Here is a 65,696-nt window from a genome sequence, read left to right on the forward strand (position 1 = left end):
GACTTTTTATTACGATGAAACCCTTATAAGACTTCCCCCTCCCAATCCGTCTCTTCTGAGGCAACAGCTCACACTTATTCAGCACCGACTGTATGCCAGCCAAGTTCTAACCCACAACCAAATGATAGTTACTTTTATCACAGTCCCCACTTTACAGATGAGAAAAGTGAGGTGCTCTAAGTTTACATATCTTGCCCAAGGTCACAAAGATAATTAGTGGAGCTGGGACTCAAATCCAGGCAGTCTGGATCAAGAGGCTGTGCTCTGGACTCTCCTATATTCTAGAAGGAGCAGCCTGTTCAAGGAAGGGGAATGAAGATGCCCTTACTAGCCGATGGACTTTTTTTTTCTGATTGACATTTTTGCTACAACTTCACCCTTCAAAGACGCTTGTTCTCCCATCCTCTCTCTACATGTCCCATCCTCCCTGCAGGAACTTCGTAGACCCAATATATGTGTCACCGACCCCATCTCACCATCTGGGCCCTGTCTCTGATCCTCCCACTCCAACACCACAGCCTCGCTGCCCATTCGCCTGTCAAAGGATGACCAGTTGTCCAGTTTATAAACTCCAATTTGACTTTAATAAATTAAATTCCAGGCCATCACACAGCAATGGACATCATCATCTCCCACTATACAGAGGTGCAGCTCTGCTGTTGCTCCATCATCACACACTCTGTAAAAAAAGCCCCTAAAGCCATCTCTCGGGGAAAGGCTTCCCATCAGGCTCCTGGCTCCCTCCTTCCAACAGAGCCACTGCTCACAGAGAAGGCATCAAGTACAAAAACGGTAACAAAGGGGGAGGGAGGGATGAGGAGCAGAAGGGGAGGCAGGGAGGTGGGGAGTACCTGCCCCCCATCCCGGGCACCGGCCCGGCTTTCTATGAGCTGTCAATGTCCTCAGAGGCAGACATTGGTGCTGGTCGGAGTGGGGACCTGAGGGAGGTGAGGGAGCCCCATCCGAAAGGGAATTGCCTACCCTCCTGGGATAGGGAAGAAGGGTCACCTGGGAGAGATGCCCTCTATTACCTGTTCACTGAGGGTCCGGGACCACACATATAAATAGAAAAGAGAATAAATAAGGGAGGAAGGATCAGCTGAGGAGCCGAGCACCCCAGGACTCCTCTGAGGGGCCAGTGCCAACAGCAGGCCAGCGGGTCCGAGGATCGCCCACACGCACCAGGACAGAGCCTCCTCTTTCTCCGGGCCACCCGCTCCCTCCTCTGTGTCCTCAGCAACGGGTGTCCACCTCTCACACACTTCCCGTTGCAAGTCCCCTTCCAACTAGCCCCAGAGCCCAGGGTGGACAGGGCTTCCTGGAACCCAGAGGGCTTCCCTGGCCCAGGCTACCGGGAATCCAGGAAGGGGAATGGAAGGGAATGTGGGGAAGGGGCTGAGAGGATGCCTGCCCTCTCCTAGCTCAGGAGGTGAGCAGGGCCCTCAGAGCTGGGGGCTGGGGTTGCCATTGGCCTTAGGTTTGGATTTGAAGGAAAAGCGCTTGATAAGACGGCGAGAAAAGCTGCCAGCCTTCTTTCGGACGCTGGGTGTGGCCGTCGCGTTGGAGAGGTCATCGTGTGATTGGCTCAGACCGGCTTCCTTCTGACGAGGCCTCCGGCGGAAGATGAGCTTAGTGCCACTGCGCAGGAAGCTCACTGTGAGGGGAGAGGGGAGGCTGAGGCGGAGAGAGGGGTTCCACGGGGTGGGGTGAGGAGGGGAGCAGAGAAAGGACAAGCATGAAGGGGTCCAAGATGCAGAACAGAACAAACATGCCCTTTATCCTTCCTGAGGAAAACATGGTGATGCTCCTGACCACCGCCCCTGAGGTGGAATGTCACGGGGCTGGCTGCTCCGTGAGGACAGATTGATGATTGGGCCTCTTTACTATGGAAAGACAAAGGCGGGGCAAAGGGTGTTCCTAAAAGCCATGAAGGGACAAAGTGGGTTGACGCTGACTTGCTGACCAAATTCCAGGATGTGAGCAGGAAGCAGTGTGTCTGGAAAACTTCAAAGAGGTAAATTCAGGACGAATATAATGAGAAGGGTGTTTACACGGCAGGCTTCGGACTTAGGACTCTCATTATCCCAAGAAGTGATGCAGGCTTAAATCATAAATAGTTATAAATACTCGTGAGTGATAGACTCACTGGCAGAGGGATGTGGACGTCTGGGGGCAAGCCCTTGAACCTGAGAAATTAGAAATACCACAGCTGTGCACAGACGGTGTCACTGCTAGAGGGGTACTCCTAGGGTTGCCTGGGGTAGGAATTCTTACACGCATAGGGGAGAGAGTTAAGAATGAAAGGAAAGGGTGATGGGCGAGAATAAGGGAAGGAGGATATGCGCTTAGATCCAGGAAGAAAGAAAAAAGGGAGGTAAAAGGAAATATTTTTACATCTCTTCTTATCACCCAAGCCTGTTAGATCCAAGCCAAGACTCAAGACATCAAGTTCCCCCCTCTCTACTCAAGCTTGGCTGAAACAGGCTGGGAACTCTGGGATCCCTTAGGGGAGGAAGGAGGAGATTGGCCCGAGGCTCCTATGTCCCTTAGTGTCCAGTGGGACCCAGGTGATGATACTGGGTATAAAGAAGCGGGGGGGCTGCCAATATCTCCCCACCTTTGTGATCCTTGAGGCTGCGGGTTTCCAGCGCACCAGTAGACCCTGTTTCCGACTCAACGTCATCCACAGAGGGCCTCTCAGAAATGTCCGAACGTGTTGTCTCATCTGCTTCCTGGACACTCGTGGGACTGGAGAGGGCATCTAGGGGTCCTGGGGACATGGCTGGTGGGTCTGAGGGAGGTGAAGAGGGACCTCCACTGGGCCCTGCATCATCCTGCATTGAGGCTTCCAGGGATGCCGCATAGCCCAGGGATAGTGCCAACTCGTCCTGGGCAATGGGCACCTGGCAGGAGGGACAAGTTTTAATGGGCAGGAGTGACCAATGAGGGTTCTCTCCCTAGCCCAGCTCCTCTCCCCAGAGCCCCGTTACCTTGGAAACCCCGGAGATGATGAGTGTGCTACGCTTGGTGGGTGTCTTCTTGGCTGCCCGCCCGCTGGGCTCAGTCAGCTGGCGAATGGCTGTCTCTGCTACAGGGTCCAAGCCGTTGGAAAGGTGGCTCTCCCCTGCTGGAGGATGGATACAGGGCATGGCTAGCCTGACTCCTCCCCAGCTCCTTCTTGGACCTGAACTCCTGTGCCCCACCCAAAATGGTTTTTGACTCTGGGGCCCGGGTGCCAACCACCACTCACACTTCCCGATTCCCTACTCACGGCTGCTGCTGTGGGAGGTACTGCTGGGGCCACCGCTCTCGCTCAGCACAGTTGTTGTCTTCTCAGTCACCTCCACCTTGGACGGGGAGCGGGAGGGGGAGTCTGGTGGGTGGGGGAGGGTCAGTGAGCTGGGAGCTGCTTTAGAGTGGCCCCCACCCCCTACCGTCTTTATTGAGATGCAGACTTTGGTTGACTCAGAGGGTAGGGATGACTAAGGGATGATTAATCACAGGAGTGACTAAGAAGATGCCATGGGGACAAAAAGACACCACAGGAACCAATGGGAGCGTGGGAAAGTGCCACGGGGCCCACCAAGGGCTCGGAGAGATGCCATGAAAATGTTGAGTGTGCAGAGATGGCAAAGGGGCCCAGTGGAGGTAGGGGGAATTCCATGGGACCCCTAGGGATGGAAGAAATGTCATGGAGGGCCCCTGGGAGTGGGAGAGTTGCCAGGGAGGCCACTGGGTTTGTTGGAGGGTCCCACAGGGTGCTGGAGGTTGAGGGGCGAGGGCGGGGCAATTGGGCAGCTGGGGCTGGGAAAAGGGAAGGGGAGACACATGTGAAAAGACAGAGGGGGGAAAAAAAAGACAGAAGGGAACTTGGGGAGGTGGAAGTGTGAGAATACTGTAGGAGGGGCTGGTAGATCCAGGATTGAAGAGGGAGAGGACTAGTTAGGGAAATGGAGGGATGCAAGGGAAAGTTTGAGAGAGTCAAAGACAATGAGGAAGATGTGGTCGGAAAACAGGGAGAGCCGGAATTAGGGCTTTCCTTGCCCTTTCCCTGTCCAGCCACGGATCTGCAGTCTGGGGCCCCTGGCTAGAGCTGGGCTCCCAGGCTCCTCCTCTTTACCTAATTTGCCATCTACCCGGGGCCGGGACTGGACGGTGGTGACTGTGGTGACAATGGTGCCATCGGGCATGATGGTCCGGTCAAGCTCAATCTTCTTGGTAGGTGTGATGCTGGGGCGTGGAGTGGAGGGGGTGGGAGTGCCCAGGTTCCGGGGGGAGCCCTCCTCATACTGAAGCTGCCGAGGGGTGGAAGTGGAAAGAGGCAGGGCCTCAGAGACTGGTCTTCCCCCCACCCCCGTGTCCTCCCACCTCCCCCCAGGGGCCAGCTTCTCACCTCTACTGCCATGGTGGCTGCCTGCCCCAGGGCTTTACCTGGCCCAGGGGTGAGTGGGCACACCTGTCTTCGGGACAGTGGTCTGGAAGGGGAGGCCACAGACATTGTGGCCTGGCCCAGGAATTCAGCTGGGGAAAGGGGTGGCACTGTGAGCTGGGGCCATGACCAGGCCCTGCTCAGCACCCACCCAGAGGTGCTCCTTCCTGCCCCATACTCACTGTCTCCACAGCTGCTACTCCTCAGCACTTTGAGGATCAGCTCCCGGCTCTGGGGCCCCAGATCCCTGTGGCCAAGAAGAGGTGGGGCAGGGAGGGGGGAGATTAGCAAACTGAATCCACCCTTGAGTCGATCACAGGCCAGAAGCAGACAGAGATGGAGGTAAATAAGATAGAACAAGTGCTGCAATCATCCTCCAAATATGGTCTCTTCCCAAGAGAGTGGGATGGGGCAGAGCAGGGACCATACTACTCAGCCAGGCATTCAAATCCTCCATGCTCCTGCCCCATCCTGCCTTCGCAGTCTCCCTCTATGGCAAATCACCCTCTTTTTCCTTTGCTCAAGCTGTCCCCTCTGCCATGAACACTTCTCTCTAACACTCTGTTAAAATCCTACTCTTGGGCTTCCCTGGTGGCACAGTGGTTGGGAGTCCGCCTGCCGATGCAGGGGACGCGGGTTCGTGCCCCGGTCTGGGAGGATCCCACATGCCGCGGAGCGGCTGGGCCCGTGAGCCATGGACGCTGAGCCTGCGCGTCCAGAGCCTGTGCTCCGCAACGGGAGAGGCCACACAGTGAGAGGCCCGCGTACCGCAAAAAAAAAAAAAAAAAAAATCCTACTCTTGCTCGAAGGTGTGATTTAAATGCCACCTCCTCCATGAAGCCCACTCTGATCCTTAACCTATGGGAATTAAGCTCCCCCATCTAAGCACTTCCACGGCACTTTGTGTAAACCTGGACTGGAGCACTTATACCATCTTCTTTACGTACACCTGTCTCTGCTTCTAGCCTGCGATCAACTCAGGGCGGGGGTGTATCTTGGTTATATCTGGACTAGGCCAGGCCCTGGCAGACAGTAGAGGCTCACACCAAGGTTTACTGAAAACAGAGCTGATTCATGCCAGGGCTCTGCTGGAAGGCTCTGATCCCCAGTCCAGCTGTGGGAGCAAGGGTGGGGGCTGGGGAGTCACTCCTTACAGTGCCAGGTCCTCGCTCCACTCCACCTCGGGCCCAGCCCTCATGGGCTTGGTCCACTTCTGTTGCATGGGGTCGTCGAGCTCAGCTACACAGCACACTTCCCCAGTGCCTGTGGGGGACCGGAAATTTGAAAACGCTCAGTTCCAAGCTGAGAGGCCACGCCCTTGGCAGGGGCGCCGGGGGCACCTGCAACCATAGCCTCGGCAGTCCCCCAGAAGATTCTGGCTCTTACCTTCCAGCTCACGTCCCAGGTGAGATGCTCGAAGCTGCCTTAGGAATAACCGGGTAGGTCTGGGGATGGCTGGCTGGGCTTGGGGCACCATAGGTGGCTTCTCACTGGGTACCTAAGAGCAGAAGGAGGTAAAAAGAGCAAGAATCCCGACACAGTACCCTGGGGACAGTATGCATGCAAACTATCTGCTTTGAGCACCTACTCACCAGGCCCCCAGGGGCAGAGCAGGCCCTGAGGTTGACCATCATAGCTGGCTGGGTGCTGACTATGGAATCCTCGATCAGCTCCTCGATAGTGGAGAGCTCTACTTGCTCCTCACCTCTCTGCAGGGCGGAGAACAAGGAGGTGAGGCCCCCCAGCTCCGCCTCCCCCTCCCTGTTCTGCCGCTTCTCTCCCAGCCCTGCCCCCTTACCTCCCTGTTCTGCAGCTTGGGAAGCACTGTCAGCCTGAGATCTGGGCGATCCGTGAAGGCCCAGGATACAAGCAGGCCCTCGCCAGGGATTTCCTCCAGGTTGACTTCCAACTGGGGACAGGGGACAAAGGGACTGGGTTGACTTGCCCCACTCCTCCAACTACTCCCAACCCCACCCCCCAGGACCCTCCCTTCCCAAATTCTGTCTTAGAGAGGAACCAAACTGAAAAGGCTGAGGCAACTGAACCGCCCGCCCCCTCCCCAACTCAGTTTCCCACATCCTCCTCCACCTGTGTTGGTGGCAGTGTCAGAGTGACGTGGTAGGTCTCCATGGAGACGGCAGCGGGGGACTGCTGGGTCACAGAGACTGGAAACATCACCTCCTCAGCACAGAGCTGGCAATGCAGCACCTGAGACAGGCGAGGCACGGAGGCAAGGAGGGTCACACACGGAGGAAGAGTGCTCAACTTGGCCCTGCCCTGTCCTGCCCGACAACGGGTCAGCAGACCCCTCTCCACTTCGGTTTTCCTTGGGAATCACCTTTTGGGGGTCATAAGCCCATAAAAGAATGATAAAAGCCAAAGACTCCTCTCTCCAGGAAAATGCAAATATGCACACATGTACTACAGTTTGCAGGTAACTTTAGTGGGATTTTCAGACCTCCTGAAGCCAATCCTGGGATCCCTAAGGCATTCAAAGACTTCAGGTTAAGAACGCTCAGACTAAAGGGAACTCAGGATCAGCCCCCACTCCAGCCCTAAAAGAAGACAGTGCCCATCAGACCCTTACCATGGTGCGCTCTGATTGGTCTGTGCAGGTCACATGACTGATGCTGGCTTTGGGTGGGAGTTGGGGCACCTCCTCAAAGGCGATTTGGATGGAGCTCTGAGGGAGTAACGTGGGCATAGGATCAGGTCTCTGGCGCTGCCCCCCACAGGGCTGGCCTACTCAGTTGCTGGCTAGGCCCTGGCACTGCGGAGGCCTCAGCTGCAGGCTGGCTTCTGGCCCCTCCTTGGCTCAGGGCTTTAGGACAGCAAGTGTTTCCCTTGAAGCCCGCCTTTCCAGGGCCTGCAGCTGCTAGGGAGAGCTGGGAAGCTAGACCGCCTCAGAGACCACATCACCTTGAGCTGAAGACCCTAGACTTCTCCTGGAATGCCAGGAGCCTCCCTCTTCTCCCCCACCTTCCTCTTCATCCCCGCCCTACCCCGGAAGAAAGTTGTGCATAGAAAAAAAATAATAAAGGTGTTGGTGCCACCTGTATATCGTAGCTGGGCAGAGACACAGCTGAGCTAAGGATGAAAGCAGTAGGGTCCCTTATTCAAGACAAGAGCTAAACCTTCTTCCAGATAAACAGGATGTAGAGGCATAAGAGTATGACTCTATCCATATTCTTGGAGATGAAGACTAGCTCAGCCTGGCCTTGGGGAACTTTACCACAGGAACTGGGAAGAAAAGCAAGCTCAGAGGGCTCAAGGGCCAGATACTTGGCTAATTCCTCAAGGCAGACAGCAGGATGGCTTTAGGGAGCAGAAAGCTGCTTAGCTTAGGTGTCGTAAGAGCTTCCTAATTCTTCCACAGCAGTGGAAGCCAACTGCTGCAGCCCCATCCAGAGAGCAGGACGGGAAGAACTGAGGAGGGGGCACAGACAGCTGGCAGCTCCTCCTAGGGTCTTGGGATGGGAGGAAACAAATCCACAGGGCTCATTTGCCTGGCAAACCAGGGAAAGCCAACTTCTCTGCTACTGTAGCGGTCTTGTTCAAAAGCCAGGCCAAGGGAGATGGATGCTGGGAACGCCAGTCTCCCCACCCCCTGCAAGGGAGGCTAATGTCCAGCTGAGTCAGCTGTCCTGGGGAGTCAGTCCTGACCCGGGGACAAGGTACAGGGAGAGCTGGGTGGAGGGTTGAGTTCACGGCATAGACTGACAGATGCCATCTGGCTTTCAGGTCAGCTGAGCAGAGGAAGCAGAGCAATTTCTTGCGTGGCCACTTCTGTTTCCAGGCATCTGAGGAGCTAGTGGAGTAAAACCCTCAGACTAGTGGTGGCTGGAAATGGAGAACCCTCTGAGCCAGGGGCTAATAGACCGCGAGGGCCAAGATGAGTGTGGACCCCAAGAGAGGGAGGTCTCCACCTCCCACCCCACCTCAGTCTTATGACCACGCTTCCTGCCCCACTTCCTGGGAGGCCAGCTGCCCATGGTGCAATGGGAGGAAGTAGGCTGGGTTAGTCTGTGACTGACCCTCAAGGGGCAGCTCTAGGCTCATCTACTGGGCGGGGCATGGAATGTCAATCTCCTTTCCACCTGAATACCTTTCCCTAAACACAGACACTGCAGGGAGCATGGAGAAGGACGCGTTAGACTGCAGCAGTGAAATTACTGAGGGATGGGGTAGGGGGGAATTCAGGCTCCCCGGAGACCTGCCTGATCACACCAGGGATCTGGGGCATGAAGTGCTGACTGGGTGTGATGGCATGAGGACCAGGCAAATTCCTTCCACAGGTGCACATGTCTCCCTTCTAACCCCCAGCAGCACCACCCACCCACCCAAGCCACACACACAACCAGCACCCAGGCTGGGAGGAAGTGCCCTGGGGCACAGGGATTAGCGTTGCTATGAGAACAGCAAGTTGTGCACTGGTCTGGAGCCAGAGAGTACCTAGACCGCAAGAATAGAGGATTTGGGACACAGCCGGATTTCTACAACCTCCAGCCTCACTTGCACCCTTTTCTCTGATCCCAGAGGAAAAGAGAGGCCATAGGGTTCCCCAGTTGCTCCCCACCCCCATACGTGCCTCCTGGCCTGAGCAGTCCCTCCTCTAGAAGAAAAGGCTGAGTGACGGGACCACCTAGGTCCTCCTGTCCAACTCACCCCATCCCTGCAGGCCTGCTCGTTCAACGCTCGCACCCAAGCCCGCTGCCAGTTCTCCCGGAAAGACTTGAAGGCGAAGAGCGACGCCAGGAGGCCCCTGACGCCTGGCTCCTCAGGGGCGCCGGCCCGAGTCGCCCGCAGCCTCAGCAGCGAGCGCCAAGCGCCCAGCTCCCGCAGGGAGCCGGCGGGCTCGGCAGCTAAGGCGGGTCCCGGGCCCCGGCCCCCGCGGGCCCGCGCCAGCCACAAGCCCCGGGCATACTGCAGCAGCCAGCCCAACACCGTAAGCAGCGAGGCGGCGAAGAGGACCAGCAGGGCCGCCCAGCCCACGTCCCGCTGCCCCCAGTCTGGATCCATGCTCCGCGCGGGCTCAGGTCCCGGTTCCGGCTCGGGCTCAGCCGCTGCCCCGGGGGAGCATGGCCCGGGCGGGCCGCGGGGCGGGGGCGGGCTCCCCCGGGGCTGGGCGCGCGGGATCGGGGGCTCTCCGGGGCTGGGTGCCCGGGACTAGTGGGTGCCACAGATCGAGGAGAGGAGGTTCCTGGGGGATCGCGACGCCGGGGTCCCTCTCTCCGGAGTCCGGGGCCCTCCTCAGTTGGTCCGGCAGTCCAACCCGCGTTAGTCGCCGGCCAGCGCCCGACTCCTCCCACGGCGGGGGCCCCACCGGACCCGGGCGGGGACTCGTCTGCGGGGACTCTGGGGCTCGCAGGCAGGCACCGGCTCCGGGAGGGCTGCGTGCGCAGAGCTGACACTGACAACACGGCCGGCCCCCCCGCCCCCATCCGGCCTTAAAGGAGCCGCACCCGCGGCGGGCGGGGCTTAGTGAGCCCGGCGTTCCAGCGCTAGAAGAGGGTGGGAGGAGGAGCGGAGAGCGGAGGAGGTTCTAGGGTTGGAAATAGGCGGGATCTTTAACTACCCCGCCCCATCCTGGAATCGGGGGTACTCCTGCTCCCCCGAGCTCAAGGCGAGAGTAAGCAAGAGTAATTTCACTCACCTGAGATGACGCCTTTGCTCTCCCTTACGTTCCTTAGCTTTCCATAGTTTGGACGCCTGTGGGGTTAAAAAGGAGGTGACCCCTGTGGATAGCATCAACCCCTTATCCCAACACTCCCAGGCTCAGCAGCTTCTTGGTTCCTATGTCCTGGCGGAAGCTAGGCCCTAGGTATGTAGCTGCAGAGCATTCCTCCTAGATAGAAGTGACTGGCAGAGGTCCAGCCGATACCAACGCGAGAGGAGCCAGAACCTGAACCTGGTAGAGGTTGAGAATAGAACATGGAACATTGAACCCCCTCCTCCACCCCCATCCTCTTCCCTCTGGAGCCAGGACCAAGGGACACCCTATTAACCTCCTTGCTCGTGTGGGTTTATTCTGGAGATATTTCCAAAGCCTGGGGCTGCTTCTGTTTTTAAAAATAATTTATTTCCATAGTAACAGCTCCTGCCTATGGAGCACGTGTAGAGGGGGTGGCAACGAGGAGGGAGCTGGCAATGCAGCACTGGACTATCAGTAGATTCAGCCAGATAGACCCTGCCATCCAAATATGTGATATCCCAGCAAGCACCCCAAAAATTATGTTATAGGTACACTCTGGCCTCAGGATGCATCCCTTTTCCTAGATTTAAGGGAATGGATTCCATCCCTATAGGACAGAGGCTTGTCACTGCTTTCTGGAGGCAGGGGAAGGAAAATCCTACTAAAGGATTCAAAGGAATCCCCATTCCCTAAGAGGCCCTTTTTCTCCACATACATATGGCAGGCCTTCCTTAGGTAAACAGAGAGGCGTTAAGTATCTCTCTCCCAAATCCAGTCGTTAGTCTGAGCAGTGAGCAGATGGGAGTAAACAATGTCTTCTAAATTGCGGGGTTGCAGAGCTAAGCAGAGCCTGGCAGGTCAGCGACAGGGTGCCTGAGCCACAGGAGGTGGTAGGAAAGCTTGGGGCATCCCCAGATTTCACTCTAAGGAATGGGGTAGGGTGATGGGGTAACCTTGCTGTGACCTGCCCATGCATTATCACTGGACCTCCAAAACCATAGAAGATTCCTAGAGTGTGGATTTTTAATCTTGAGGGGAGAAGAAATGAAGGGAGGAGAGAACTCAGGGACACAGAAGGAAGCTGTCAGTGGGCAGAGCAGCTAGGGCTAGGGGAGCAGGTTATGTGGAAAGTCGTCCAGGTACAGTTTCACTATGAAGACCCTCTTCCCCCAAGAACCCTTTTCAGGGTTCTTCAGAGTTCATCTCAGGTCTCTGAATTGTTGGGTTTACTTCAACTCCTCCACTGAGCAATTGGTCCTGTGCTGCCAGATACTGCTTCACAATTCAGTCTTATATTAGTCTCTCCACTTAGTCCTCCCAATCTTCCATCCACTTGTTACTAGACCTCTTGTACTTATTTCATTCTGCCTTATAGCCTAGCTGGTTGTTTATATGTCTGTTTTTCCCACTCACCAGAAAGCTGCTTAAGAGTGGAGACCCTGTCTTACTCATCTCTCTTCCCTCATATTGACTCAAGGTGCTTTAATATGATGAAGTAGACTCCCTGGGGAAAACAATTACATTTATATCACTTTGTGTCCCCACAGTACTTAAAATTTTCCCATGCACATAGTAGGGGTTAGCAAATTCTTTGTAATTTTAAGAAGTCTAACAGAAAATATTCCAATATACATGTAAACACTGAGAATTCCTATATTGTTTCCATCTTTTGAAAACCCATTCATGTCATCCAAGTGGAACGGGAGATCTTGGGGCTTGCTATCAGCTAACAACTTTTGATAAACTGACAGGAGAGAGGTGGGAAGAAATGGTAAAAGAGTAACTCAGCTGCTTCTGAAGAGCCACAGATATGGTCCTGCAAGTGTCATAGATCCAGACTCTCCAAAGCTGTCTCATACGGACTTTTTCAGCACTGTGAAACATTTCTGGGACAGTCTTTGTCAGGCAATCAGCCTTAATAGTGCATTAGCTTTGCTTACTGGGAGGCACTCAGAGCTCCCCAGTAGGAGATGCGCATCTCAGACCTTGTCTACTCAGCCCAAGAAACCAGCTGAAACTCACCTGATCCATGGGTCCTAGGACCAGCTTCAGCATTTAGGCAGATGCTTTGAACTTGTACCAGGACAGGCACAAAATTTCAAGTGTGGCCAAGTCATGTGTGTGTTTGTTTCTCCTGGTGAGTCTGATAATCAACTGGGCATTTACCATCATGGGAACAAAAATATTCAGATTATATGACAAGTATCCAAGTAACCATGTTCTGATGGTAACATGTATGCATGGATGATGAACCCCCAGTGTCTTGTTTTTGAACAAGTATCCCCTACCCTCTTCCAGGGGGGTGCGTGGGGGAGGGCTAACAATCTCTGGAGAAGAAAGAGACAAAGGTGCCCAATGCCAAGCTGGGAAGGAAGAGTTATTAGGATTGGCCTCCTAATAAAACAGGAAGCAGTTACAGACTGTCCCTCAGACCTCCAGGGAGTCTCAGCCTGCTCCTGAGCAACAGGATAACTGAATGCTGCCTCCTCTGGGGCTCCAACAAGCTCCTCCTTTCCACCTGCTCCTGGCGTCTCACCTTCCCTGTTTGGAAGGCCCTTCCACTCTTGCCACCTACTGAAATCCTTAGAGACACTACTCTTCCTCAAGGTCCTCTCACTTCCCCTGGTCACAACTAATTGCTCTCTCCATGTGCTCCTACTGCCCTCTGTACCTCTTTCAGATCCAGACTCATTATGTGTGATGATGCCTTGTATACAGATATCTGTGTGTCCTTAGCCCCATAGGAACACACTGTGGAACAGAAAACACTTTGCCTCTAGGGAATTTCCAGTCTAAGAGGCACAGATGCACACTCATGCACCCGTGTGCAGGTACACACACACACACACACACACACACACAGAAAAACAATACCAGTGGGATAATAAGTACTGAAAATTTGGAGGAATACTACTATCAAGTAATTACTGGGATTACTTTATATACATGGTTTGAGTTGTTAATTAGAGCCACCTTCGAGTAGAAAGGACATTTCACATCTGTTTTTGAGAGACAGGAGGGCCTATCTTTGGCCTAAAAGGAGTCAACCTGACCCTGACTCCTTATTCAAGAGTGAACAAAATGTCAGCATACTTCAGTCGTCTCCCGCACTTCCTGGTAATGAGTTCTTCTCTGAGGACTAGAAATCATTTGCCACCTTAGAGCTTGTGTGTCTGTGAAAGAGAATGAGATGCTGGTGAACTGTTATTTGTAAGGAAACAGATGCCAAGCAAAAGGCACCCAACCTGGAGAAGAACCTGCTTGGGAATTCCTCAGACTTACTGGAAGCCAGCCACTTGTGGGTCTGGTTCTCCTACTTAGCTCTTTCCAAAGCCTCAGCCTCACCTCCTCCGACTGGGAGCCTGGCACAGTGCAATGATCCAGGACCAAAGAAAGTCTAGAACGGGGTTAAATCCAAGACCTGAGAGCATGAGGGTACTCCCAGCCCCTACAGTGCTGAAGTATCCCTCAGTGTTGCCCGGCAACTAACTGCTACTGCGGGGGCAGAAGGCGGGTGGGATGATGAAGGAAAAGTACCTGGCTCAATGACACGGAAAAACATGAAGTGGGAGGGGCTTTTCAAGTGTCCGCTCTTTACATTTTACATCATCTTCCAAATTGTAGCTGTGTTTCGGGGAACTGAGTTGTGTTTACCTTGGCTTCCTTCCCAACGCTGACTATGCTGGCGACAGGTTTTCTACACTGAGCAGGTGCTGTTCCACATCCTCATCCCGCCTGCCCTCCCCCTTGCTTCCAGTAGCCATCTTCCAGTCTCCAGAGGCGTCCCAGAGTAAACGCGGGGCACTGGCCCTTTAAACGCGACCAGCGAAGGCCGACGGAGCTAAACCTGACGTGGAACGAAGAGTAAGCGACGTCAGACACGTGGTACAAGGAGGCGCTCATCTTGGAACCGGGCAAGGAGTTTTTCCGCTTTGGGCTGTACATCTTTAATGTGATGTTAGGAAACTATCCGCCTTTGTTTGTCTTTCTTTAATTGCTTTTCCAATCCCCTCTTGATGATTCAACTCTCGAATAAAGGGTGTAGTTTACAATCACACTTCTGTCCCTACTCTTATGCCCATATTAAAAATGGCCGCCGCCTTCCGCAACGACAGTTGCTCTGCGAACTAGATCCGGGTGGAAACAGTGGGTAGGCAGATGCAGTGGGGCAGAGCCGAGGTTGCTTTATAGAGGCTCGCGGGAGTCCTGAGGGCGGCTCAGGTCAGAGTCGTTGGGTTTCGCTCAGGGTGGTGTGGGAAGATCCAGCCTGTGGGGAGCGGCCACTCCTTACTGCTGGGGCCACGGGGCTTCTGCCCAGCTTGCCCGTTAGCTAAGGAGGGGGCCGACCAGGCCCCCTGGCCGGTCACCATGTGGGCCTTCCCGGAGTTGCCGATGCCGCTGTTGGTGAATTTGATCGGCTCGCTGCTGGGACTTGTAGCCACACTCACCCTCATCCCTGCCTTCCGTGGCCACTTCATCGCCGCACGGCTCTGCGGCCAGGACCTCAACAAATCCAGCCGGCAGCAAATGTGAGGGGCCGCGCGCTGGTGCGGGGCAGTGGGGAAGGGGTGGGGCAGGGGCGGGGACTGGAGTGCTGGACTGCGAGCGGAGACGTAGTGCTAACCCAACAGCCAGCCCGGGACTCTGGGAGGTGGAGGGCAGATCTGGTTAGCATTGGGGAAGGGGTGGAGGCGGGAAGATGGGACCCTTGGGTGTATCTGGGACTCCAGTAGTGGTGCCCTTCCCCGCCCCCAAGTCAGGTTATGGTGATGCTTGCACTAGTGAGTGACCACGCCCCCTTTCCTCTTCCCCCTCCCCCCGGCTTGCTGCTGGGCCACAGCCCAGAGTCCCAGGGAGTGATCAGCGGTGCTGTTTTCCTTATCATACTCTTCTGCTTCATCCCTTTCCCTTTCCTGAACTGCTTTGTGGAGGAGCAGTGTAAAGCCTTCCCCCACCATGAAGTAAGTGGGTTAGTGAGGGCTGCTGCCTGTGGCTGGGACTGGGAGCTACTGGAGAGAGTTGGGGTTATTTGGGTGTGGCGGGGAGGGGAGGGACTGAGAACGAAAGAAAAGATGGGAATTCTTGAAAGGAACTGTGAAGTGGGAGTAGGCTGGAGCCATGACCTGCCCGAGCCCTCCCCAGTTTGTGGCCCTGATAGGTGCACTCCTTGCCATCTGCTGCATGATTTTCCTGGGCTTCGCGGATGATGTACTGAATCTGCGCTGGCGCCATAAGCTGCTGCTGCCCACAGCTGCCTCACTACCTCTCCTCATGGTCTATTTCACCAACTTTGGCAACACGACCATTGTGGTACCCAAGCCCTTACGCCCGCTTCTTGGCCTGCATCTGGACCTGGGTGAGTAGCACTGCCACTTCTGCCCCTATGGCCCCTACTTCAGGGCACCCTTACCCTGTGAGATATCCAGCAGAGCATCCTTCCTGGTGCTCCACATTCTCCTCCCTGTTTTGTCCCTGTGTTTTCTTAGATCCTTTTGTTGGCCTTTCATCCCATCCTCTATCCTCACCACTTTTCTCAGAAGAATATCCTTAAATTCTCATTCTACAGGTGGCATTACTTCTCTTACTGTTTTCTCCCCCCAGGGATCCTGTACTATGTCTACATGGGGCTGCTGGCAGTGTTCTGTACTAATGCCATCAATATCCTAGCAGGAATTAATGGCCTAGAGGCTGGCCAGTCGCTAGTCATTTCTGCTTCCATCATCGTCTTCAACCTGGTGGAGCTGGAAGGTAGGTGGGATTGGATTAGGGAGAGGAGAGAAGTCTGAGTGTTAAGGAAGTTGCCTGCTATCTGGCTTTGGGGAATTTGTTAAACGTGAGAAAGAAACTAAGATTTGTTAAATGTGAGAAAGGAAAATAGCAGCCCTGTCATTTATAACGGCATTGGCACTAATAGGTAGGCCATGGTCTTCTCCTACTGAGCATAAACAACTTCACAAAACCTCAGAATCAGACAGGGTCACTCTGTGACCGTGATAGAGTAAGACCAAAACTAGATCCCTCTGTAACCATGTCTGAGCATAGACAAAACCACAGGAACGCGGTGCATCTCACAAAAATGACCAAGATCCCCTTCTGGCTGACATGAGTGGTTGCTGCTTCCTTCCGATAACAACTCAATTCCTCTCACTTCTTGGATAAAAATTATTAAGATGCTCAATCATAGCATTATCTCTGCTGACAGCACCCAGTGCAGGGCAAAACTCTGCCTCCTTGCATCCTCCGCAGAATTATTTAAAACAAATTCTATAAAAAGTCCTCCTGGGCTTCCCTGGTGGCGCAGTGGTTGAGAGTCCGCCTGCCGATGCAGGGGACACGGGTTCGTGCCCCGGTCCGGGAAGATCCCACATGCCGGGGAGCGGCTGCGCCCGTGAGCCATGGCCGCTGAGCCTGCGCGTCCGGAGCCATTGCTCCACAATGGGAGAGGCCACAGCGGTGAGAGGCCCGCGTACCGCAGAAAAAAAAAAGTCCTCCTAACACCTCCTTACTGAGGCATCCCATGGTTCCCCATGGTGTGTGGGTTCCAAAGTTTCTCTTGTTTCAAGTCAGTAAACCCAGCTTTGACTACAGGCGTGTTGCTGGTGGTTTGTGGTTGATGGACATCCATAAGTACTTACTAAAGCTAAGCACTTTTAAAATGTGATCTCACTTTAAACTCTGTAACAGCTCTATGTGGCAGGTGTTTTCATCAGCCTTTTTTCACAGATAGGAAACTGAGGCTCAGAGAAGTTAAATGTGTTATGATCAAGGTCACACAGTTAGGAAGTAAAGCTGGTATTCAGACCTAGGTCTGAATGGTCTAAACCAAATGTAAGACAGTAACTAGTTTAGGAAGGGTTCATGAAAGAGGTGAAATATTGGGAACTGCTTGGATGACATAAAAGGGGTAGTGAGTTCTTGGGACTTAGAGAGGTGGATGATACAGCTTGGGACAGAACTCAGGGACAGACAAAAATAGGACCCAGGTGTGCAGGGGACGTGGCTGTCAACGTTTTCTTCTTTCTTTTTCCCCTGCTTCCAAAGGTGATTGTCGGGATGATCATGTCTTTTCCCTCTACTTCATGATACCCTTTTTTTTCACCACCTTGGGATTGCTCTACCATAACTGGTAAGTAGGCCTGTGGCTAGTGGGACAGCTATTTGAATTTGTGGCCAGTACGGTCCTCCTCACTGCGACCCATCTCCTGACGGAGAGGCTTAACCTGTGCATCTCTGTATTGAGTGTTTTCTGGGTCTTTTTGGTAATATTCTTAAATCTTAAATATTCTCTACCCAATTGTAGCTGGGGGCAGGTACTGTGGAGCCCCCAGGAATAGATGGATTCGGGACCTTGTTTCCTGGAGAGTTGCTGGGAGAGCTGGAATGTCCTCTGAGCCAGAACTAGGGTCAGGGCTAGCCCAGTGCGCAGGGTGTGTGATGTGAGAGAAAGGATTGCTAATGCCTCTTGCCACTGGCTCAGATCCTCTCCCCTACACAGGTACCCATCACAGGTGTTTGTGGGAGATACCTTCTGTTACTTTGCTGGCATGACCTTTGCCGTGGTGGGCATCTTGGGACACTTCAGCAAGACCATGCTACTCTTCTTCATGCCCCAGGTGTTCAACTTCATCTACTCACTGCCTCAGCTCCTGCATATCATCCCCTGCCCTCGCCACCGTATACCCAGGTAGCCGCTTTGGGGCTTGAAGGGGACGTCATAGCTTTTTCCCTTGGGATGCCTTAGACGTTTGCTGTGCAAAGGGAATGGGCCCAAAGAAGGGCTAACTCTTGCCGTGCAGTTAGCCCTTTATACATTACAGAGCACATTTAGTTCCATGATCTCATTTAATGTTCACAGCAGCTCTGATCACACAGAAGCAAGCAGCAGAGCCAGAAATAGATCTCAGGCTGTTTGACTCCACATTCAGTGCTCTTCCTATTAATTAAGCACAGGGAGGAGAGTTTTTTGAGTAGTGGCCCAGTCACATGAAGCTGTCTTCCCCTGCAGACTCAATACCAAGACAGGCAAACTGGAGATGAGCTATTCCAAGTTCAAGACCAAGAGCCTCTCTTTCTTGGGCACCTTTATTCTAAAGGTAACAGGGTAACAAGGAGGTAAGGCTCTAGGCTGCCATTCGGAATTCAGGGAATGGGGAACCTAGGCCTACATCACACCCAAGGGGAGTTTGGAAGCATTGAGCAGGTCCCCATTCCTGAAGTGTAGGTATTAGCTGAAGTTCTCTCCACTTTTGACCCCTCCAGGTAGCAGAAGGCCTCCGGCTAGTGACAGTGCGCCAGAGTGAGAATGAGGATGGTGCCTTCACGGAGTGTAACAACATGACCCTCATCAACTTGCTACTTAAAGTCTTTGGGCCCATGCATGAGAGAAACCTCACCCTGTTCCTGCTGCTGCTACAGGTGCAATGCTGTTGGTGATGTGACTTACATCTCCTTGTCTCCCTTTCTCTGTGGTTCTTACTGTAGTTCATTTCTTCTTACAGGTCGTGGGCAGTGCTGTCACCTTCTCCATTCGGTACCAGCTTGTCCGACTCTTCTACGATGTCTGAGTCCCCTGGTCCACTGTCCTTTGCTTCACAGCCTCCAGATTTCCTGACTCAGGCCGACCTCTTCCAGACCAAGATTGCCTCCTGGCCCAGGCCTCTCCCCACTTCATTCTCCTCCAGATTTTGTCCTCAGCATTCCCTTTCCCCTGTGATTATTGACATCCTGGGCCATTCTTGCCCTCTAATGACTATTGATTGGACTTCGCCTATGGCTTTCTTCTATTTGCCACTCCCCCTCTCCATCCCATCTTTGCAGCCTCCTAAGGTGGGATACTGTAGCTTTGATGCAATTATCCACAACTCTGACACTCAAGAAATATGTTGGGCCTGGGGATAGAACCCTGGCTGGGGATAGGGACACAGGCTCGAAGGTGACTTGACATATGACTATAAATTAAATATTCTGATGATTTAGCAGACTGGGGGGCCTGTGCTCCCAGTGGTGACAATAAACTGTCGTCTTTTTCTTGTTGTTCCTGTAGGTGTATCTCCTATATAGGGCATTTTAGGGTAGACTGGGAGGGTTGGTGGAGGCATTTCCTCGGAGAGGATGCCTATCTCTCTGCCCCATCCTTTTTCTTTCAGTACATCAGGCCCCTCCTAGCAAGAAGGGAACAGAAAGAACAGACCAGAAAGAACATGTTGAATAAATAGGAAATCCTGCTGCTCAGGTGGCATAAAGGGCCATAAGATCGGTGTTATCTGTTCTCTGGTATGGGGTTGGACTTTCAGGGGGTCTCATTCCTTCCCTTTTTCACTCTCCCTTTGCCAGGCAGGAGGAGGGAGTGACCAGACCTGGGACCGGAGGAAGAGGTAGCCGTAGTGTTGACCCCTTTCCTTTAAAAATCCTAGACCCGCACAGACTTCCCTGAGGCTCTTGAGGTGACTTCAGACTCCACCCTCTTTGTCTTCCGGCTCTGGTCTGGCCTGTAGGGTTTAAATCTGGCGCGCTTCACTTGGATTGGCTACACCCGGGAGTGGTTGGCCGACTGCTTGCTGCCGCTCCTCCTCGCCTTTTCCCCGGGCAAAAGGTTTTCAAATTCGGCCAATTGGCGGGCGCGTTCCCTCAGCTGAGGCGCGTCATCGAAGGGTTAACCGCAGCCAACCGGAGGCGGGTATTGGAGAAAAGAGCCAATCAGGAGGACGCGGGGGTGCGCCCTGGGGGCTTATAAGGGCGGCCCTTGGGCGCGCGCGGCAGCAGTTGGACTGCGGCGGACGGCTGTGCCTTAGCCTCGTGAGCAGCCCTCCTCTCCCTTCCTCTACCTCGCGCAGCATGTCGGGCCGCGGCAAGACAGGCGGTAAGGCCCGCGCCAAGGCCAAGTCGCGCTCGTCGCGAGCGGGCCTCCAGTTCCCCGTGGGCCGCGTGCACCGGCTGTTGCGGAAGGGACACTACGCCGAGCGGGTGGGCGCCGGCGCGCCGGTCTATCTGGCGGCGGTGCTCGAGTACCTCACAGCCGAGATCCTGGAGCTGGCGGGCAACGCGGCCCGCGACAACAAGAAGACGCGGATCATCCCCCGCCACCTGCAGCTGGCCATCCGCAACGACGAGGAGCTCAACAAGCTGCTGGGCGGCGTGACGATCGCCCAGGGAGGCGTCCTGCCCAACATCCAGGCCGTACTGCTGCCCAAGAAGACCAGCGCCGCCGTGGGGCCGAAGGCGCCCGCGGGCGGCAAGAAGGCCACCCAGGCCTCGCAAGAGTACTGAGGGCGCCCGCGCCGCCGCCACCGCCGCCGCCTGGCCCCTCCCCTCGCCACCACAAAGGCCCTTTTAAGGGCCACCACAACGCTCACGGAAAGAGCTGGGCCGCGTCGGGCTCCCGGCCGGGCGGCAGCTCACTCGCCCCCTCCGCGGCCCCGCCGCCGCCGCGCGGCCTGCCCCTCCCCCGCGCGGCTCGCTCCAGCCGTGGCTCGGCGGAGGGCGGCCGTTTGAACGCCTCTCGGTGCCAGGAGCGAGCTCGTGACTCGGCCGGCCTGGCCCCCGAATGCTGATGGGCTGCGGGGAGGCCGCGGCACCTTCTAGAAGGCTGGGCCGGCCGCGCTGACGCAGGGCCGGGGAGCGTGGTGGGGAAGGTGAGTCGGTGCGGACGGCCGCCGGCGCGGCCGCGCGCGCGCGTTCCCCACCAGCCCGGTGCTCCGGACGGGACTCGGTTGACGGCGGAGTCAGTCGGTCACTTCATTTGTCCCGGGACGCCCTTTGCTGCCGGATCCCGAGCCTTGCACGTCCGCGCTCCCTCCATCTCCACTCGCAGGCCTGTGCGCGTCCCGGAAGACACACTTCGCGGCGTGAGCATCTCCCGCGGTGTCGGGGTCTGCGGGAGTCCTGCCCCTGGACCCGCGCCCCTCCCGGCGGGTCCGCTCCGCAAGCCAAGCACCTAGATACCAGCACTAGTCCGTTAATCCCCATCTGGACTGAGTCGCCGTTGGCCTCGGAACTGGAATTTTGCAGCTAACCCATCCAAGACAGTACTTTAGGTATTGGGGGGTTTCAGATGGACTAATTTTGTTTATTAAAGGATTTTCTTTTTTAAACAGTGAGGTGTCTCTTCATTTTGCAGACGGGTTGTAGGATCGATGACTGTAGATTCCTAAAGGTAGTGGGGGAGGGGAGCTATCTGATACAAAGGCTTTACCGTTAACTGGAGCGGCAAATCGTAGATTATAAGATTATGGTTCTTTCTTGGTGTTCCCTGGGAGACAATTTATTCTGTCAGAACTACTGAGACAGAAACAGAAGCCAATGTATTCCAGGAGAACTTTGGACAGGGGTCTTAGCCTCTGAGGTAAGGAGCAAAGGGTCTTGTGTTTGTCCTTATCTTTCTTTCCTGCAACCCCATCAAAAACAAAGCCACCTTCAAATCTAGTTTATTAGTTGAGTTGGTTACATTCAAAGGCTGTGGCTTGTTAGATGTTTTTTCTCTAGAGACTAAGCCTCCACCTACTGAGGAGACAAGGCATCACCAAGGCCCCAAGTTGAGACAAGTCTCTAAGTCTCCGCCCCTGCAGTTCCATCCCCTGGGTAATCACCCCCCAGGTAACAGTGAGACTGGGGCACTGAGGGCTGGGATGTAGGCACGGGGCACCAGCAACCCAGGCACCTGTGCCCCACAGACCAGTTAGTGGGCATCGTTGAGCTGCCGTGCAACATCCAAGATGTTCTTGGCTCCTTTGTTCAGCAACAAGGTGGCCAGGCTGACGCCCAGGCTCTCAGCAGCCAGCTGGGCTCGTCGTGGAATGTTCCGGGCAGTGATGCCCACCAGCTGTGGATCATCCTCAGGGCCATCTTCATGCTGGGTAAGGGAAGGAGGGTAGGATTTGGTGAGCACAAAAGGGGAAGTAACATACAGACGTGTTTTTTACCCTCTCCGTCACCCTCCAGCCTTGGCACCTGGGCAGGGACATGGATGGTGGCCTGCATCGTCTCTTGCATGCTATCTGCGCCATTCAGACTCCAGACTCCTCCAGTCAGGTATAGCTGGGAAAGAAACAGTTGCCTCAGCATATTGTGAGAGGGAACTGCTTAGAAACCTGGGCTTTTCTTGCTGGCAGCTCAGGATGCACAGGAGAAATGCCAGAGTCCCTTCCCTGCCCTCCCACCCATCTTCCCCTGCTTACTTGCCCATCCTTCATAGCTGTATGCACTGCCACTGGCACACTGCAGCCTCCTTCCTGCAACAAGTTCTCCCTGTGAGCTCCAAGGACCCTTACCAGCACCCTGTAACCAGAGTCCTCAGAGATAACAGACCCCTCTAAGGACATAACTGAAAATGAGGTAGCAGCCCAGACCTGGGTCCTGTCCATACTTTGAAGGATGAGTTACCACTAAATACAGAGCAATAATTTGAGAAATCTCCCCACTACCCTTCCCAGCTCTCCAGGTACCCACCCCTCCACAAGAGCACAGGCCCTACCAGGTGCCTCAGGAAGGCCCGTTCAGCAATGCAGCGAAGCAAAGTCTCAGGATCATGCAACACACCCACCAGATCCAAGATGTCCTGGTCCTTGGCTCGAACTTCCACTCCCAGAGCCCCCTGATGGAAAAATAGCCTAAGATATCAGGGCCAATCTTTCCCCAACCAATGGAGCTAAGGATGGGAACCAGCCTACTTCCACCTGTTTGCCAGGTCCTTTTGGGCCAGTAGCCTCCCAAGGCTTGCCCCTCTCTGGGAGTGTTCTTGGTTGAAAACAAAAGAAAGGGACACATCAATACACGGCTTCCCTGGTCAAGCATACCTGACCCACAGCATACATGCACTCCTCAGGGTGCAGGATCTGTGGGGGCAGAAGAGGCAGTCAGAAGGGTGGAGGTGGGAGTGCCTAAAAGCACACAGCAGTGAGATGGGGCTTTTCTAGCATACAGAAGGGCTGGAGAGGCAAGAGTGGGAGTTTGGCCTCTGATCCCCAGTCTTCCCAACCTGGGACTCATTTCCAGCTTGCACTGTTAGAGGTGGGATTCAAAAAGAGAACACAGGCAGGAAGGAGATGAAGATCAACCGGGGCGTGAAGAGTGGCAGGCCCTACCTGCCCCACCCGGTTCTGCCAGCCCATGCGCTGCAGGCCAGCTGCGGCCAGGATGATGGCACTGAACTCCTGCAGCTCATCCAGCTTCCGAAGCCGTGTGTTGAGGTTTCCCCGCTGTGGAGAGGCGCTAAGGACCACAAGCTTTGGGCAGTCTGGAGCCTTATGCTGTTCCCTTTGCCTGAGTCTCTCAATCTGCTAACTTCTCACCTTTGAGTTCTCAGCCTAATGACAACAGCTAACACTTACCTCATACTTACTACATGCCAGACGCTTTAGATATGTCAATTCATTTAATTTTCACAACCCTATGACGTAGGTAGTATTATCATCTCCATTTTACAGATGAGAAAAATGATAGAGAGGTTTTAATTTATTTAATAACTTGCCCAAGGTTACAAGACTTCTGAGAAGCCTTCCTTGACTCTCAACTCTGTGTTTAGATGTTCCAGCTAGAAGCTTCCAGAGAATTCCCTACTTTGTGCACTGGAGCACTTAGCGAATACTATTTTGAAAATCAGTTTTACAAACATATAACATTGTAAAGATCAAAACGATATAGTGGAATATAAAATAAAAATGGAGTTATGGTTACCAAAGGGGAAAGGGGATGGGGGGAGATAAATTAGGAGTTTGGGATTAGCAGATGCAAACTACTATATATAAAATAAACAACAAGGTCCTATTATATAGCACAGGGAACTATATTCAATATCTTGCAATAAACTACAATGGAAAAGAATATGAAAAGGAATATGTATATATATGTACAACAATCACTTGCTATACACCAGAAACTAACACAACGTTGTAAATCAACTATAATAAAACCAATTTTTAATTATTTAAATTTAAATGGAAGCACTCCCCCAACCCCCCTCCCTCGATGTAATCATTATTCAGTATCACTCTGTATTATCAATGCCTGGTTGTCTGTCTCCAGCACTAAAATGTAAACTCCGTGTAAGCAGGGACAATGTTGATCTTGCTCATCATATCCCCAGTGCCAGGCACTTGCCTGGGGCTAAGAAAACATGAAAGGATTATGAATGAATGGATGGATGGATGGATGGATGGATGGATGGGTGGATGAATGGGAGGGCAGGCAGTCCACTGCATCCATGGTCCACTTCCTCTGGAAGCCCCTTCCACTCTCACAACTCCCAGGGCCCTCTGGACCTGGTCTTCCTCCTTGGCTGCTGCCTCCTCCCTCCGCTATAAGGATACAATACTCTTGAACTCCAGATGTGGGAACTTTCTCTGCAGCTGGGCCGCTCTCCGCAGGGAGCTAGTTCCCACCACGCTGCTCAGAGAGATGGTTTAAAATGAGATTTAAGTCGCATGAGATTTAACTAGGCAGGCACTGTTCCTTTCCTCCTCCTCCCACCCCTCCATCTTCTGTGCACATCCCACCAAGATGCCTATCCAGGCCCCACTCACCTCTTCTCTGGCAAGGTTTCTAGGGTCTTCCCAACAAATTTTGGGTGAAAGACCACAGCATCATAGGGGCTCTCCCGCCTGGGGATGGAGGGAAAGTCATAGAATAAGGGAGAGATCTCGGTTCAGGTCACTTCCAGGCTCTCTCAATAGTCAACTAACTGGCATTTTCTGAGTTTTCTGCCATGCTTGACACTCCTCAGGGCAGGGGAGACAGCCTAGAGGCAGAGGGCCAAGTCCCAAAGGGAAAAGTCAAGGTTAATATGATGTCTACCCCATGCCGAGGCCCCCTGACTGGCAGGACTCTTACTTGCAGATGGCTCCAATGGTGAAGCCAGGAGGAAGCACCGTGGGCAGGTCCTTCAGGGAGTGAACAACCAGGTCCACTCTAGAGAGATGGCAGAGAGAGAAGGAGAAGGGGTCTGAGCAGCACGTCCCCAGCCCTTCTCCACCCACTCCTGCCTGTACGTCACTGGCAGAGCCTAGAGCGGTTCAGGAAGCAGGCCTTTCTGAGACCTTGGGTCCCAGAGACCTGCTCCCCTCCTACACTCCCTTTCATCCCCCTCCCCCAGCCAGTCCTGCACCCCCAGGCAGCCAGATGGCTCAGAACCAGGACACTCTCCTTTTCTGAGGCCTGAAAAACTCACATATGAGCCCCTCTCTAGCCTATCCAAGCGTTTAAGCCCAACAGTCTAGCTGATACCCAGGTCTGATGTGCACTGGGGTCCTAGCGAGAGCCTGGGAGGGCGCCATGCTCCCTGCTATCACTTACTCATTCCTCTCCAGCGCGTGTTCCAGCTCCTTGGTAAACAGGCTCTTCTCTCCAATCTGCCAGGCAAGAAAGAGCCTCAGGGTGAATCTTTTGGGGGAAGGAAAGAGGAGGGGGAAAAGCGTTGGATGGAAAATGTTACCTTAGAGAGAGCAGTATCAAGAATCTTGTCTCCTGTGGTGGACATAGCAACTGAGGAGAGAATCAACAAACCAGACGTTCAGTGATCAGCATTTATTGAGCCCCTACTGAGCTGAGCACTTGTGCTAAGATTGTTGGTGGATACAGAGGCACATAAGCCCCAGTCCCTACCCTCTGGGAATGTACAATCTAGGAGGAAGACCAGACGTAATCACAAAAAGACCCAAAGCAGATGATAAATGCCAGGCTAGCCCAGGTAGTCAGAGCTGGAGGTGTTCAGAGAAGGAAAGGGCCCTCCAAACCGGGGACAGCCAAGAAGAATTCTCAGAGGCAACAGAACCAAGCTTTGGTGCAAGACAAAGCCAGAAACACTGTGTTCTCCCCTCCAGGGGTTAAAGGCTTCCCATTAGCTTCCATTCCTTTCCAGAAAACTCACTGATTTCAAACTGCAGGCCTGGGTATAAGGCTTTCAGCGTTGCCACCACACTGTCCGTCTGTATGCGGGCCAGCTGGGGGTAGAAATTCAGGTTAGTCCTGTCCTCTGGCCACCACCCTAAGGTCAGACCCTCACAGGGTCAGGGAGATCCTGAAAGGATTGGAATTCAGAGAGGGGATTGAATGCCCACCTAGGAAGGGGGGGGTCTGGCCTGGGAGTCCTTTGTACCCCAACTTCCCAGCCCAGGGACTATCTCTTTACAGAATGCAATCTGTCATCCTGCATGGGATTTGATACTCAGTCACCCCATTTCTTCCATCCCCGAGCTGCTGAGAACGCTCTGGGCCCCCCAACTTATAATACTGTGAACACAGAAGTCTTCTGACAAACCTCCTCCACCCCGGTACTTACACTCACCTGGCTCTTGCGGGTACCCACGCGAATCACTCTCATCTTTGAGCTGTTTTCTTCCTGCAGAAAAAGTCCCCAGGTCACAGTCCCTGCTGCTCTTTGTGTTCCTCAACACCTTGTCCAAGAAACAGAATCACTGGCTTGGAAGAAAGGAACCTCAGCCCCTGGTCTGTGGCCAGCTGAGCCTTCGAGTGGGGAAACACTCCCCTCCCCAAGACTGGTCCCTTTACCTTCCCCAACAATACCTTCTGGCTCCTCAGGGATCCAGAGAAGCAGAGACCAGACAGAAGTGACAGTAGGACCTGCTGTTGCTGTAATGACCAGGACACTAAGCCCTGAAGCCCATCCAAGCTAAGGCAGTAGGAATGCTGCACTCAGCCAGGTGGGTAGAGAGATAAGGTCTATCAGTCTGGCCCCAGGGAGGGTGGGGCCTGCAGCAGGCAGGGGCAGGACAGCTGGGGCCACACAGGGGACCATGAGCTGAGTCACTGAGGACAAGTTCAGCATCCACAACGGAGCGGCACTTGAGAAAGCTTCAGTGCCACCTAGATGCCATAAGTGCTACCCCACAGCTGCTGCACTATGGATCCCGTAATCTGGACGGAATGCACGACTGGGATCGACAGATCTGACGTACAGTCCTGCTCAGCCTCTTGGCTGGGCGAACTTGAACACATCATCTTATTTGTTCATCTATAAACCTGTTTGTTCATCTATAAAATGAAGAAGTTTGCACTCAAGTATCTTCTGCTTTTGATATTCTGTAAGACTAAGAGGGTGAGCTGTCTAATGTCCATTCACCTAGAGTGCAGCCTCTGGTTTCACCACAAAGGAAATATTAGGATGTCAGAGACCAAGCCAAGAACTCAAAGGGCCATGCCTCTTCCTCTTGCCAGGGCACCTTGGACAAAGGTATTCAGTGCCAAGCAGGCAGAACTGGGTTCTCCAGTCTGAGGTCCTATTTCTTCCCAGATCAGACAGTGATCACTATAGATACTATCAACTTCCCCTGCTCTGGGATCTTCATCCTACAGAGTTCTTCTGCAGTCAGGTATCTGGGGCCTCTGTTGCTGGAGGAGGTGACAGCTGGCGGCTCTTGGACTCTAGTCTACTCCACAGCTATCACTTCTCCAATAAATAAACCCTGGGGGGCCCTAAGCAAATTAGGCTAGGTTGGAAATGCTAAACATGGCAACTAAAATTCTGGGCCACAGGCAGCCCACAGAAAGGAATCTAAGGTCCCAGAAACTGCTATGTTCAAACAATCCCTTAATTTCATTGATTCTGCACAGCATATTCAAGTCAAATTGTTCCAGTAAAAAATTCCTTATTGAGCATGTATATCCTAGAGCTATTGCTTTTAATCTTCATAACAACCTATCAGGTAGACAGGGCAGGCATCTCTGGAACTACGTTACAGAAGCAAAGTCTGGCTCTGAGGAGCAAAGTGACTTGCCAAGGGCCACAGGGTTAATCATGGGTAGAGAGCTGGAATCCAAATCTTCTTACTCCTAGTCCAGCACTCAGGAATGTCAGCAATGGCACAGAATCCCACTCCTTACCAGCACATAGGTCAGGGAGAGATAGGGCAGCTGCCCCACTCCTTTCTTATCTCAGGCTGACGTTGGCCTCATGGGCTCTGCAGTCTGCATCTGCACAAGCCCAGAACTGGGACCCCAGGCTAGGAATAGGAAGGCCCAAGGGCGTCCCCCGTCCATGGTAGTAACCCAATGATGTGTCTCAGTTGAGGAGTTTTGAGTGTAGGCTGGGGCAGTTGAGTGTAGGCTGGGGCTGGGTGTCCATTAAAAAGAAAAAAAGCAGAGAAGGTGCACTTCCAAGACGTTTGTGTGCAGTTCGGAGAATTCGAGGTACACTCTCCTCTCTGGATCCAAAATGGAACACTTCCCCAAAGTGGCTGAATCTCGAATAGGACCTGTCTCGTGTGAAGGGATCCCGGGGAATAGCACCCTGTCTCGTGCAGACGAATTTTCCTATGTTGGGTCACTATATCTAGAGCCGCGGAAGCCATGCCTCATGGAATCCCATCCAGATCCCCGCAGGAACGGGGTTCCGTTCGAGACAATCGATCTGCTCTTAAGTCCGCCCCCACCGCTCTCTGATTCCCCTAAGGGCAACCCAACTACTGGCCCTTTAAAAACTGTTAGAACCAAAAAAAAAAAAAAAAAAACCAGACAGATAACCGTCCCGACCAATTGACGACGGAGAGTGGCAACTTGGGGCCAATCGTGGCACTGCTAGTGCAGAAGACCGAAGCTGCGAGGGTCACCGGCTCAGGACTCACCGCCGTTGCGGCCGCGTCGCCGTTACCAGACATGGCTGTGCGCGGGAAGTAGGCCGGAGGCTGCTGCCCGTGTCCTCCGGAGTCGGGCAAGCCAAAGGCTCCGGCCGGCCGGGCACTGGGCGCACGCGGAGCTCGCAATCCTCCGGCAGCCACACTCTCCCGGCTCCGCTAAGGGCCTGCGTCACTTCCGGCCCCGCCCCAGAGGGGCTAGACCTCCCCTGGGCGGGAATTAGAACGATTGCAACAGAGAAGATCTTACCTTGCGTTACCGCCCCTACTCCCCCAGGCTGGCCCTGGTCTTCCCCGTTTGAGACCCAGGCCCACCAACTGTTCGTTTTTACTTTTACCTAGCCAGGAATACCGACCGTCAGTGGCCAAGATATGCTTCCCAGATTTATCCACAAAGTTCGTTCTTTTCAGTCCCTCCTACCGCCACCCAAGGGAACGTCAATAAACCAAAAGTAGGCGTGCCGAGAGGAAAAGGAGATTAACCCTACAATGTGGCGTCGGAAGTTAAAGGCTACTTGAGCAACTTACCATGCCCCCAGGCTGCATTCAACGTCTACAAATGAAAGAGGCCTGCTTCTGAAAGCTAGTCACCCAAAATTCCACAGCTTTATCTCCTTAGCTGTGGCACAAGCAATTAGTGCAGCTTATGTGGTGCTGCTTCTGCTACAACCCTGAAGTAGGCAACTAAAGACAAGTAACTGAAATGGGAGTGACAACACATTATTAGTGTTAGTGGGAAAAGGGCTTGTGAGTACAAGTGCTTTATCCATTAACGGTACTAATAACCACGTATTAACCACTTTCAAATAACTGGACACCTGTCATCCATACCAGCCTGAGGGCTACAAGATTCCAGCCGTGACTTATCTCTGTGTTTCAAAAGCACCTGGTATTTGACAGAGATGTTTTGCAACTGAGATTTAAGAGATACGCAGTGGTCAACAGCCCAGAACTAGCTCTGACTTGACCACAGGACCTGGTAGTGTCCTAAAGCTACCTTTGCTTCATTACCATGCCAAGATCCCCGCCCAAGGGGGATATTTGTACTCTGCTAGGCGCAAATCCCTGCCACGTGGAAGGCTGTGATGCCCCAGCTCCGCCCCCCACCCCAAAATCTCTGCCCCTTTCCTAGAGCCCTGATGACATGTCTGCCTCCTATCCCTTAAATTCTCTTACTGCCCTCCCTTGGGGGAGAAGGTGTCTTTAGAGCATGTGCTCACCCTTCTCCATTCCTTGATCAATGAATAGTTTCTGCTCTGCTATACCGAACACAGTGTTGTTTGACCGGAATTTGCAACTCCAGGCAAAGGACCCACTGAGGGGTCACTGACCTCTTGGGGACCAGTAACACATCCATTGATTGGCTCCTTTGACCTTCATCATAACAGCCGTACTAGAAAGATGTTGTTAATTCCTCATGTTCAGACGAAGAAACTGAGGTTCAGAGAAGGTTCAGAGTTGCCCTAAGTGAAACTAAGAATCAAGCTCAGGGCAGCTGATCCAAAGTCTGTATTCTTAGCTGCTACCAATGTAATGTACTCTATCCGCCTCTTCTAAATACTACCTAAACCACAATGTCTTAAGTTACTTCTTTTAATTAAACAACCCCATAGGAGCAATTTTCCAACGGGCAGTGTAACCCCAATTACACGCACTTAGCAACACAAACTTCAATTGACAACTTTGGAAGAGGGAACAAAATGTTTCAATAAAGGCCCTTTTATCCTGTTTATCATCTGGTACTGAATACAGAGAGACACCAACCCACCCATTATGATGGCAGGCTTTAAAGCCCAAGGCTCCCCACCATAATCTGCCTCCAGCTTGAATACTCTGTCCATACAAGAGCCACAGAGACCAGCCACACTATAGAGCAGAGTCCTCAGTCCGGGCTGCTCTTGGGGCTCAGGCCTCAGGCCTTTGCAGAGGTTCTTCAACTGAACTCTACTAGATGCCATAGGCCCCACTCATTACTGGAATGAAGTCTCGTCAACATCATCTTTAAGGAACTCTGTAGGAAGGGAAGGGGAGCTCTAGGAGAGCAGAGGGAAAGAAGTACATTTTGCACAGTTAAGAATCACCAGGAAGTCCCCAGAATAAATCCTTCAACCCCGAAATCATTATATGCTTTTATTTATAGACTCTGGGAGCCAGGACCCAAGCACAGCCTGGTGCTCTTGGATAGAGAATAAAGCCGCTATTGTCCAGACTCTGAGGTTGCTGAGGTGCCCTCCCCCTCTGGTCTGGAATGATCTACACTGCTCAAAAAGTCAACAGGACAAATGGCAGGTTGGCCGAAGAAGGAGGCAGGAAAAGAAAGTCCCCTTAAGTCCTGAGGGCTATGGCATCAGATGAGAGCAGAGTCCTGGGCATGTTTGCCTAACTCCTGTGCAACAGCCCTGTCTCTGTCCCCGTGTCCCTGCTGCTGGGCCTCCACCATCACACCCCTCCCACTAGCCGCTTAAGTGCCCCTCCTGGCGTGTATGAGCAAGTCCCTCTGCAGCCCAGCCTCCAGGCTCGCAGTCAGTCGGGCTGTGGGCGGGTCGGTCAGCAGAGTCAATTTGTTGAAAACACCTCGGCCAAAGTAGTCAGCAATCACAGAGAAGCTGTCGTTGGAGCACTTGAGCTGCAGGGAAAGAGAAGAGTTGCGAGTCAAAAACCCACAGGACAGGGCTTCCCTGGTGGCGCAGTGGTTGAGAGTCTGCCTGCCGATGCAGGGTACACGGGTTCGTACCCCGGTCTGGGAAGATCCCACATGCCGCGGAGCGGCTAGGCCCGTGAGCCATGGCCGCTGAGCCTGCGCGTCCAGAGCCTGTGCTCCGCAACGGGAGAGGCCACAACAGTGAGAGGCCCGCGTACCAGGAAAAAAAAAAAAAAAAAAAAAAAAAAAACCCACAGGACAGGCTTCCCTGGTGGCACAGCAGTTAAGAATCCGCCTGCCAATGCAGGGGACACAGGTTCGAGCCCTGGTCTGGGAAGATCCCACATGCCTCAGAGCAACTAAGCCCATGGGCCACAACTACTGAGCCTGCGCTCTAGAGCCCGCAAGCCACAACTACTGAAGCCTGCGCGCCTAGAGCTCGTGCTCCACAACAAGAGAAGCCACGACAATGAGAAGCCCGCACACCTCAACGAAGAGTAGCCTCTGCTCAACGCAACTTAGATAAAAAGCCCGCGCACAGCAACGAAGACCTAACACAGCCAAAAATCAATCAATCAATCAAAATAAAACAGAACACCTCATTCCATCTCTTTAAAAAAATAAGAGAAGCCACTGCAATGAGAAGCCTGCGCACCGCAACAGAGTAGCCCCCGCTCGCCGCAACTAGAGAAAGCCTGCGCACAGCAACGAAGACCCGATGCAGCCAAAAATAAATAAATAAAATAGATACATTAAAGAAATAAAAAATGTTTAAAAAAAAAAAAAACCACAGGAGGAGGAGAAAAGAACACCAGTCCCCAGCGCTCACCACCTCCCTGTGGGCGGGGGAGTCACGTCATCCCCACCTGGTGCTGGAACTGATCATGGAGATCTCGCTTCTGTTCCTGGGCCCGAATCATATCCATGACCTTGCGGTTTTCAGGGAGGCAGGTGGGGCAGTCGGCATCACTTTCTGAGTAACTCTCAAAGCAGTGCTGGTGGAAGGAGTGGCCGCAGAGAAAGTGGACTGAGGGCAACTCCAAGGCACTGTTACAGATGCTGCACTTGGTCTTCTGGAAAATCTTTGGACTACAGGCAAGGGAGACCAGAAAAGAGTGGCAGAAAGTGAGGGCAGGGCCAGGAACCATGTGGAGAGAGAAGGCAGTTGGAGGCAATGAGGAGAGAGAGGTCCCCGTTAAGAACTACGAGGCCCTGCTCTTCTTACCACCTAAAGCGGGTCACAGGAGGACCCCACGCTGGGCCTGCAGGGAGTCTCAGCACCCTCCCAGCAGGTCCATCCAACCCAAGATAAGTACCTGCTACAAGACAATATCCTCCAAAGCCCAATAAATCACGTTCTACGTAGTAAATCATTCTTTGGAATTCCTCCATCAAAACAGATCTTCAAGAATGAAATGCTCAAACACACTCCATACAATCCTGTCTTTGAAAAATGACACCCTGTGAAGAACAGTGTTATCCCCGGACGCCTCCACAGTTCTGGATGCCAAGTACCTCGCCTTCAGCTCCTGGATCTCCTGGCGGATACGGGTGGTCTCCTCTCGGTAGCGCCGCACCCGGAGCTCATCCTGCGCGATCTGCTGGCTCTGCTTCTGCAGTTTTTGGACTAGGTAGTCCCGGATGACAGACAGGGTGGCCGTGGAGTTGTGGGCCAGGGTCTGCACCACTGAGATGGGGGTCCGGGAGGAAACAAGACCATGAACGAAGCAGCCCTCTGGATAGAACGGAAGGGCCCCTGCCCCAGAGCCCGACTGCTGGCAGCCTGCACCCAGCCGCCCGCCCTGTCCTCCGGAGTACCTAGGAGAGGCGGCATGAGGTTCTTGCCCTCGATGTGCTTAAGCACGGCCGCCACGTACTGCTTGCAGTCCTCCTCCTTGCGGGCGAAGTAGCTGAGCGCCTGTTCCCACAGGGAGGGCTCCTGCTCCCCGTGGCGCTCGCACACGGCGAGCACCTGCCGGTACTGCTCGTGCTGCATGTGATAGTGCATGATCTGCTGGAACCTGCGGCCAGGCAAGGCGCACATCAGCAGCTGTCCCCCACAAGTGGCTCGGCTGCGTTCCCCTTCCCTGAGATTCCCCAGACTCTTACAGTTTCCCCTGCTCATAGAGGTAAAGGACTCCATCCTGGAAGTCGTGCATCTGGCAGAGGACCAGGGCTTTGTCAAAGACGTCACAGAAGCGACCACTCTTCAGTAGGGAGATGGCCTCTGCGTGAAGCTTCTCTTTGACCTAAAAGAGGAGGGTAGAGCTGCTGGGCATCAGGGAAAAACGACAAGGCCTCTCAGGACCAGGCAAGTCAACTATCTCTTCCCCTCAGTCCCATCTCCTCTTCACGGGGGACCATTTAGCCCCCAAGGGTGAGGTGTTATTGGTCTAAAGAAAGCAGCAAGAGGCAACCAGGGAAGAAATAGAAGCAGTTTCTCTCCAGCGCCTCTGGCCACTTTGCCAGGTCTCACCTGCGGCTCCTCCTCGTGAGCCCAGTTCTGGAGTCGCAGCTCAAGGAGCGTGTCATAGATGCCCTGCGGGGAGTCAGGCTGCACCTCACTCATGTGCTCTAGGAAAGCTTTCAGCTCCCGCGGGTTGTTGGCAAAGATGGGGATGAACTCCTCTGAGTTGGCCTAGGACGGCAAGGGAGGAGAGGTGGCCGAGTGAGCGGGCTCGGTACTTGGGCTGCTAAGGGGATCCCTGCTGTCCAAAAGCCATTCTCTCTGAGGCCTCACCCTGCAGCCTGGAGCCTCCCTATCACCTCGGCCTTCAAGGCTGGGCCGATAGTCGGTACAAAGTCCCTTCAGCAACTCGGTCGTCTGCTCTGGTATGTGGTGCATGAGGATCTTGCCGTAGCGTTTCATGTTGCTCTCTGCCTGCTCAAAAGGAAGCTTGCCGATGTATCGAAGGGCCTCCTGATAATTCTGTGGAGAGGGAAAGGGCAGAATAAGCACGTGCTCCTGCCTCACCCACCAGGAAGCACTTTCAGCATCCCAGGGATGTCCTAGAAAAAGAACAGGGTCCTGGCCGTGTCAAGAGGCTCGCCTACCTTGATGTCCTCTAGCTGGATCTTCAAGTACCACTCGTGATGTGCGTGGTTCTCAGCCAAATAGAGGGCATGGGAGTAGTAGCCAGCCTGCCGGAGGACCTTGATGGCTGTCTCCACATCAAAGTGGACTTCACTCTCACTCTTTGTCTGCCGGGGAGACATTAGACAAAACCAGTCATAGAGAGGTTGTGGTTGGGGAACGGAAAGGAAATATGCATCTGATTCTAAGACCAGATTCTTAAGGCAATAAAAAAGTTGATGCTTTTTTTTTTTTTTTTTTTTTTGGCAGCGCTGAGCGGCATGCAGAATCTTAGTTCCCCAACCAGGGATCGAACCTGTGCCCCCTGCAGTGGAAGCGTGGAGTCTTAACCACTGGACCACCAGAGAAGTCCTAAAGTTGATGCTTTTAAAGCACTGTTATCCTGCCTCTCCAAAAGTCTTCCTCTGCCTCTACTATTAGAGGGACTCGTCTGAGAACACAGGGCTTCCCTGGGCTTAGATACCATGAGAAGTTCTGGCATCAAAAACAAGAGGGGTGGGAATTCCCTGGCGGTCCAGTAGTTAGGACTCTGCGCTTCCACTGCTGAGGGTCCGGGTTTGAACCCTGGTGGGGGAACTGAGATCTGGCAAGCCACGCAGCGCAGCCAAAAAGAAAAAAAAAAAACCAAGAGAGAAAACAGGAGAAAACTCGCAAAAAAGGCTATTCCTCTTCCTAGTTTATAGACCAGAGGACTCTGGTCCCCAAATAAGGTCAGCTCTTCCCTGTCTCTGCAGCCCTGGTGGAGCCCCTCATGCTCAGTGGGGCCCTCACGGAATCCCCCGCCAACACCACCCTGCACCTTGATGAATTCCTCCAGCTTCGAGCTGTCCTTGAGCTTTGTGTAGCAGTTGAGCAGTAGGGTGGTGTGGTCGGCATTGGCCAGGGACTGCCGGTGCAGGGTCTGCAGGTAAGCCGTCAGGTTGTGGATGCGCTGGGCGTCCAGGAACTTGCGGATCACATACGATGGCTCCAACTTTCCAATGGTTCTAGGGAGACATATGCATCAAATAGCATTGGGGTCAGTGTACTTCTCAAACTTTCATGGGCATAGGAATCACTTGAAGATCTTCTTAAAATGCAAATTCTGTTTCAGCACGTCTGGAGTAAGGCCTGAGATTCTGCAATTCTAACAAAATCCCAGGCAATGTCGATTCTACTAGACCATGGACCACATGAGTAGCAAGGCTCCAGAGCACTGTTTCTTAAACTTGGGTGAAAACAGGAATTCGAGAGAGGTTGGGAAAGAGGCTAGACAGGTTCTTAAGACCCCTTATTAATTTAAGAATTAGTATTGAGGGAAGAAAGTGTGGAAGCAAGAGATGAATAGCCTTTTCCCTTTAAAGAATCTTATCAAAATGAGTATTAACGAAGGTCAAGTCAACATCTAAAATAACAGATACTCATCAGCTCAACTGCATGCTGGTCATGTAATATTTGACCCAAAACATTTCCTTTCCCATAAGGTATACTGTCTTCTCACTTGAGGCATCACAGTTTCTGGAGGAAAAAAAGACGGTTCACAGTGGAGTCCACCCTCCTTCCCCAAGTGCAGGGTTTAGCCTATCTGGCTGCCTGTCCCTGCATTCACAGCTATATCCTAAAGCGCCTCCAGACTGACCGGATATACTGCTGGACAGCCCCATCATGGTTGCCCTTGCTGTAGAGATGGTCCCCATACTGCATGAAGATCTGGGCCAACCCATCGCTGTCCAGATGCTGGCTCTTGGCCAGATTAATCGCCATCTCGAATAGGTTCTTCTTAAACAGCATCTGGAAGGGAAGAGAGATTAGAAAACTGGAAGAAGCAGTCCTGAGAAGACACCTTCCCAGAATGCACCCACAACACACAAGGCAGACAGTTGTGAAGCCCCGATCAGCCTAGGTCTTAGACAGGGTGAGACCTCTCAGATACCCGCAAGACCAACATCAGCTCGCCTCACAAGGTTCTCTACAGGCAGGAAGAGTGGACCCTGAGAGTGGGCTCAGGCTCCCAGCCACTACTTCCCTCTAAGGCCTCATCCCAGGCCACTGGCCTTGTAATCCTACCCTAAGGGAGCTGAGTAAGTGACCCAAAGGGAAGGAAACACCCTGGCCAAGGGACTTGGGGAGCCTGTTCCTAGAGCTGCATCTGGGTGCCCACGGCCTGCTCTGGGAATCTGGTGGCCTTGCCTCCAGTTTGGTCTGTGTGTCCTTCTCCTGCAGTGCGTGGACCCGCCCATCCCGCGTCAGCACGTACAGGGAGCCCCACTCAGCAAGCACATCTACTACATCCTCAAAGACGGTGCTATAGGCTATGAACTTGTTGCACAGGTCATAGATGTTGAGAATCTGCTTGTCGGAGCTCTGGGAGTCCCTGCTGGTAAACTCTGACCTGTGTGGGAAAGAAAAAGACCCAGATATTTGTACCACCTCTGTCTCAGCTCCCCTCGATTTCCTTTCCAATACAACTTTGGTGCTGCCCATTCCACCCAGAACAAGACACCGCTCTGGCCCCTCTAGCAGCTCATCCTGTAACATTTAGCATGGTGCTAGCAGTTGTAGGAAGAGAACATATAGACCTGGTCTTACCCTTTAGGATCCTATCATTAATACAGGCAACAGATTGAAAAATTAACTACATCCAGTCCAACATCCATTATTTAACAAATAATTAGTGCCTGGTGTATGTAGGCCACTGAGCTTAGTACTGAATGAAAACTAACATCTGACAAGGATCACTTGCATCACGCTGAAGACCCCATCGCCCTTTCTGGTGGCTCAGAGAGAAAAACGCCCTGTCTTGCATCTGCCAGAACTTTCCAATTTCTCCACTACTCAGTCCCTTGTCCCTCTACCCAATTCATTTTGACCAAGGAGTAAAAATCCCAATACCAGGTCCCAAATTCCCTGGAGCATTCTAGCGCATCAGGGCTGCTCAGCAAATGTCTGCAGCAAAATCACACACTTTTCAGGAAAAAAAAAAAAAAAAAAAAAAACCATTATAACCGATCTAGGTGTAAGCACAATCTACCTAAAACCAAATAGGAGATCGATGGGATCCAGGCATTAGGAGTTTAGAATCAGGGTAATTCTGGGGAACAAGTTCAGCCCTCTCCCTTTTGCTTCTCCGTGGAGTCCTTACTTGGGAGAAACCTTCCGGTCACGGGAGACAATGACAAGGTAGCCTCTAAACCAGTGAGCAATGAGTTTATGGCCCTCAAAGGCGAAGCAGGGCCCCCGTTCATCAGGCTGGTATAAGTAGACACATTCATCCCCTGCCACTATGAACTGCAGGTCCTGAGAAGGGTCGCTTAGGGCTGAGCAGCGCAGGCCACAACCGTGGGTGTCCAACTCCACACGAGGGTAGTCCTTTCCAGAAACTATGTAGGACTGCAGGAAGTAAGAGAGGGGTTAACAGGCTCCCTTTGAGGAGGAGGCATCTAAGCCTTCCCAAAGGTATCTCCACCTCCACACTGGCTCTCTCTTCTTAATTCTTAGCACCCTAAGACTTTCCCTGGCTGCTTGCCATCTCCATTAACCACCACCCATCTATTAAATATATAAGCACAGAGTACATTTCTTTCCTCTGTATTTACTGTCACTACTTACTACAGGTATTTAGCAAGTAAGAGAATTTTACTGCTTTATGCAAAAACCATTGCTGAAACAAAACTATTGCTGAGACTAAGCTGTTATAAATTAGGAGCACAGGAACCAGAGAAGTAAAGCAACTTGTCCAGTGTCTCTTAAGTTAATTAGGAGAAAAACTTAGGTCTTTTACTACAAGATCAAGAGTTCCTAGCTCTAACTCTTCCCAGTCTCCTAAGGGAGGAAATAAAATATTAAGCTGGGCAAATGATTCAAGGTTGTATGATGAAAACTGCAGGAATTCTACCTCTTTTGTCAGTTCCCTACCTTAGCCCTCTGAGCAACGTTAAAGCCTTTCCTGCCTGCCCGTAACAGTGGAGGCCCTGGTCATACCTGAACATTCTCAGTTGTCACAACAAACAAGTGAGTGGTCTTTCCTGCTTGGCGAAAGGCCAGTCCGGTAACAGGATAGTTGCCCTTGTGCAAAATCTGGGTCTTGCTATGCCGGTCCCGAGTGATGTCCCCTTTGTTCAGTGTAACACTGCCATCTGTGAAACCTGCAAGACAGCAAGAAATAGCATTTTATTGAGGCTGAATAGATCAGGAAGCACAGAAGGGGGAAAAGACCACTTGAGGCACTTGTCAGAAGTGACACTCTTTCTCCTGCTACCCAACTTCTCCAGTGGTTACCATGAAGATCAGGACTCAGTGACTCATTTTCAAAGAACAAAACTAAATGCTTTCCCATCCAAAACTTTAAAATCTCAAGTGCATCAGTTCAGTACAAAATGGTCTCATGAAAACAGTGAAGATGAACTGCAGAAGCAACTCTGAAGAAAATCTATAAAGAATCATGGGGTGTTAGCTTTGCCTTCTTTCTGCTTACCGATGGCCATAAAGTTGAGATTTTCATGGACAGTCAAACAAGATACAACAGTCGGCTCTGCCCCTGGGATGGCAGGGAAGATTCGAGTGCAGAGTGGATTGCCACCATCTCTCTTCTCCAGGTTCCAGATCTTTACCTGTGGACAGACCTCAGATGTGTGAATGCTAGTCACGCGCCAACAAACAGCCATTCTCAGGCTACTGGGTCTTTCCCATTTCCTTTATAGGACTCACCAGGGGGTTGATCCCCTCTTCATCCTCACCAACAGATGCCAGAATGTTGTGCTGCTTCAACTGGTACAGGTGTGTCACCCGTAGTTTGTAAGCCTGGAACCCGGTAAGCTGTAGGGAGCGGGGCAAGAACCATATCTGGCCTTCCATGTGTGCAGAGTAGTCAAGGACCCTCCTTTCCAAGGAGAGATACTTATATCTAGGGCAGAACCCAAATAACAACTAACATACATACAACTCTTTATATTTTTCAAGGGTTTTTCCACATATTATCTTCTGGGAACTCCCCATCTTAAAAAGATTAGAAAAGAAAGGCCCGAGTTTAGTGGCAGCATTATTAAAAACAAAGCAGCAAACTCATGGTCTCATTTAACTCCTCCCCCACAATACTGGGCTGGGGAGATGACACCTCACATATTCATCTTTTAAAGCCAACTTGCGTCCGTTCTTTTCATCGATCTTAAAAGTAAACAAAAACAATAAAAAAAAACCTTGCCGAATTGTTATTTTACGCCCCTTTTGAAGATAAGGAAATTGAAGCCCAGAGAGGTTAAATGACTCGCCCAGGATTGTTCGCTCAGTTGGCAACAAGTTAGAGAACGGACTTCCTCCTTTCTTCCCTCGGACCACAGAAGGAGCACTGGGCGCCCATCTAAAGGAAAGTGGCCCGTAACACGAACCCCTCTGACGGACAGATTTCATCCCAGCTGTATCTCTTCAGGGATTCGGGGAGGGAAGAGGCAGCTCCAGAGGAAGGATATCTCCAAAGACTAGGCTCCCTCGGCCTGAGTCGCAGACAGTGATGCCAGGAGGGAGGCAAAGGAACTTGGAAGCAGAGGGTCCAGAGGCAGGCGCAGCCCCGGGAGCAGCCCCATCATTGCCCAGTGGCTCCTTCACCAGCTCCTTGTCGAAGAAAACGAAGCGCCGCCACTGCAGGTAGGCCGCCATCTTGGCCGAAGGCCCCCGCCTCCGGTAGAGAGGTCACGTGAGAGGGGCCGGCGGATCACGTGACCCGGCCGCTTCCTGGAGCCTGGGTGCACAGGCGCTCTCCAGTCTCCTTGACAGCTTCCCCCTGCAGGGAGAGTGCGCGCCGCCGCTTGAGGCAGTGTCCGCAGCCCGCCGCTCGCTCCGCATTTTGCGGCTTTGCCGGCTCTGTAAGTGCACTGGCTGAAATGCTTGTTAAGAGCTAGACCTTCACCTCTTTGAGCATCAGTTTCCTCCTTTATTAAATTCGCAGGCAATGAGGGATCGAGATGAGGATCAAATGTCACGCGGTTTGTGAATTGTAACCCGCTGTGCCTAGGTGAATTACCTTCTGCCGTCATAGGATTGTTTTGAGGCCTAAATGAACCCGTGTATGTGAAACTGGTTTTTCGGCAATAGAAGAAGAGAATTAAAGTTAGAGGTTTGTGTCTGCCACCAGATACGGATTGTGAACTATAGTCAGTGTCTTATATTCGTTGTTGTGTCCCTCTGTCTGAGCGCATGGCATGTAATGGGCACCTAAAACATGTTTCTTAAGGAAGCTGGGAAATACTGATGGGGCAGGAATTCCAAGAACCTGGGTTTTCTCTCATTGCCATAGTGGCAGGGTATGGCACGTAAGCAGAGCACAGCAAAGAGCCTTGAAGCCGCAGCTCTGAGCACTGAGTGATTTAACGAGTGGTGTCTAAGACGCTTCATGGTACCCACCAGTCCCAACTCGGGCTAAACCAACTGTCCACGTGGAAAACTGCAGGTGTACTGTTTGTGTGCCACAGGAATCTACAAACAGGAGGGACACAGAGTCATTTGAGATAGTATGCATATGAAAAAGTGGCCATGTGGTTAGTATTTGTGAAGTTCATTTTTGCAGCCTTGCGCCCCACAGCTTTTTGTTTTCAGAACACTTTACTCTTTATTCCTTCCCCGGAGTTCCCAAAGAGTAGGGCCTGTATCTTGGTTATCAGGAACCAGGTCTAACAGAGCCTGGTAGATACTCCATGTTCGGTTGAAGCAATGAATGTGGATGATTTTCCTCTTATCACCTCCTCTCCTTGGTCGTGTTGACGGGAAAGGTAGTGTCCATTTGTCTAAAGAAATAAATGAGGGGAAGGCACCCAGATTGCCTGATTTCCAGCCCAGATCTCTTTCTTCTTTGTCACACAGGTATTGGAACTAGTTCAGGATCTCAATCCGCGGGCAGAAGCACAAATGGGGAGTAGATGGGACCAGCTTTCACCTGCTGAGCGTATTCTGTACTATTCATTAGAATTTTTAGATCGTATGTTATGTCAGTTGTTAAGACTATGGATAACATGTTAAAGGAAGCAGAGATGTGAACAGCAGACTGGCATCTTTGTTGCTGATGTGCGTGCTCCCCCTACCGTCCAATGGTAGAGGCTCAGCATCTTCCTTTGATGTCTGAACCTGGTAAGGCCCATGCGCGCTGGATCTTCTTGTTGATGGGGGTACGCAGGCAGATAACTGGCCCCCCACAGGACCCATGGCACCTCTTCAGACTTGCTGCCTTCCTTCCTTTCCTCTTTTTGACCAACACGTGTTCACTACTAACTGTTCCTGGCATTGTACTAAATACCCAGAATATATACATGAAAAAGACATGGTTCTTGCTCTTCAGGGAGTTTGACCACCACCATAGGGGACAAACAGGACTGACAGTATCCAGCCCTTAATTTCTTTTTTATAATTGGAGTATAGTTGACTTACAGTGTTTCAGGTGTATGGCAAGGTGATTCAGCATATACATATATCTTTTTCAGATTCTTTTCCATTATAGTTATTGAATATAGTTCCCTGTGCTATACAGTAGGTCCTTGCTGTTTGTCTATTTTATATATAGTAGTGTGTATCTATTAGCTCCAAATTCCCAAATTATCCCTCCCCCCTTTTCCCCTTTGGTAACCATGTTTTTTTTCTATGTCTGTGAGTCTATTTCTGTTTTGTAAATAAGTTCATTTGTATCTTTTTTTAGATTCCACATATAAATGATATCATATGATATTTATCTTTCTCTGATTTACTTCACTTAGTATGATAATCTAGGTCCATCCATGTTGCTGCAAATGGCATGATTTCATTCTTTTTTATGGCTGAGTAATATTCCATTGTGTGTGTGTGTGTGTGTGTGTGTGTGTGTGTATGCCAATGGACATTGTTTTTTAACATTTATTTATTTGGCTGTGTCAGGTCTTAGTTGTGGCAGGTGCGGTCTTGCGTTGCAGCGCACAGGCTTCTCTCTAGTTGTGGCTTGCAGGCTCTAGAGTGCGTGGGCTCAGTAGTTGCGGCGCTTGGGCTTAGTTGCCCCGCAGCATGTGGGATCTTAGTTTCCCGACCAGGGATCGAACCCAGGTCCCCTGCATTGGAAGGCGATTCTTAACCACTGGGCCACCAGGGAAGTCCCTGACGATGGACATTTAGTTTGCTTCCGTGTCTTGGCTATTGTAAATAGTGCTGCTACAAACATTGGGGTGCACGTATCTTTTTGAATTAGAGTTTTCGTATTTTCTGGATACCAGTCCTTAATTTCATGTAGTGAATGATACATAACAAAGTGCTTTCACTTTTCATGGATTCTTCATAGCAACCATCTGCAGAAGTATCATTATCTCTGATGAGAAACAGAGTCTCAAAGAGGTTCAGGTGATTCTCTCCGGGCAAAAAACATCAAAGTCCTTTGGAAATAAAACAAGAGTTCTTCAGTTCCCTAACCTTTAATTAAATGGTTTGCTGGGGTGTAAAGCTAGGCCACACTTGTCAGAACACACACCGGGGTTTAACTTTTAGTTATGCTTATCTGAATCCAGGAACTTCAGTATAGTGAGGAAGATAAGAAGGCTGACTACACAGAAAATGATCGAGTGTACAAATTCACTTACAGTTCTGCATACTGAGAACTGGAGTTCTGAGGAGACTAAACATGAAGAAGCAACTCAAGTCTTTAGCTTGAAATTAAAGAGATCACAACTCAGAATCAAGAATTGCCTAGCAATGCCCTTTCTTTTGCCCTTCAGCCAACTGCAGCCCATGCAGTCATTTCCACTAGAGCAAAACAGGAACACTACTTGTTCTAGCTGCAAGCTTTTATTTTCTATCATTTCCCCCCTCATCTAGCTCTCTGGGAAGAAACCATTTTTTAGACTACTGGAAAGTCTGGTTTTTTTTTCTTAGCCCCTAAAAAGGCCAGCAGCAGTTTCCACTTTAGGAACAAGAAGGTCAACCTAAAATAAACTCAGAGGTCTTACAGTATAAGAGAGTCCAGGGCTCCAAGGCTACCATGAAACAGGAGAAAGAAGCAATTAACTGATTATTGATTGTGAAAATCTAGCCTACAAAAAGAGAAATTCCCCATGAACTTGGCAAAGCACTTAACCTAGCTTTTAACACTGCAATAGTGCACATCTTTTAGTTTTATTTCTCTAGACAAAAAACAAAAACAATAAAAAAGTTAACTAATGTATATTTGGTGCTTAAGATGTCCCAAGCCCTGTGTAAAGCACTTTACTACCTTCTCTTTTTTTTTAAAGTTAGAGGAACCACTAAACAGGCTCTTTTTTATTTATTTATTTATTTATTTGCACCGGGCCTTAGTTGCAGCGGGCGGGCTCCTTAGTTGCAGCTCCAGGGCTCCTTAGTTGCAACTCACCCGCTCTTAGTTGCGGCACACAGACTCCTTAGTTGTGGCACACGAACTCTTAGTTGCAGCATGCATGTGGGATCTAGTTCCCTGACCAGGGATTGAACCTGGGCCCCCTGCATTGGGAGCGTGGAGTCTTATCCACTGTGCCACCAGGGAAGTCCCTACCACCTTCTTTAATTTTGACACCAACCCTGTGAGGCACATACCAGCATGCCTCTTTAAATGATGTCGAAACTGAGGCTCAGGAGAGCTAAACAACTTGCCTAGAATCACACAGGTAGGAAGTAGTGGGGTTCACAGACAAATCCAGGTCTGCAGACTCCAAAGCCCTGTATTCTATGGGATCAGTTTTTTTGTTTGTTTGTTTTTTTTGCAGTACGCGGGCCTCTCACCGTTGTGGCCTCTCCCGTTGCGGAGCACAGGTTCTGGACGCACAGGCTCAGCGGCCATGGCTCACGGGCCCAGCCGCTCTGCGGCACGTGGGATCCTCCCGGACCGGGGCACGAACCCGTGTCCCCTGCATCGGCAGGTGGACTCCCAACCACTGCGCCACCAGGGAAGCCCTGATCAGTTATTTTTTAAAGAGCACTCAAGTCCATAAATTTGTTCATAAGTCTGAGTCATTTTTCTATGTGATCATGAAGTCATAGAATTCAAGAACCCCAAAAGTCTTGCTTTCTCTCCTTGACACATAATAATCCCCATCTCAGTGCAAGCTGAGAAATGTTCCTAAGCCTTTGTCTCCTCATCATCCCCGCCCCCTCATCTTATTAAAACTCATAATGCCGGGACTTGCCTGGTGATCCAGTGGTTAAGAATCTGCCTCCCAATGCAGAGGACACGGGTTCAATCCCTGGTTGGGGAACTAAGATCCCATGTGCCACAGAGCACCTAAGCCTGCACGCTGTAACTACTGAGCCCACGCACCACAACTACTGAGCCCGTGCGCTCTGGAGCCCACGCGCTGCAACTAGAGAGAAGCCCCATGCCACCGCAACTACTGAGCCCATGCGCCGCAACTACAGAGCCCGTGTGCCACAACTGCAGAGCCTGCATGCCATGGAGCCCGCACGCTGCAAAGAAGAGCCCGTGCACCACAACTAAGAACCAATGCAGCCAAAATAAATAAATTAATAAATGTTAAAAAAAACTCATTATGCCAAGACTTTATTTTTTTTTCCTTTTGACCATGCCACACAGCTTGTGGGATCTTAGTAAGCGCAGAGTCCTAACTGCTGGACCACCAGGGAATTCCCACCAAGACTTTAAAAATGAATTAATATTCTAATGTTAGTAAGGATACAGGGGCTGTCATCCACTGCTGTTGGGGAGTGCATGTTGGTAAACCTTTCTGGAGGGCAATTTGGCAATATGTATCAAATGCCTAAAAACCAGAATTTAAGGCCACATTTCCACTTTTATAAATTTATTTATTTATTTATTTTTGGCTGCGTTGGGTCTTTGTTGCTGTGTGTGGGCTTTCTCTAGTTGTGTTCTCTAGTTGCGGTGAGCAGGGGCTACTCTTCATTGCGCTGCGCGGGCTTCTCATTGCCATGGCTTCTCGTTGCGGAGCATGGTCTGTAGGCACGCGGGCTTCAGTAGTTGTGGCTTGCAGGCTCTAGAGCACAGTCTCAGTAGTTGTGGCTCACGGGCTTTCTTGCTCCGTGGCATGTGGGATCTTCCTGGGCCAGGGCTCGCACCCATGTCCCCTGCATTGGCAGGCGGATTCTCAACCACTGTGCCACCAGGAAGCCCTCCACTTTTAGAAATTTATCCTAGGTAGATTATAAGGCATAGAGTTACATAAAAAGTTGTCAATAAATGTGTCCATTGCAATTTTATAACAGCACAAAGAACATCTTAATTGTCAAATAGTAATTTTGGTAATTTTAAAATTTTATTTATTTATTTATTATTTTTGGCTGCGTTGGGTCTTCGTTGCTGCGCACAGGCTTTCTCTAGTTTTTGCGAGCAGGTGCTACTCTTCATTGTGGTGCACGGGCTTCTCATTGCAGTGGCTTCTCTTGTTGCAGAGCACGGGCTCCAGGTGCGTGGGCTTCAGTAGTTGTGGCATGCAGGCTCAGTAGTTGTGGCTCGTGGCCTCTAGAGCTCAGGCTCAGTAGTTGTGGCGCACAGGCTTAGTTGCTCCGTGGCATGTGGGATCTTCCCGGACCAGGGATCGAACCCATGTACCCTGCATTGGCAGGCGGATTCTTGACCACTGTGCCACCAGGGAAGTCCTTGGTAATTAAATATTGTATTTCTCTATGCTATAATTCCATAAATATAGCTACTGAAAATTCTGGACAGAAAAAATATGACATAGGAACGTGGTAAAAGAGTGTGTATCGATTGATATACATTATAATACTATAAGTGATTTAATCTAGAAAATGGAATTGTGAGTGGTTATTTATTTTTTTTTGAATTTTATTTATTTTTTGTACAGCAGGTTCTTATTAGTTATCTATTTTATACATATCAGTGTATACATGTCATTCCCAATCTACCAGTTCATCCCACCACAAACCCCTCCCCCCACCACCACTTTCCCCCCCTTGGTGTCCATACGTTTGTTCTCTACATCTGTGTCTCTATTTCTGCCCTGCAAACCGGTTCATCTGTACCGTTTTTCTAGGTTCCACATATATGCGTTAATATACGATGTTTTTTTTTCTCTTTCTGACTTACTTCACTCTGTATGACAGTCTCTAGATCCATCCACGTCTCAACAAATGACCCAATTTCGTTCCTTTTTATGGCCGAGTAATATTCCATCGTATATATGTACCACATCTTTTTTATCCATTCGTCTGTCGATGGGCATTTACGTTGCTTCCATGACCTGGCTATTGTAAATAGTGCTGCAATGAACATTGGGGTGCATGTGTCTTTCTGAATTATGGTTTTCTCTGTGTATATGCCCAGTAGTGGGATTGCTGGGCCATATGGTAATTCTATTTTTAGTTTTTTAAGGAACCTCCATACTGTTCTCCATAGTGGCTGTATCAATTTACATTCCCACCAACAGTGCAAGAGGGTTCCCTTTTCTCCACACCCTCTCCAGCACTTGTTGTTTGTAGATTTGTGTCTCCAGACAAATTTTAAGATTTTTTGTTCTAGTTCTGTAAAAAATGCCACTGGTAATTTGATAGGGATTTCATTGAATCGTAGATTGCTTTGGGTAGTAGAGTCATTTTCACGATATTGCTTCTTCCAATCCAAGAGCGTGGTATATCTCTCCATCTGTTTGTGTCATCTTTGATTTCTTTCATCAGTGTCTTATTGTTTTCTGAGTACAGGTCTTTTACCTCCTTAGGTGGGTTTATTCCTAGGTATTTTATTTTGTTTGTTGAAATGGTGAATGGGATTGTTTCTTTAATTTCTCTTTCGGATCTTTTGTTGTTAGTGTATAAGAATGCAAGAGATTTCTGTGCATTAATTTTGTATCCTGCAACTTTACCAAATTCATTGATTAGCTCTAGTAGTTTTCTGGTGGCATTTTTAGGATTCTGTATGTATAGTATCATGTCATCTGCAAACAGTGACAGTTTTACTTCTTCTTTTCCAATTTGTGTTCCTTTTATTTCTTTTGCTTCTCTGATTGCCCTGGCTAGGACTTCCAAAACTGTGTTGAATAATGGTGGTGAGAGTGGACATCCTTGTCTTGTTCCTGATCTTAGAGGAAATGCTTTCAGTTTTTCACCATTAAGAATGACGTTTGCTGTGGGTTTGTCATATATGGCCTTTATTATACTGAGGTAGGTTCCCTCTATGCCCACTTTCTGGAGGGTTTTTATCATAAATGGGTGTTGAATTTTGTCAAAAGCTTTTTCTGCATCTGTTGAGATGATCATATGGTTTTTCTCCTTCACCTTGTTAATATGGTGTATCACATTGATTGATTTACGTATATTGAAGAATCCTTGCATCCCTGGGATAAATCCCATTTGATCATGGTGTATGATCCTTTTAATGTGTTGTTGGATTCTGTTTGCTAGTATTTTGTTGAGGATTTTTGCTTCTGTGTTCATCAGTGATATTGGCCTGTAGTTTTCTTTTTTTGTGACATCTTTGTCTGGTTTTGGTATCAGGGTGATGGTGGCCTCATAGAATGAGTTTGGGAGTGTTCCTTCCTCTGCCATTTTTTGGAAGAGTTTGAGAAGGATGGGTGTTAGCGCTTCTCTAAATGTTTGATAGAATTCACCTGTGAAGCCATCTGGTCCTGGACTTTTGTTTGTTGGAAGATTTTTTTTTTTTTTTTTTTTTTTGCGGTACGTGGGCCTCTCACTGTTGTGGTCTCTCCCGTTGCGGAGCACAGGCTCCAGACGCACAGGCTCAGCGGCCATGGCTCACGGGCCCAGCCGCTCTGCAGCATGTGGGATCTTCCCGGACCGGGGCGTGAAGCCGTGTCCTCTGCATCGGCAAGCGGACTCTCAACCACTGCGCCACCAGGGAAGCCCTGTTGGAAGATTTTTAATCACAGTTTCAATTTCATTCCTTGTGATTGGTCTGTTCATATTTTCTATTTCTTCCTGGTTCAGTCTTGGAAGGTTATACCTTCCTACGAATTTTTCCATTTCTTCCAGGTTGTCCATTTTATTGGCATAGAGGTGCCTGTAGTAGTCTCTTAGGATGCTTTGTATATCTGCGGTGTCTGTTGTAACTTCTCCTTTTTCATTTCTAATTTTATTGATTTGAGTCCTCTCCCTCTTTTTCTTGATGAGTCTGGCTAATGGTTTATCAATTTTGTTTATCTTCTCAAAGAAACAGCTTTTAGTTTTATTGATCTTTGCTATTGTTTTCTTCATTTCTATTTCATTTACTTCTGCTTTGATCTTTATGATTTCTTTCCTTCTAACTTTGGGTTTTGTTTGTTCTTTTTTCTCTTGTTCCTTTAGGTGTAAGTTTAGATTGTTTATTTGAGATTTTTCTTGTTTCTTGAGGTAGGTTTGTATTGCTATGAACTACCCTCTTAGAACTGCTTTTGCTGCATCCCATAGGTTTTGGATTGTTGTGTTTTCATTGTCATTTGTCTCTAGGTAATTTTTTGATTTCCTCTTTGAATTCTTCAGTGATCTCTTGGTTATTTAGTAACGTATTGTTTGGTCTCCATGTGTTTGAGTTTTTTACGTTTTTTTCCCTGTAACTGATTTCTAATCTCATAGCATTGTGGTCAGAAAAGATGCTTGATACAATTTCAGTTTTCTTAAATTTACTGAGGCTTGATTTGTGACCCAAGATGTGATCAATCCTGGAGAATGTTCCATGTGCACTTGAGAAGAAAGTGTAATCTGCTGTTTTAGGATGGAATGTCCTATAAATATCAATTAAATCTGTCTGGTCTATTGTGTCATTTAAAGCTTGTGTTTCCTTATTAATTTTCTGCCTGGATGATCTGTCCATTGGTGTAAGTGAGCTGTTAAAGTCCCCCACTATTATTGTGTTACTGTCGATTTCCTCTTTTATAGCTGTTAGCAGTTGCCTTATGTATTGAGGTGCTCCTGTGTTGGGTGCATATATAATTGTTATATCTTCTTCTTGGATTGATCCCTTGATCATTATGTAGTATCCTTCCTTATCTCTTGTAACATTCTTTATTTTAAAGTCTATTTTATTTGTTATGAGTATTGCTACTCCAGCTTTCTTTCGATTTCCATTTGCATGGAGTATATTTTTCCATCCCCTCACTTTCAGTCTGTAGTGTCCCTAGGTCTGAAGTGTGTCTCTTGTAGACAGCTTATATATGCTGTTTTGTTTTTGTATCCATTCAGTGAGCCTGGGTCTTTTGGTTGGAGCATTTAATCCATTCACGTTTAAGGTAATTATTGATATGTGTGTTCCTATTACCATTTTCTTAATTGTTATGGGTTTGTTTTTGTAGGTCCTTTTCTTCTCTTGTGTTTCCCACTTAGAGAAGTTCCTTCAGTGTTTGTTGTACAGCTGGTTTGGTGATGCTGAATTCTCTTAGCTTTTGCTTATCTGTAAAGCTTTTGCTTTCTCTGTTGAATCTGAATGAGATCCTCGATGGGTAGAGTAACCTTGGTTGTAGGTTCTTCCCTTTCATCACTTTAAATATATCGTGCTAGTCCCTTGTAGGCAACAGCTACATGATTCATTTAAGTTGTTGAATGTAATTGTGGCTTGTAGAGTTTCTGCAGAAGAAATCAGCTGTTAACCTTATGGGAGTTCCCTTGTATGTTGTCATTTTTCCCTTGTTGCTTTCAATAATTTTTCTTTGTCTTTAATTTTTGTCAACTTGATTACTATGTGTCTCAGCATGTTTCTCCTTGGGTTTATCCTGCCTGGGACTCTCTGCACTTCCTGGACTTGGGTGGCTATTTTCTTTCCCATGTTAGGAAAGTTTTCGACTATAATCTCTTCAAATATTTTCTCGGGTTCTTTCTCTCTCTCTTCTCCTTCTGGGACCCCTATAATGTGAATGTTGTTGAGTTTAATGTTGTCCCAGAGGTCTTTTAGGCTGTCTTCATTTCTTTTCAATCTTATTTCTTTTCATTCTTTTTTCTTTATTCTGTTCCATGGCAGTGAATTCCACCATTCTGTCTTCCAGGTCACTTATCCATTCTTCTGCCTCAGTTTTCCTGCTATTGATTCCTTCTAGTGTATTTTTCATTTCAGTTATTGTATTGTTCATCTCTGTTTGTTTGTTCTTTAATTCTCCTGGGTGTTTGTTCTTTAATTCTTCTAGGTCTTTGTTAAACATTTCTTGCATCTTCTCAGTTTTTGCCTCCATTCTTTTTCCAAGGTCCTGGATCACCTTCACCATCATTATTCTAAATTCTTTTTACGGAAGGTTGTCTATCTCCACTTCATTTAGTTGTTTTTCTGGGGTTTTATCCTGTTCCTTCATCTGGTACAAAGTCCTCTGCCTTTTCATCTTGTCTGTCTTTCTGTGAATGTGGGTTTCCTTCCACAGGCTGCAGGATTGTAGTTCTTGCTTCTGCTCTCTGCCCTCTGGTGAATGAGGCTATCTCGAGTGGTTTTTATTCTTTGTTTTTCCTGTGTTCCTCCAGTTTTCTTCAATAACCAGACATTTCTTTTGTAATTCTAAAAACATTTTTATAAAAATAGAAAAAAAAAACTTATCCTGGTGCTTCTCCTGCCTAAGGTTACAGTAAAATCAAGCCCTCTAGTCCTTTGTGTGACACATACAAAATAATTTTTAAATTTTTTATTGAAGTATAACATGTAAACAGAAAAATGTACATACTACAATCCATTGAATTTTCCCAAAGCCACTGCAACCAGCATCCCCCAAAGCCTGCCCTACGCCCTCTTCCTACCCTGAAAGGGTAAGCACCATCCCAACTTTATCACTGTAACTTAATTTTGCCTGATTTTAAACTTTATACAAGTGAAGTCATCAACTGTGTGCTCTTTGGCTTCTGGCTTCTTTCACTCAATATTGTTTGTGGGATTCATTTAAGTTGTTGAATGTAATAGTAGACCATTTGTTTTCATTGCTGTACAGAATTCCATGGTGTGAATCTACCACTATTTATTTATCTATCCAACTATTGATGGGCATTCGGGCAGTATTCAATTTTGGGCCCTTATGAATTAAGCTATTATAAACAGTCTCTACATTTGTTAGATATACACCTAAGAATGGGGTTACTGGGTGACAACAAATTTTTTAAATTCTCCTGGATTATGTTCGCCATAATCAACATTGCCCTCAGCCCATAACATAACGTGCATGGTTTATAATGTATGAATGTGCTCTGGCTGATGTGTTCATTTTAGTCTTCTGTCAGTTTGGCACATGTTCTGCAAGACGGCAACTTTCTTCCCTTGGGTTTCTACACAGTGTGGGGGAAGGGGTGTAGTCCTCAAATGTTATTACAGGTTATTCTGGAGAACTAGTGGATTCAGCTGTCTTAGTTCATATAAATCAGGTGTTTTACATTAAAAATTTCCCATTGTTTTACACCTTGCCCTTGTGAAATGCTATTCTCCTCTCTGGTCAGAGAACAAAACAGGTGACTTCCCAGAGCACTTGCACCTGCTGCACATCCCAGGGGGACAGACACCCAAGTCGAGAAGCGTAGCTGCAGCAAACTGTGCTCTCACCAAGGGTATTCTGGGAGTGGGAGCTCACTTAGGAGTAGGGGAGACTGACTTTCTTACTCTTCCAATTAAGTCATTCAACAGGTTTTTACCAAGGGCATGAAACCATGAACATACTTGTTTCCCAACAGACTGACTTCTCTGAAGGAAAGGACAAGGTCGTCCCCATCTCTGGACCCCCAGCACCTAGCACAATGCTTTCAGACGACAGAGGGCCAATAAATGTTAAAATGCATACTCTGAAAGGGATGGAAAGAATCTACCCTACTGGATAGCTGGTGAAAAGTAGAGTCAGTTATTGAGAAACAAAATCTTTCTCTGTGGAACTGAAATGACAACTTCTATGTTCATCAGTATGGCTAAACAACCCCCATGCTATGGAATGTTCTATAGCAGTAAACAAGGTGAATCTTTATGTACTGGTATGGAAAATGCTCCATGATTTATTGTTAGTTACCAAAAAGAAAAACAAGAGAGCAAGTTGCAAACAATCTAATTGTGTAACATTTTATCATTTAGAAAAAGACAACAGCTACATGTTTCAAAACACATATATGTAAATACAGAGGAAAAGGCCTGGAATATTACACATCTGATAAGAGCAGATACCTCAGACAGAGTAAGGTTGTGGATATTATCAAAGGGATTTAGCTTTATCTAGAATATTGGAACTTTTTTCAAGATTACATTTGTGTATGGTGCTCCAGTGGTTAAGACTTTGTGCTCCCAATACAGGGGGCGCGGGTTCTGTCCCTGGTTGGGGAACTAAAATCCTGCATGCTACACAGCGTTGCCTTAAAAAAAAAAAATTACATTTGTGTATTATTTGTGTAATTAAACCGTTTTAAGCAAATTTCTATTTCTACCAATTTCTCTGCTACCTGAACACTGAACTGTTAAAGGGAAGGAAAATAGACCTTTCCCTGGTACTGTCAGTAGGTTTATCTTCTAAGCATAGACACCAGACTCTCCCTAAGCCTCATAAAAAATGTAGGGAGGGCTTCCCTGGTGGTGCAGTGGTTGAGAGTCCGCCTGCCGATGCAGGGGACACGGGTTCGTGCCCCGTCCGGGAAGATCCCACATGCCGCGGAGCGGCTGGGCCCGTGAGCCATGGCCGCTGAGCCTGCGCATCCGGAGCCTGTGCTCCGCAACGGGAGAGGCCACAGCAGTGAGAGGCCCACGTACCGCAAAAAAAAAAAAAAATGTAGGTAAAGGAACAGATAAGAGTTCCTTAACCAAGCCCTGGCTGTCATAGCCAAGGCCTTCACGAGAACCTTCTGTGAAGCAAGGCCAGGCGTCGATTTCGTGAGAAAGGCGACTGATACCACGTTTAAGAAAAGTGCGCTCATCTCAGTAAAACTGGGAAAAGAAAGTGCTTTAAGGACCGTGCATATTTCTATGGGACTGCTAAGTACAGAGAGGAAAGTGAGGAGCGCCAATACCTGCCCGAGGTTTTTTAATTCAGAAAAAAAGTAAAGTGCACAAGCTTTAATGGAGGACAAACAGGAGGTGGTGCATCTGTGCTTAACCAATTACAGCTTCACAAATATTAAAAGCGTCTCTTGTGTGTAGCGATTTGCAGTTTGGAATATTCCTTCTCATACAAATTAAAGAGTCCAGGCCAACTTCTGCCACGAACACAAGCGTTATCTCCGACCCATCAGCGAATATCTCTCCTTTAGTGGCTTTAGTTTCCGCAAAGCAACAAAGGGGGGTTGAGATGGACTGAGCCAGAAGCGCATTCTCTGATTTCCAGCCAAAGCGAATACCGACCAACAAGCGAGCGCCTCTTCCGCGTGGCTGCGGAGGGGATGCCGATCTTTCCTGCTTCTCGGCCGGAGCTCCCAGATGACCAGAAGAATAGGGCCGAGCGCGAGACCGCCCGTGCGCCGACTCGCTCTAGGGACCGGTCACTCCCGACCCGGGGAGTCAAACATCCAGCGCCGCGGCCGGAAAAGTCCCGCGAGCGCACCGGGACTGACGCTGGGCCGCGTGACGTGGTCCAATCCACGGCCAGCATCGGCGGTTTTCCTCCAACTGGTTGACTGGCCCCTCCGCTGCCTCCCCGGGAGCGGCTGGAGACAGAGGAGGGGGGCGGGCCTAAGACGTGGCCCAATGGGAACGCGCGCCGCGGCGGCTGGGGGCGGGGCCGGGCCCACGGCGCAGGGCCGGGCGCCGGAGGCTCCAATGAGCGCACGCCGCGTCCGGGGCCGGCTGGTTCGCTAGACGCCGCCGGGAGGTTGGTGGCTAATGTAACAGTTTGCAAACCGAGGGGAGTTGTGAAGGGCGCGGGCTTGAGGGGCGCGCTGCTGGCCTCGTGGATCCATCGGCCGCCGCGTTTGTCCCAGAGCTGGGACCACAGGAGCGGAGGCAAGAGGTAGCGAGGGTGGGGATGGCGATGGGGACCGGCCACCCCTCCTGGAGGAGGCAGCGTGCTAGCTCCGGGGGCGGGTCGGTAGTGGGAGTGAGGGCCGCAAGAACGCCGGTGCGCTTGGCCCTGCATCTCGGTCCCCGGGGCGCCCCCACGTCTTAGGGGTGGGCCGGAACCCATTTCCGGGAGTGAGAGCCGCCGTCTTCGGCTGGTGAGGCTTAGGTGAACTCGGGGTACTCTGTACCCAACGGTGCGGAACCTTACCGTTCCAGGCACAGCGTCTGAGTAGGCAGCGGGGCCTGGTATGGGATGGAGAAGGGGAGCGGGCGGGACAACCCGAAGGGATGCTGACGATGAGACAGGCCCTTCTTCCACCCCAGCCTCGCCCAACGTCACCATCTCTCAGTTCCCGTCCAGGTCCGGCCCGGCTTTCTCCGCCAGCAGGGGAGCTCCAGGTGTAGGAAGGTAGTTGAGTCCTGGGCGGGGATCCCTGGCCGCACCCCAGGTGTCTGACAGCAGGGGCAGTGCTGGGGTGCGCCAGTTGCTGCCTATGCTGTGGACGGAAGGCCCTGGTCTCCTTTCTCCTGTCCTGTTACGTTTATTTAGGGATGTGGTGGCTGGCGGCCAGGATCTCTGCTGTTTCACCTGGGCCTTTGTGTGGGCACTTCTGAGGATGCTGAGAGTGCTTGGTTCTCATTGGGAGGGAGGGGAGGGGATGTAGACTGCTCTGCCCTGGGTGAGGAGCGAGTAGGTATGAATCTTAAAGCTTCTCTGTTCTGGATGAGGTTCTGCCTCCTTCACTCAGGGCATCCAGTTACAAGTGTTGTTTTTCTCCTCCCCCAGAGACACAATGGCAGCCACCGTCAGGAGGCAGAGGCCGAGGAGGCTAGCCTGTTGGGCCTTGATGGCAGTGCTCTTGGCAGACCTGTTGGCACTGAGTGGTGTGTACCCCAAAAGAGGCATCGAAAGAAATATAAATGAGTGAATGTTGGATGATACGTGGTGGGAAGGCAGAAAGAAGCTGGTGGTGGGAAACTCTGGACTTTTAGGTTGCCAGACCCAGACCTTTTTCTTTGTCCATTGCTCTCTTACTTTCTCCATGGAAAGCAGTGTGCTTTGATTAGCGGGGCCTCAGGAAGTGGGGGAAGAGGGGCTAATTGACAATCTGTTTCCCCTTCAGACACGCTGGCAGTGATGTCTGTGGACCTGGGCAGTGAGGCAATGAAGGTGGCCATTGTCAAGCCTGGAGTGCCCATGGAGATTGTCTTGAACAAGTGAGGGCGGCCGCAGGGTCGGGTGGGGAAAGGGAGTCTGCGCCCCAAGCCACAGTGTGTTCTTCGTAGTGCCCTCGGCAGACTTTGGTGTCTGCACGATTGATTGTATGTGCGGTGTTGAGGCTCCTGAGAACACACCCTGCCATAGACACCTGGTCCCATTGTCTCTTTTCCACAGGGAATCCCGGAGGAAAACCCCAGTGACTGTGACCCTGAAAGAAAATGAAAGATTCTTTGGAGACAGTGCAGCAAGCATGGTGAGCTAGTAGCCCGCCCCCTTCCCAGAAGCAGTGGGCAGAGGAGAGGAGGTAACAGACCCCAGAGTCTGTTCCCTGATCGATCTCTGAGGTAGGAGGTAGGTGATGGCCAGCTTGGGAGCCTAATACTCTGCTTCTCCTTTACCTCCTCTCAGGCCATCAAGAATCCAAAGGCTACACTGCGATACTTCCAGAACCTCCTGGGGAAGCAGGAGAATAACCCCCACGTGGCCCTTTACAGAGCTCGTTTCCCCGAGCATGAGCTGGGCTTCGACCCACAGAGGCAGACTGTGTACTTCCAAATCAGCCCGTGAGTGCCCTGCTGGGCAGGGTGGGCTCAGCGGGCCTGATGGGGTCCCCATTGGCATGTGCTCACCATTGTCCTTGCCTCGATGCCTGGCTTTCCTTGCCTCTAACTGCTTCCTTCCCCCAGGCAGCTGCAGTTCTCACCTGAGGAGGTCCTCAGCATGCTTCTCAATTACTCCCGTTCTCTGGCTGAAGATTTTGCAGGTGAGCGGCCAAGATGGGGCCAGTGGTAGCCAGGTTCCCTAGGGACTCAAATAGAGGTAGTTTTGCCTCCCAGGGAATATTTGGCAACGTCTGATGACATTTTTGGTTGTCACAACTGGGGAGCTACTGCTACTGGCATCTACCAAGTAGAAGCCAGGGGTGCTGCCAGACATCCTAGACTGCACAGGCCCGCCCCCCAAACCAAAGAATTATCTGGCCCAGAGACTTCCCTGGCGGTCCAGTCATTAAGACTCCACGCTTCTACTGCAGGGGGCACGGGTTTGATCCCTGGCGGGGGAACTAAGGTCCTGCATGCCGCACAGTGCCACCAAGAAAAAAAGAGAATTATCTGGCCCAAAACATCCATTGTGCTGAGACTGGGAAACCCTCCTCTAAGGTTGAAGCTGGTGGGAACTCTGTTCTGTTGTCCCCTGTAGAGCAGCCCATCAAGGATGCAGTGATCACCGTGCCAGCCTTCTTCAATCAGGCTGAGCGCCGAGCTGTGCTGCAGGCTGCGCGCATGGCTGGCCTCAAAGTGCTGCAGCTCATCAACGACAACACTGCCACTGCCCTCAGCTATGGTGTCTTCCGCCGGAAAGATATCAACAGCACTGCCCAGGTGAGCCAGGGAGGAACTGCTGACCAGACTTGCAGGGTGGCCGAGTCTGATGATGGAGGCCATTTGGCTCATTTTGCATCTTGTTTCCGTGGCTGGCCCTTGACAAAATGAGGCAACAGCCCTCAGCCCCTTCTGGAGCTGTTTGGCTTTCACTTGAGAGTTGGTACAGCCCCTTGCAAGCAGGGAGGCAGGCACCCTGGAGTTAAATAAGGTTCCTGTGACAGTGGCCTTGATGTCTCTACAGAATATCATGTTCTATGACATGGGCGCAGGCAGCACTGTGTGCACCATCGTGACCTACCAGACGGTGAAGACTAAGGACGCAGGGATGCAGCCACAGCTGCAGATCCGGGGAGTGGGGTAAGTGGGTGCTGGGACGAGGGCTGCTTGCTGAGATACCCTCGGGTCAGGGGTTTCTTCTCAGAGGGGCAGCTGCCTCACTTTCCTGCTCCCTGCAGGAAAGCTCTCCTGGTTAAAGCATCAGTCATCGTAGGGTACCTCTCCCAAAGAGCAAGGGGTAGATGGAAATTGGGGGAGGACAGTTTGGAAAGATTGAAGGGCAGGGAACGTCCCAAGCTGCTTCTGAGGAAACCCACAAGGCCATAGGCCATATGTGGAGTGTCAGATTCAATTATTTTTTTGTTCTTGTTATTCCCAGTTTACTTATCACTGGCGTTATCTTATTTCACGAACCCATTCTTTCCTGTCCATCTTTACTGCTTCTATGCTAGTCCAAACCACCATCGCCTCTTACCTGCAGAATTGAAGATCTCCCCGCTGCCAGTGTGGCCTCCCTCCAGTTCTTTTCTCCGCATCTCAGCCAGAGGGTTCTTTTCAAAATGCCAACCTGACTGTATCTCGTTTCTTTAAAAACCCTACAGTGGCTTCAAACCTTTGCCTTGGCCTATGAGGCTGTGCCTGTGTGCTCCCGGGCTCCTCCTGCTTGGCTCTGACCCTGAACCTCTTGCTCTTTGAGCTCCAGCCATCCTTGCGCTCCATGGAACTTACACACCGCACTCTCTCTCACCTCACAGTTTTCATGCATGCTTTTCCCTCTGTCTAGAATGTTCTTTCCTCTTCACCTAGTTAATCTCAACTCATCCTTCAGGTTTCAGCTCAAGCATCACTTATTCACAGAACTTTTCCTGACTTCCCTAAATAGCTGAAATTTTCCATATATGTGTTTAGTGGTGTTGTTTGTCTCTCTGTTATAACACATAGGTTGGTTAAAATTTCACATTTATATGATTATCTGGTTGCTGGATTATAAACTCTTTGACAACAAGGGGCTTGTCTTGTCTTTTTCTTCTCACAGTTGCATCTCCAGAGACAAATACATAGTTTGATGCCCAGTAGGTACAGTTGAATGAATGGGCAGATGCCTGTCGCTGTGAGGTGTCAGCCGTGTGGGTGAAGGCCAGGTTCTGTGCAGATGAAGGAGCCCTGTGTGTTCCTCATGCTTTTCCCTGTTCCCTTTCCTGCACAGGTTTGACCGCACCCTGGGGGGCCTGGAGATGGAGCTCCGGCTGCGTGAGCACCTGGCCGGGATTTTCAACGAGCAGCGCAAGGGCCAGAGAGCGAAGGACGTGCGGGAGAACCCCCGCGCTATGGCCAAGCTGCTGCGTGAGGCCAATCGACTCAAGACCATCCTGAGCGCCAATGCCGATCACATGGCCCAGGTGCTCACATGTGCTGCTTGAGGGCAAATACTCCCCACCCAGAGGGTGGAGGATCGCGCCACCCCAAGCTAGACTCCTTGTGCCTGGTGTGGCCCATCCCTTCTTCCTGTGCTTCCTTCCATCCTCCCAAAGTCCTGTTCCCTTGGTGTCTGACCTGCTCACTCAGAGAGCAGGACCTGGGTGAGAACTCTGACCCTCCTCATCCTCCCGCAGATCGAGGGCCTGATGGATGACGTGGATTTCAAGGCGAAGGTGACTCGGGCAGAGTTTGAAGAGCTGTGTGCAGACCTGTTTGAGCGGGTGCCTGGGCCCGTGCAGCAGGCCCTGCAGAGTGCCGAGATGAAGCTGGTGAGGGGGTCGTCGAGGAGGGCATGGCGGGGAGGCAGGTGGGATAGAAAGTGATGAGGTGGCAAGAAGGAGGGAGCGGGAACATCAGGGAGGAGTCGGTGCTGAGGAGGAGGGTTAACTCGGGCTGACCCATCCATCTCCCGTTCTCTCTCCCCCTGCAGGATGAGATTGAGCAGGTCATCCTAGTTGGGGGGGCCACTCGGGTGCCCAAAGTTCAGGAGGTGCTGCTGAAGGCTGTGGGCAAGTGAGTGTGGGGGCTGGAGGGCTGGGGGGGGACTGGGGGGCGGGCTGGAGGGCTGGGGGGGGGGGCGGGCCAGGCTGGGAGCTGCAGGTGGGTGGTGCTGAGGCTTGGGATGCTCACAGGGAGGAGCTGGGCAAGAACATCAACGCCGATGAAGCCGCCGCCATGGGCGCTGTGTACCAGGCAGCAGCGCTCAGCAAAGCCTTCAAGGTGAAGCCGTTTGTTGTCCGAGACGCGGCCATCTACCCCATCCTGGTGAGTCAGCCTGTCTGATGGGGTGACAGGCTCCCTTTACCTCTCCCAGGGCCGTCTCCCCTGCCTCCTCTAGACTGTCCGTCTGTCTTCCTGCCATTGGTGTTCCCCGCCCTTCTTCCCCGAGACCCTCCTCTGCTCCTCCAGCGTACCTCCCCTCTGCCTGCCGCGTAGGTGGAGTTCACGAGGGAAGTGGAGGAGGAGCCTGGAGTTCGCAGCCTGAAGCACAATAAGCGCGTCCTCTTCTGCCGGATGGGGCCCTACCCTCAACGCAAAGTCATCACCTTCAACCGCTACAACCATGACTTCAGCTTCCACATCAACTATGGTGACCTGGGCTTCCTGGGGCCTGAGGATCTTCGGTGAGGGGGTGGGGCAGGGGGAGGGCTCCAGGGAGGGAGGGCTTGGGGTCTGAGGGGGACACAGGGGAAGCAGGCTGTGGGCTTGGGGTTGGGCTGAGCTTCTCCTCCGGGAGGAGCTTCCATCCTGAGGGTGTCCTCAGGGAGGGCCCCGCATCTCGTGCTGGGAGGCTGTGTAGGCTAGAGCTGGGGGGGGGCTCCCCTTAACGGCTCTCTCCTCCCCACCCAGGGTATTTGGCTCCCAGAATCTGACCACGGTGAAGCTAAAAGGTGTGGGTGAGAGCTTCAAGAAGTATCCCGACTATGAGTCGAAGGGTATCAAGGCTCATTTCAACCTGGATGAGAGTGGCGTGCTCAGCCTAGACAGGGTGAGAGCAGGAGACCCCGTGTGCAGGGCGGGGGCCCAGGCCCCAGCAGCCTTTTCCAGAGCAGTTCCTCATGGTATTAGAACGTGATAAACGGGTTCTGGAGTTGGGTAAACCTTAGGTTAAACAAAGCTAACCAGGGACCTGGTATGGGCCGTCTCAGAGCCTGTAAATGCTCGTGGATGTTATAAGTTTCAGGATCTGTAGCATGGTTGAGAAACCTGTCTTTAAAGGACGGTTCTGGGGGTTAATATCTTTTAGAACATACTGGGGCAGTAACGGCCCATTTGGTTGAGTGGAGAAGTGTGAGGGTGGGCGGAGGAGGAGCTACGGTCCCCTCCTGAAAGGGCTCATGATCAACAGGGCTGGCGGTGACTCCATCCAAGAGCCCGTAGAAGGAGGCAGGTGAGAGAACAGGCTGGCACACCTGGAAGTCACTTGGATGTGCCTAGCAGTCACCCGCCAGGCAGGGTGTTTGTGGGGAAAAGGTGGCTTAGCGTGTGCATTCTTCACCTCGGATCCCTGTCTTCAGGTGGAGTCTGTGTTTGAGACGCTGGTGGAGGACAGCCCAGAAGAGGAATCTACTCTGACCAGTAAGATAAGTGTGCACACACGTGTATGTGTGTGTGTGTCTGTGAGAGGGTGTATTTGTGTGCACTTCGGGGAGGTGGGCGGGCCATGCCCTGGGGTTGGGGGTGGAGTCAATGCTGTGGTCCCCTTTAAGTCTTTGGCTTTTCTTCTTTCTAGAACTTGGCAACACCATCTCCAGCCTGTTTGGAGGTGGCGCCGCACAAGATACTAAAGAGAATGGTACTGACACTGTCCAGGTAAGGCCAGGATGGAGCCAAGGGAGCATGGAGGATGGTGCGTGGGACCAGGCGGAGGCAGCAGGGACAGGGGGTTGGAGTGGGCATCTCAGCTGCCTAGGATGTGATAGACCTACCCCTCCTCTCAGCCCAGGCCGAGTTCACCACACCCTCCTCTGGACTCTGAGCCATCCCTGTGCTTGAGCTCCAAGGCCCACCCTCATCTCCAAACGCTTTTCCTTTGTCCAGCTAGACTGCTGCAGTCCAGATGCCTGCTGCCAGTTTCCATACAGTCGTCCTCTGTCTCCCCCAAGCTGTGTCATGGGCGGTGAGCCCCTTAAAGCAGAGCCAGTCCTGATCCCTAGGCTCTGCTACTGACTATTGTGGGTGGGCGTGTCTGTGATTGTTTCCCAGGAGGAGGAGGAGGGGCCTGCTGAGGGGAGCAAGGCTGAGCCTGGAGAGCAAGCAGAGCCCAGGGAGGAAGCTGAGGCCCCAACAGAAGACACCTCTCCACCCCCACCCCCGGAGCCTAAGGGGGATGCAGCCCCTGAGGGAGAAAAGGCCACAGAGAAAGACAACGGGGAAAAGCCCGAGGCCCAGGTGAGCTCTAGGCAGAGTGAGGCCAGCCTGGACCCAGTGGTTAATGGGACAGGTGCCTGCTTTGCTTCTTGGCCCCCAGAGCCCTGCCTGTGGAGGGTAGAAGGGCCAACACTTGCCCTGACATCTTGGTCTCTTCACCCCAGAAGCCAAGTGAGAAGGGTGAGGCAGGGGCTGAGGGTGTCCCTCCAGCCCCGGAGGAAGAAAAGAAGCAGAAGCCGGCCCGGAAGCAGAGAATGGTGGAGGAGATCGGGGTGGAGCTGGTAGTCCTGGACCTGCCTGACTTGCGCCAGGATGAGCTGGCCCGCTCGGCCCAGAAGTGAGTAAAGGCTGCGAGTGTGCAGAGGGTGCCCAGGGTGTGGAATGGAGCCCCTCATGCCTGCCGCCCCTGTCCACAGACTCCAGGACCTGACGCTCCGGGACTTAGAGAAGCAGGAACGGGAAAAAGCAGCCAACAGCTTGGAAGCATTCATCTTTGAGACACAGGTTGGTCGGGTGGGAAGCACACCTGCCCCAGGCCCTGTGTGTGGGGCTGGGGAGCAGGGAGGGGGTCCTGCTCCATGAGCCTTGCCCCCAGGGCCTGCTGCATGCTTGTGCTCTTGTGCACCTCCCCAGGACAAGCTGTACCAGCCTGAGTATCAGGAAGTGTCTACCGAGGAGCAGCGTGAGGACATCTCTGGGAGACTCCATGCCGCGTCCACCTGGCTGGAGGATGAGGGCTTTGGGGCCACCACAGTGGTGAGGGACCTCCCAGGACATGGCGGGCCGGATGGGAAAGGGAGGAGAGCTGGGGTGCGAGGCTATAACGGAGGATGCAGGGCTGGCTCCAGGGCTGACATGTCATCCCCTCAACCCCCTGCCCTCTCCCTTCCCCACATCCATCAGATGTTGAAGGAGAAGCTGGCCGAGCTGAGGAAGCTGTGTCAAGGCTTGTTTTTCCGGGTGGAAGAGCGCAAGAAGTGGCCCGAGCGGCTGTCTGCCCTCGATAACCTCCTCAACCATTCCAGCATGTTCCTCACGTGAGCGGCCCCTTCGCTTTTCTTCCTCATTCAGTCCCGCCCTGTCCCTCCTGGACTGATGGTCTCCTCTCTGGCTGCAGGGGAGCCCGGCTCATCCCAGAGATGGACCAGATCTTCACGGAGGTGGAGATGACAACGTTAGAGAAAGTCATCAACGAGACCTGGGTAATCCCCGTGTAAATACTTAACTCGAGACTTACCTGGTGAGGTGGGCTGTCCTAGGCAGCGTGGGAGATACGGAGAAACGGAGAGCTGGCAGCCTCTGCGTCCGGGCTTGACAGCTAATCCGGAAGGCAGAAGATGGTTGCGTTTGAGGCCGTGTCGGATTAGTCCCAGACTAGAGTCATAGCCATGAGTCGTCAACCAGACGAGCGACAGAGCCCATCCCCGTGAGGTTAGAGAAAGCTGCTTTGAGGAGCTGGGACTTGAGCTGGATGCAGAAGGTGGGCCAGGGTTTGGGGAGGGGAGAATGACTTGTCATGAGAAGCAGAAACTGTTTTGAATGTGGGGACGTTTTTTTTTTTGAGCCAGAGCTCAGAAGTGGAGAGAGAAGGAGAAAATAATTAAGAGGTTCAGCTGTAGTTAGTCCATAGTAATAGGATGTAAGCCAGAAACGTGTAGTTTGGGACTCCCGTGTGGACAGTCTTGAATGCCATTCTGAGGGGTCTGCTTACTTCTGGGGCTGACGGCCACAGGCAGCAGTGATTTGGGGTCCGGGGGAAGAGCCTGTGGTTTGTTGGGGGGTGTATTTCACCTGGGACAGAGGCGTCTGCCATGTCCGTGGCTGGCTCTGAGCCTGTCCTCGCCCACAGGCCTGGAAGAATGCAACCGTGGCCGAGCAGGCCAAGCTTCCTGCCACAGAGAAGCCCGTGTTGCTCTCAAAAGACATCGAGGCCAAGATGATGGCCCTGGACCGAGAGGTGCAGTATCTGCTCAATAAGGCCAAGTTTGCCAAGCCCCGGCCCCGGCCCAAGGACAAGAATGGGACCCGGGCAGAGCCTCCCCTCAATGCCAGTGCCAGTGACCAGGGGGACAAGGTCATCCCTCCAGCAGGTGAGGGCAGGGTGCCTGGTTCCAGGTGCTACTGGGCAGCAAGAAGCTTTCCTTTCCCTCCCGGGAGTACATTTTCCTCCTGGTTTCCCTCCAGGCCAGACTGAAGATGCAAAGCCCATCTCAGAGCCTGAGCAAGAGACTCGTGAGTTGGGGGAAACTGATTGGGAATACGGGCATCACTTAGCCGAGGGGTCGGCAAACTTGCAGGTACAGCCTCTTTGCAGACGGCCTGTGAGCAGTGAACGGCCTTAGAAGGTTATTTCCAAAAACGAAATATGGAAAGAGACCTAGTGTGGCTCACAAATCCTGAAATACTTGCTCTCTGGCTCTTCGCAGGCAGTTTGCCATCCCCTCCGCTAGCCCCTTCCTTCCTTTGCAGACACTAACCCATTCCTTCCCGAAAGCAGGATCTGAACCGGCAGACTCTGAACCTCTGGAGTTAGGAGGTCCCGCAGCAGGTGAGGGCAGAGTGGGAGATGGGGGGTACCGGGAAGCCTAGCAGGGTCTGGGGGGAGATGCCTGCCCAGAACTGGGCCCGTTCCCTCCATCTCACTTGCTTTTGTTCCTTTGCTCTCCCCCAACTCCCACCAGAATCTGAACAGAAGGAGCAGCCTACAGGACAGAAGCCAACTTTGAAGAATGACGAACTATAACCCCCGCCTCCCAGTTCCCCACTCGTCCCCGCCCCCTTCTCTTACCACCTCTATTTATTAAACACCAAGGGCTGGGGGAGGGGTTGGCCCCGCCCTCAGAGGCTTAAGTTCCTCTTCTCTCACCTGTGATTGGAGGTGTGGAGAAGGGGGAGGAAGGGACAGCTCACCAGTTCTTCTGGAGTAGTTCTGTGGTTAAAACTGAAATTGTTCCATTCCCCAATCCCACCTTCTGGTTCCCTACCCATCCAGGCCCTAGTTTGGGAAAAATCACTATTAGGTCTTAATTCTTCGCCTGTGGGTAGGTGAGAGGATGGCCATCGGTAGTTGGTTGACAGACCTGGTAGTGGGAAGGGTGTCCTGGCTTATTAGAGGGTCTCCAGTCTTTTCTGGTCATCCTTCCCTCCCTCCCTCCCTCCTCCACCACGAGATCAATGCCACACAGGCCAGTGTCTGCAGAGCCTTGGTTACCAGGTTTGATTTCTGAGCGCCTGTCTGTGCTCTTGCCTCCTCCAGGGTTTTTTCTCTAAAAACCCCCGCCCCCATGCCTCCTCCCCTGGGTCTCCTTGGCTTCCTCTTGCAAGTTGGGCAGTCCTCTGCCTCTAGGCCAGAGCCCTTCCATCTGGACTGCCTAAGTCAATCTAGGTCGACTCCCACCCACACGTACAAACCCCCGGTGGCCAGAGTAGGCAGGGAGAAGGTGAAGAAGGGAATCCAGCTGCCTCTGCAGGGAGTGAGATGTGTGAAAACCCTGTAGCTCCCCAGCCTGTGGACTCGGGCCTAGGAAAGCTGTGTGCAGTGGCTGGCACAGGATGCCAGCGTCCTGCAAGCACTGCTGAAAACTGCATCTTCCTAGTAGCCTGGTACTCATTGGCCCTTTGACTTCCTGCCCCCATTCTCTCCGCTTCTGTTCTGCCCTCTCAGACAGAGCCTTTCCCTCACTTCCTGGCCCCCTGGGCTGACCAAAATGTGCTTTCTACTGTGAGCCCCTGTCCTAAGACCCTGGGGGCAGGAGAGACCATGGCGTGAATGTAAAAATGCCACCTCGCTCTGTTGGAGGCAGGCCTTGTGGGGGGAAGGAAGAGGGTACAGGTTGGCCTTTCTTATTAATGTGTTGCTCTGCTGGGATGGGGGCCCTTTTACCCACCACACTGGTGTTGGGCAGCCTGCCCTTCAGGATCCCATCTGTAGCAGGGGCCAGGGCTGCCACCCCAACTCCCAGGACAAGGGGGAGCCTGCTTGTGTCTGTCTCTTGTGTTGTTTTCCTCTTTTTTTTTCTTTTTTTTGCCACATTGGCAGAAATGTGACCCAAGTGTCCTACCCTGTCCTGTATGTTTGAGTTGTTTCACTAGCAGTTGAGGCTGGTTGGACAGCTTTGAGTCAAGTTGTACTTTGCTCCATTGTTAATTGAAAAGCTGTTTCAATAAAATATTTTCTACAGTTTTT

At 51.4% G+C, this 65,696-nt stretch overlaps 6 protein-coding genes across 20 annotated transcripts; 3 read left to right on the forward strand and 3 right to left on the reverse strand.

Moving 5' to 3' along the window:
- Positions 1–533: 533 nt before the first annotated feature.
- C2CD2L (C2CD2 like) lies at positions 534–13,881 on the reverse strand. Of its 7 annotated transcripts, none has more exons than XM_027082076.1 (17): positions 13,776–13,881; positions 13,215–13,294; positions 10,083–10,138; positions 9,095–9,819; positions 7,017–7,112; positions 6,518–6,637; positions 6,228–6,338; positions 6,022–6,138; positions 5,816–5,927; positions 5,584–5,692; positions 4,612–4,676; positions 4,394–4,539; positions 4,121–4,295; positions 3,272–3,373; positions 2,991–3,127; positions 2,618–2,903; positions 566–1,654 (listed from the first exon to the last, which is right to left on the reverse strand). In XM_027082076.1, exons 4-17 carry the CDS (start codon positions 9,446–9,448, stop codon positions 1,443–1,445), a joined length of 2,142 nt encoding a protein of 713 aa, XP_026937877.1. In that variant the 5' UTR covers positions 9,449–9,819; positions 10,083–10,138; positions 13,215–13,294; positions 13,776–13,881; the 3' UTR covers positions 566–1,442. The 7 variants fall into 7 exon arrangements, with proteins under 7 accessions (XP_026937881.1, XP_026937882.1, XP_026937877.1 ...); XM_027082078.1 differs by having other exon boundaries at positions 13,404–13,845; XM_027082080.1 differs by having other exon boundaries at positions 534–1,654; positions 4,394–4,521; positions 13,215–13,845.
- Positions 13,882–14,090: 209 nt separating this feature from the next.
- Positions 14,091–19,154, forward strand: DPAGT1 (dolichyl-phosphate N-acetylglucosaminephosphotransferase 1). Of its 2 annotated transcripts, XM_027082083.1 has the most exons (9): positions 14,091–14,650; positions 14,962–15,082; positions 15,264–15,477; positions 15,723–15,869; positions 17,163–17,247; positions 17,617–17,805; positions 18,127–18,214; positions 18,381–18,536; positions 18,620–19,154. In XM_027082083.1, the coding sequence occupies exons 1-9, from the start codon at positions 14,490–14,492 to the stop codon at positions 18,683–18,685; spliced, it is 1,227 nt and encodes a 408-aa protein (XP_026937884.1). In that variant the 5' UTR covers positions 14,091–14,489; the 3' UTR covers positions 18,686–19,154. The 2 variants fall into 2 exon arrangements, with proteins under 2 accessions (XP_026937884.1, XP_026937885.1); XM_027082084.1 differs by lacking the exon at positions 18,620–19,154 and having other exon boundaries at positions 14,335–14,650; positions 18,127–18,233; positions 18,381–18,498.
- A 119-nt stretch (positions 19,155–19,273) lies between these two features.
- Positions 19,274–21,215, forward strand: H2AX (H2A.X variant histone). Its single transcript, XM_027082091.1, has one exon. It carries the CDS (start codon positions 19,956–19,958, stop codon positions 20,385–20,387), a length of 432 nt encoding a protein of 143 aa, XP_026937892.1. The 5' UTR covers positions 19,274–19,955; the 3' UTR covers positions 20,388–21,215.
- A 313-nt stretch (positions 21,216–21,528) lies between these two features.
- On the reverse strand, positions 21,529–28,873 carry HMBS (hydroxymethylbilane synthase). 4 transcript variants are annotated; one of them, XM_027082086.1, is made up of 14 exons: positions 28,694–28,873; positions 26,398–26,451; positions 25,981–26,053; positions 25,546–25,595; positions 25,407–25,462; positions 24,945–25,022; positions 24,638–24,715; positions 24,425–24,500; positions 23,201–23,314; positions 22,913–22,951; positions 22,591–22,710; positions 22,295–22,348; positions 22,068–22,154; positions 21,529–21,969 (listed from the first exon to the last, which is right to left on the reverse strand). In XM_027082086.1, exons 1-14 carry the CDS (start codon positions 28,724–28,726, stop codon positions 21,796–21,798), a joined length of 1,086 nt encoding a protein of 361 aa, XP_026937887.1. In that variant the 5' UTR covers positions 28,727–28,873; the 3' UTR covers positions 21,529–21,795. The 4 variants fall into 4 exon arrangements, with proteins under 4 accessions (XP_026937887.1, XP_026937886.1, XP_026937891.1 ...); XM_027082085.1 differs by having other exon boundaries at positions 26,392–26,451; positions 28,694–28,864; XM_027082090.1 differs by lacking the exon at positions 28,694–28,873 and adding an exon at positions 26,637–26,717.
- Positions 28,874–30,801: 1,928 nt separating this feature from the next.
- On the reverse strand, positions 30,802–40,092 carry VPS11 (VPS11 core subunit of CORVET and HOPS complexes). Of its 2 annotated transcripts, XM_027082074.1 has the most exons (16): positions 39,882–40,092; positions 39,124–39,272; positions 38,891–39,026; positions 38,398–38,561; positions 37,559–37,806; positions 36,607–36,808; positions 36,056–36,207; positions 35,237–35,423; positions 34,398–34,544; positions 34,084–34,272; positions 33,820–33,981; positions 33,453–33,592; positions 33,162–33,364; positions 32,859–33,030; positions 32,210–32,432; positions 30,802–31,328 (listed from the first exon to the last, which is right to left on the reverse strand). In XM_027082074.1, exons 1-16 carry the CDS (start codon positions 40,066–40,068, stop codon positions 31,164–31,166), a joined length of 2,826 nt encoding a protein of 941 aa, XP_026937875.1. In that variant the 5' UTR covers positions 40,069–40,092; the 3' UTR covers positions 30,802–31,163. The 2 variants fall into 2 exon arrangements, 1 of the variants encoding a protein (XP_026937875.1); XR_003427800.1 differs by lacking the exon at positions 30,802–31,328 and having other exon boundaries at positions 32,322–32,432; positions 32,660–33,030.
- A 13,947-nt stretch (positions 40,093–54,039) lies between these two features.
- On the forward strand, positions 54,040–65,693 carry HYOU1 (hypoxia up-regulated 1). 4 transcript variants are annotated; one of them, XM_027082093.1, is made up of 27 exons: positions 54,099–54,227; positions 54,602–54,686; positions 55,065–55,162; positions 55,402–55,495; positions 55,674–55,752; positions 55,908–56,062; positions 56,186–56,262; positions 56,700–56,881; positions 57,126–57,241; positions 58,368–58,560; positions 58,774–58,908; positions 59,070–59,152; positions 59,272–59,404; positions 59,576–59,763; positions 59,990–60,128; positions 60,658–60,718; positions 60,873–60,952; positions 61,346–61,531; positions 61,675–61,847; positions 61,927–62,014; positions 62,144–62,266; positions 62,414–62,547; positions 62,628–62,712; positions 63,360–63,600; positions 63,695–63,742; positions 64,008–64,058; positions 64,192–65,693. In XM_027082093.1, exons 3-27 carry the CDS (start codon positions 55,072–55,074, stop codon positions 64,251–64,253), a joined length of 2,997 nt encoding a protein of 998 aa, XP_026937894.1. In that variant the 5' UTR covers positions 54,099–54,227; positions 54,602–54,686; positions 55,065–55,071; the 3' UTR covers positions 64,254–65,693. The 4 variants fall into 4 exon arrangements, with proteins under 4 accessions (XP_026937895.1, XP_026937893.1, XP_026937896.1 ...); XM_027082094.1 differs by lacking the exons at positions 54,099–54,227; positions 54,602–54,686 and adding an exon at positions 54,040–54,089; XM_027082092.1 differs by lacking the exon at positions 54,602–54,686 and having other exon boundaries at positions 54,096–54,227.
- Positions 65,694–65,696: the final 3 nt, after the last annotated feature.

Source organism: Aethalodelphis obliquidens, unplaced genomic scaffold (genome assembly GCF_003676395.1).
Source record: "Aethalodelphis obliquidens isolate GAN/ISIS:26980383/991018 unplaced genomic scaffold, ASM367639v1 scaffold46, whole genome shotgun sequence".
Classification (NCBI taxonomy): domain Eukaryota; kingdom Metazoa; phylum Chordata; class Mammalia; order Artiodactyla; family Delphinidae; genus Aethalodelphis; species Aethalodelphis obliquidens.

Bases quoted from the DNA above. Each gene is read 5' to 3' on its own strand.
- HYOU1 (XM_027082094.1), top strand. From the start codon at position 55,072: ATGGCAGCCACCGTCAGGAGGCAGAGGCCGAGGAGGCTAGCCTGTTGG. The intron at 62,548-62,627 runs GTGAGCGGCCCC...CTCTGGCTGCAG, and splicing joins CATTCCAGCATGTTCCTCAC to GGGAGCCCGGCTCATCCCAG. The intron at 62,713-63,359 runs GTAATCCCCGTG...CCTCGCCCACAG, and splicing joins AAGTCATCAACGAGACCTGG to GCCTGGAAGAATGCAACCGT.
- DPAGT1 (XM_027082083.1), top strand. From the start codon at position 14,490: ATGTGGGCCTTCCCGGAGTTGCCGATGCCGCTGTTGGTGAATTTGATC. The intron at 15,478-15,722 runs GTGAGTAGCACT...TTCTCCCCCCAG, and splicing joins TGGCCTGCATCTGGACCTGG to GGATCCTGTACTATGTCTAC. The intron at 18,537-18,619 runs GTGCAATGCTGT...TTCTTCTTACAG, and splicing joins TGTTCCTGCTGCTGCTACAG to GTCGTGGGCAGTGCTGTCAC.
- VPS11 (XM_027082074.1), bottom strand. From the start codon at position 40,068: ATGGCGGCCTACCTGCAGTGGCGGCGCTTCGTTTTCTTCGACAAGGAG. The intron at 38,562-38,890 runs GTAAGCAGAAAG...GCTGTCTTGCAG, and splicing joins TCTCAACTTTATGGCCATCG to GTTTCACAGATGGCAGTGTT. The intron at 33,031-33,161 runs GTACTCCGGAGG...CCCCCATCTCAG, and splicing joins CCTCATGCCGCCTCTCCTAG to TGGTGCAGACCCTGGCCCAC.
- HMBS (XM_027082085.1), bottom strand. From the start codon at position 28,726: ATGTCTGGTAACGGCGACGCGGCCGCAACGGCG. The intron at 26,054-26,391 runs GTAAGTACCGGG...TTCTACCCCCAG, and splicing joins CCCGCAAGAGCCAGGTGAGT to CTGGCCCGCATACAGACGGA. The intron at 25,023-25,406 runs GTAAGTGATAGC...CCATCTCTCTAG, and splicing joins CACGCGCTGGAGAGGAATGA to AGTGGACCTGGTTGTTCACT.
- C2CD2L (XM_027082076.1), bottom strand. From the start codon at position 9,448: ATGGATCCAGACTGGGGGCAGCGGGACGTGGGCTGGGCGGCCCTGCTG. The intron at 5,693-5,815 runs GTAAGAGCCAGA...GGTCCCCCACAG, and splicing joins CCTGGGACGTGAGCTGGAAG to GCACTGGGGAAGTGTGCTGT. The intron at 3,374-4,120 runs GTAAAGAGGAGG...CCCACCCACCAG, and splicing joins CCGGGTAGATGGCAAATTAG to ACTCCCCCTCCCGCTCCCCG.
- H2AX (XM_027082091.1), top strand. From the start codon at position 19,956: ATGTCGGGCCGCGGCAAGACAGGCGGTAAGGCCCGCGCCAAGGCCAAG.